Source organism: Gossypium hirsutum, chromosome D13, assembly GCF_007990345.1.
Source record: "Gossypium hirsutum isolate 1008001.06 chromosome D13, Gossypium_hirsutum_v2.1, whole genome shotgun sequence".
Lineage (NCBI taxonomy): Eukaryota > Viridiplantae > Streptophyta > Magnoliopsida > Malvales > Malvaceae > Gossypium > Gossypium hirsutum.
The window spans coordinates 7,541,449-7,600,513 of NC_053449.1; the positions used below are offsets into that span (position 1 = coordinate 7,541,449).

The 59,065-nt window shown below is 32.7% G+C and overlaps 2 protein-coding genes across 7 annotated transcripts; one reads left to right on the forward strand and one right to left on the reverse strand.

Moving 5' to 3' along the window:
• The first annotated feature begins 24,712 nt into the window (after positions 1-24,712).
• LOC107920663 (endoplasmic reticulum-Golgi intermediate compartment protein 3) lies at positions 24,713-30,829 on the forward strand. 4 transcript variants are annotated; one of them, XM_016850476.2, is made up of 14 exons: positions 24,713-24,892; positions 25,095-25,276; positions 25,758-25,831; positions 26,129-26,212; positions 26,322-26,402; positions 27,414-27,494; positions 28,098-28,190; positions 28,394-28,573; positions 28,712-28,779; positions 28,923-28,974; positions 29,244-29,297; positions 29,397-29,489; positions 30,169-30,235; positions 30,425-30,829. In XM_016850476.2, the coding sequence occupies exons 2-14, from the start codon at positions 25,132-25,134 to the stop codon at positions 30,514-30,516; spliced, it is 1,164 nt and encodes a 387-aa protein (XP_016705965.2). In that variant the 5' UTR covers positions 24,713-24,892; positions 25,095-25,131; the 3' UTR covers positions 30,517-30,829. The 4 variants fall into 4 exon arrangements, with proteins under 4 accessions (XP_016705965.2, XP_016705964.2, XP_016705963.2 ...); XM_016850475.2 differs by having other exon boundaries at positions 24,716-24,892; positions 25,050-25,276; XM_016850474.2 differs by having other exon boundaries at positions 24,732-25,276.
• A 971-nt stretch (positions 30,830-31,800) lies between these two features.
• Positions 31,801-36,117, reverse strand: LOC107920513 (3',5'-nucleoside bisphosphate phosphatase). 3 transcript variants are annotated; one of them, XM_016850257.2, is made up of 6 exons: positions 35,982-36,117; positions 35,417-35,818; positions 33,363-33,487; positions 32,903-33,214; positions 32,632-32,801; positions 31,801-32,402 (listed from the first exon to the last, which is right to left on the reverse strand). In XM_016850257.2, the coding sequence occupies exons 2-6, from the start codon at positions 35,768-35,770 to the stop codon at positions 31,987-31,989; spliced, it is 1,377 nt and encodes a 458-aa protein (XP_016705746.2). In that variant the 5' UTR covers positions 35,771-35,818; positions 35,982-36,117; the 3' UTR covers positions 31,801-31,986. The 3 variants fall into 3 exon arrangements, with proteins under 3 accessions (XP_016705746.2, XP_016705745.2, XP_040966096.1); XM_016850256.2 differs by having other exon boundaries at positions 35,417-36,057; XM_041110162.1 differs by lacking the exon at positions 35,982-36,117 and having other exon boundaries at positions 33,363-33,506; positions 35,417-35,548.
• Positions 36,118-59,065: the final 22,948 nt, after the last annotated feature.

Genomic DNA, 59,065 nt, shown 5'->3' on the forward strand with positions numbered 1-59,065 from the left:
CAAGCTCGTAAACAATTCTCCCATGCATAAAATGATTCGGCATTTACACATATATTCCTTAAAATTTAATTCGGTATTTGACATGCATAAATATTTAAATTAACGACATTTATTTACTTATGAACTTACCTCGTACGGAAACGAACGGATCGAATCGACTACTCGATCACCTTTGACTTTCCCCGATCTAATTCTATTTTCTTTTGTTATTAATCTATATAAATTCAAATTTGGCTATTTAATAACACATTTCATTCAAATTTATTCAAAAACACATAAATGGGAAAATGCATTTTGGCCCCTAACATTTTACATTTTCTCAATTTAGTCCCTATTTCAAAACAACTCAAAATATTCAAAATTTCAACATCCTATAGTTAGGCCGAATTTTACTAAGGTTCATAGCAGCCCATTTCTTTCATTTATTTCACATTTAGACCCCTCAATTTACAAATTTCACAATTTAATCCCAAATAGGCATTTTTACTAAAAATCACTTAATTAAACATGATAATCTAACAACATATATTTATTTTCCATCATCAAACAAAAAAAAAACAAGCTCTCTTCAATGGCACATCACAAAATACAGAACCAATTCAAAAATTCAAGCATGGGCTAGCTAAAACACTAAGTAACGATCTCAAAAACGTAAAAATTATCAAAAATCGAGCAAAGAACATACCTAATTTAAAGCTCCAAAGTGCCAAACATAAAACACAAAAATGGCTTATTTTTCTCTTCAATTTTCGGCAAGAACAAATCTAAAATGCATGGCCATTTTGTTTTTATTTTATTTAATACATAATAATACAACAATTACCATTTTAACCTTAGTAATATAACATTAAAATCCCACTAACTAATGTCCATACTTGTCCATGCATTAATTCAATGGTCCAATTGCATCATAAGGACCTCATACTTGAAAAGTCTAGTCAATTCAGAACTTTAACAAATGGCACACAACTTATGCATTTTCTACAGTTAAGTCATTTTTCACAAATCGGCACACAAATGATAAAATTAATTCACAGAAATTTCGCACATATCAATTCACATACTTTAAGCACGGAAAATAATATTAAAATATTTTTTTAACTCGGATTTGTGGTCCCAAAATCACTATCCGACTAGGGTCTAAACCAGGTTGTTACACGAGATTTCCATTTTTTTTATTTTTTAAAAATATTTGTTAGGGATTTGAGGGGTTGATTGTAAATTTTCTTAAAATATTTTTTTTCTAATTTACTTTTTTTAAATTAGTATTTTTTTATAATTTACGTGATCAATAGATGGACCCAATTTTGATCTATTAGTTAAGGGTGTTAACCATATCCCAAGGTCGTAGGATCAATTTTAAATCGGAGTGTGAATTTGAGATTCTATTATAAAAGAAAAAAACACTGATTTTAAACTTTTAGTCTTTTTGGATTTAATATTTCTATTATTTATGATGTGATTAGTAAATTTGAATTGATAACATGAAAAAATATTTTATCATATCACATCAACATTAGTTGATAAACTCGTTTTACTAATTTTCGAGTTTAATTTTCAGGTTTTTAAGAGGTATAACTCTCTATAAAATTACATTGAATATATATTATCAAAAGTGTAACTAGATTCATAATAAATACCAAAAAATAATTTTGAAGATGATATTATTGAAAGGGCAACCACGAACCACATATATGAACAATAAAAAATATATAAATTTACAAAAAAAAAACAAGAAATTTGATAGAAATATACATGTGAATACACATTTATGTATCTCTTTTTCTATTTTTTAATGACTATGGTAAATAAGTAAATAAAAATAGAGTAATGCTTACTTGCAATAAAAGAACAAGAATTTCCAATAATTTTTTAAGAAGAGAGACAATTTATTTATAAAGAGTCATTGGTTATGTATCTATTGTACGATTGGAAAATAAGATTCACTCTCAAAGTTTGCTATTAATAGATTTTGATTGGATTCAAAGTCTACTATTTAGGTTTAATTTGCTTACTTCTTATCGTCAAGACTCAACATAGAACAAAAAAATGGTACTTCTTTAAATATTAAATCAACTTGATATATGGTTTAAATATTTGAGATGGTATTCTTTTTAAGTTTTTATTACATGGATTACATATTGTTTTAAGCATTTCATTTGTTCATGAAAATGAATATTAATTGATTTATTTATGTCTCTATTGTAGGTTTTATAATTAAATAATATATTTGATTAAAACATATCTAGTATGCAAATTTGTGTTAATAAACCAATGAATTTTATGGTTATTCGGATTTGATTTAGTTCAAAGAATTGTTAAAGGTAGTCGTTCATACATTTTATATTATTCCATGTGTTAATTATTTAGAGAAATGACATGAGCAATTGTAAATGAAAAGTTCTATGAGCTTGAATGGTTAGATTTTGAATTAAATTTCATACATGTTTATGATATGGTTATGAAAAAAATTGCTAGTTTTTCATTATGTCATATTTTTATGCTTAAGATGTGACGTTTATTGATATATTTAGTATAGGTTTGTTTCTATACATGACCTAGGCAAGTTATTCTTGGTAGTTAACTGATTATGCAAAACTCTTGTTAATAGGGTTTTCAAAGTATTTTGAATCAAACTCGGGACTTCTCACATCTAAAGCGAGAATCATACCACTAGACCAAATGCTCTGCATTTGAAAATTTTAGCATATTCCCTAAAGCGAATATTGCATATAATTATTTGGAAATTATATTTATTGACTTAGTGGCATTATAAAATTTACATTGATTTAGACATTTCCAGTAGTAAATGTCAGGATAGTACTTATATGTGGATACAAAGTAAAAAGAATGATAGTAAAATTATCAATTTGTTACAATTTAGTGCAATTGAAATGCATGTTAAAGTAAACCAGAAGTTTACTGATACAAATACATTTACTACTTGGCGTGACCAGTTAGACCATCATGGATCATTAAAGAATTCTCATTTATTGCTTGTTCTCAATGACAATTATTGTTAGAAACTCACTAGCTAAAGTTGAGATTTAATGTCTTGCATTTCTAAAATGAATATGGGTCCATTCATCCACCATGTGGATGGTTTTGATATTATATGATTTTGGTAGATGTATCTACAAAATAATCACATATGTGTTATCAACTTGCAACCTATCGTTTGCAAGAGTATTTGTTTAAATAATTAATTTCAAATCATGCAATTAAGACAATTCATCTTGCTAATACTGACGAGTTTATATCTCAGTCTTTTATTGATTGAGTTTGAAATTTTTTTGTAAAAGATTGTTATTTATGCGCATAATGGTTTAGAGAAATTATTGATTGAACACATCTGATTAATGTCTAAACCATTACTTATGAAAACTAAACTTCCTATTTCAACATGAGATTATGTTGATTTACGTGTTGTACGCATCAAGCCAGTAAGTTATAAATACTCCCCATTGCAATTGGTTTTTGATCAAGAGCTAAATATTTCTCATATTTAAATTTTTGTATATGCGTATATGTTTCAATTGCTCCACCACAACGCACAAAGAAAGTTGGGAATATATATTAATTTCAAGTTTCTTTATACTATTAGATGTTTTGAATGTATTGGAGATTCAATTATGACCTGATTTGTGATTATAATTTTAATTTAATAGTTTTCCCTACATTAGGTGGAGAGAAATAATAACTTGTAATGAGTTAGAGGGAGAATAATTTGAACCGGAAGTTAAAAAAGGATAACTCATTAAAAGTTAATTGTCAGATGTATTCATAAACTTAATGAGAATAAACAAGTGTTATATACCATCTAATATTTTAATTTGAATCAAAGTCTCAGTAGGACCATCAATTAGAATAAAGAATAGATTGATTGGTTCCAAAGATAAAAATTCTTCTAGATGGTCATATAGTGGAGGCAAGTGCTCCAGAAGAGACCCAAGACATAACTAATAAGTAAAACTCCAAAAGAGATTCATGTTCCTGAAACTGTAGATTAAAATAATCAAAATAAGAGATCTCTATAAGTTATGTCAATTCAAAAAATGTGGAACTGAATACTAAAAGTGGTCGACAATGATTTTGCATGCAATATTATTATTGAAATAATGAAATAAAAGGAGGATCTTGAATAAATGTATTGAGAAATATAGATACGGAATAAATTGATCAAAATAGAAAGACGCAACTCAAGTATAATTAAATTCGTGGAGTTTTTGGACCAGTAGTCCAAATATCTAAAGGTATAAAGCTAGTGAGGGTGCAAATGAAGTAGTTTTACAAAAGCGGAATAAAAATATGAAGTTTTTCTCTAAGTCCTGGCATTAATTATGAAAAGATATAATATTTTTTGTAGTCGATGCAATAACCTTTAGACATATTATTTTGACAATTCACAAAAGATTTTGTAACAGCCCAATTTTTAGTGGTGTTGAAAATATTGGTTCGAGGCCACAAAATTCGAAAAGTAAGCTCGTAAATTTTATTATTTAATATTTACAAGTCAAATATGATTTTAGACAGATTTTTTTTGAATTAGTAATTTGTGTTTTATAAGGATTTATTAGGTCAAGTAGTTTAGAAAATGAGGTATCGAGACCTCGATTCTATAAACCGAGTCATAAATATCTTTATAAATATTTACAGGGTGTCATTAAGGTAGCATTAAAGTTTCGTTAGAAAATTTTGTCGTTTTGGTAGTTAATTAATTAAAAATGACTAAATTGAAAAAGGTGCAAAACTTGTGAATTATAAGAAATCGTGATTAAATGGCTTAAATGGTAAATAAGGGAGGACTTAAGGAGCAATTAAGCCTAAATTAAAGGCATGAGGCAGCATAAGCAGAGAAGAAAATAAAATAAAATGAATTAAGGGAAAAATGGTAATTTAGTTGAAATTAAAACTAAAACATATGGCTAATTGAAAGATTTTCTAGACATTTCTTCTTCAATCTTCAATCCAAAAAAACCATTGAAGAGAGCTTAAAGCTTTTTTTTTCATATTTTAGCTCCATGTGAGTCTAATTCTTACTCTTTTCTTGTAATTTGTATGTTTTTGAGAATTTTACAATTAATTCCAACTTAATATTACCTTAGTTTTTTGTTTTATTGAAAATTTTGAAAGTTTCCATTGATGAGTATTAGATGTTTTAGATGAATAACATGGATTTAGAGCTTTAATTTTGTTGTATGATAATTTTATAAAGTGATTTTGTTAAATATTGATTTTAGGATCAAATTGTGAAGAATTAAAGGATTAGAGTTTGGTATTAAATTTCTATTTTATCAAGGTCTGTATGATAGCCTAGAATATTTAGATAAATTATTAATTGAGAAAAATTAGTTAATTTGATAAGATTAATTAGTTAAGGACTAAATTACAAAAGTTGTGAAAGTTTGGGGTAATTGTATAAATTTGAAAAATTAAAGGGTATTAATTGTGAAATGAATTAGAACTGAAATATATGCTAATGAATGAGTACTTTTATATTTTAGATCAAGATCCCGTAGATACTCGGGAAAAAGGAAAGTTAGTAGAATAGTCCCTAAACTTTTGCAAATATTACAAATTAACCCAGGTAAGTTTGTAACGACCCCAAATTCTCGAGTCAACGTTCGAGTGTTGACCTGAGTTGGCGATGGATAAATTTATTTTGGGATTGGGTTTTTGTTGGAATTAATTTGGGTGAATTTTGGACCTTTTTATAAGAAATTAAGGATGTTGAGAAGCTTGTGTGAAGTAGGGGGAAGATGGATGGCTAATATGGTGATTTTACCATTTTTGAATAAAAATCTTCTCCTAATTAATGAGAAAAGATGATTTGGTAGATTGAGGTATGGGATAAAGTGGATTTGTCCCTATTTTTCCCTATATTATAATCACCCTATATTATAATCACCCCATTGTGTTTTTTTCTTTTTACATTTCTTCATTTTTTTCTTCTTTTCTCTATTTATTTTTCCTTAGCAAGTTATGTAGAGGGAGAGAGATTTGAGTGAGTTCTCAACATTTTTTTCATCCTCTAAATTTCAAAGAAGGTAAGGGTCTTGATCTAGTTTTTTTTCTTTTAAAAAGTTTCATTGAAGAAAAAAATATCTATGTTATTTAAGGATGAAGGTGGAGATTTTTGAGTGTTTGGAAGGGTTTGAGTTTAAGGAAGTCTCTACCCATCTTCTCATATTTTATTTATTTATTTATTTAAAGTATGTATTTGTACATCTTATCAATTCTTATTTTTGTGGGAAATCTTGTGTGTTACATGGTTATTAGTTAAAGAGGTTGGTGAATCTTCTAAAACTAAGGGTAAAGGCAAAGTGGTGGAGAGCTAGGCAAGAAACTTTTTTGGTGTTCTTCCATCAAGGTGGTGCCCTCTAACTCTCTTATGCTTCTTGATAAGTCATAAATATGATGCTTGTGTGACAATGCATGCATGTTATATGTCTATGGGTCGAAATCATGTTTGGATGATTTAAAATAAAGCTAAAAACTTAGTTGTGAAATCTGTCAGAAACAAATTATTACATGGACAGTAAGTTTAAAAATTCACCATAAATTCTGTAAAAATAATTAAGAAGTCGTCTATACATCATTGTAACCGTGAGTCAATCTAGTTTTGTTTAGAACAGAGATCAATTTCTATTTGTATTTTAAAGGATATGAATTTTTTAGTGTTGAAAGGTCATAAAAATCTAGTAGTATAATTTTTATAAAACAGATTTAGCAATGGCTTTGAAAAATTACCAAAAATTTCATAAGATAAAATAGGAAGTGAGTCTTATATCTCTATAAATGTACATAAATCTAGTTTCATTTAAGACAAACGGTGCTTGATTTAGAATTATATATTAAGAGTTATTAATTTTTGAATGAGAAAAGGTCAAAATGTCAAGGTTGCAGATTGTCACATCTCATTAGTTAATATTTTAGTTGGAATGATAAGCCAGTTGAAACGAGTATGAGACTCAAATGTCATGGTTGTATTTTTGTGATTATATGTTTGATGCTTTGTTTGCGCTCAACCTTCGGGCTCTAACCTAACTAGCGGCCATGAGTGGCGCGGGACTATCCGGATACCCGATTTTTTGAGCAGTATGTGCAATCTAACAAGTTTGACAAGTTTGATATGCAAGCGATTTGGTTATGTAGATTTAATGACTCATGATTTAATTATTCGATACTCATGTCATGTTTCTATGTATACATTTGATTTGCATGCTTATATTTATGAATTGCTTGAAGTATGGTAGATTTGTTGTGTACCACTGAGCTTGTAAAGATCAGCCTTCGAATTGTCTTAATGTTCAGATTTGTAGACTTTTGTTCGTGTCCAAGGAACATCATCGATGAGAGATTCCTAGCATCACGTATTCAGAGTATAGTACCTTATCTATTAGTAGGCATTGTATTCCTAAGGCCTTACTTGTATTTTTTTATAGGTCTGTAACTCATTTATCATTTTTGTTATTTTGACTATTTTGATATACGATAATATTGGAGCTCCACATATTTTGCATAACTACTTTTATTACTATTTTCAATATAACTATGTATGGTATTTTATCTTATATAAAATGTATTTCAATGTTTTAAAATTATCTGAAAATTTTGTTAGGCTACTCCGGTGACCTGATGTAATGCCTTAGTATTCAAGTACTCCGTATTCGAGATTAAGGTGTTACAAAGTTCGTACGGTTAAACTTTAATATTTATATTGAATTGATGAATGGTATTATATATTTATTCTATTGTTGAAAATAAAATATTTTTAAAGTTATAAATTTGAATTGAATATTCAGATTAAATAGAACACGAGATTTGAGTACATTTAGCATTCGACAAATTGACGGCATTGGAGGAAAATGACAGCAAATTACCCAAGTAAACTGAGGTTTAGCATTTGTTGCAAACTTTTGTGTTTACTTTACGTTTAGCTCTCACAAGCTTCTGTTTAACTCATGTGAGTTTCCGTTCAGCTCTATTGAGCTTCTGTTTAACCTTTATGGGTTTCCATTCAGCTCTTACGAGCTTCTATTCAACCTTTATGGGTTTCTGTTTAGCTCTCATGAGCTTCTGTTTACCCTTTGGGCTTCTGAAAACGATGTACTCTTATCCGTAAGTCGTTCTTCGATTTGGGAAGATTTGGTAAGTGATTTATGTATTGAAATTGAAAGACATTTTGTTTATTATTGGTATTGATTTGAAACAAGTGTATTCATCAATTGAAGTTGTGAATGGCAGGGAGTTATCATGAATTTATTTATTTATTTGGTTTGTTATAATAGGTTCGATAAGACTTATGTTTAACCCATCGAACTTACTAAACTTCATTAAGCTTACTTGTGTTGTTTAATGTCTTTGTAGATTTTCGTGAGGTCGGAAGATCAGATTAGCACATCAAGTCACACTATCCAGCTTATTCCAGTAGTCTTTAAAGCGTTAAATATGGTTTATATGGCATGTATAGGGTTTGATGTAGATTATATCACAGTTGGTTTGTATAGATGTTATGAATGATGTTTTTGTTTACATAATCAATTTAGGAATATATTTTGGTTCAGTAATGAAGTAAATTTGTGATGTGAGTGTGAATAATATATACTTATAGGTATTTAACTAGTAGTAATCCCTAGTGAAATTTGTTAAATGGACTAAATAGGTAACCTTGAGTATTTAGGGTATATGAGAAGATATATATTGTGTGTAAAACATGATTTTGGCTTGTTTTGATTGCTTTGTTGTGGTATATTAATGTGTTAAAATGTTGTGATTAGGTTGATACCTAAATGGGTGAGAAATGTGGCCTTGAAATGGTCTATTTTCATCCACACAGGTATAGGCATGGGTGTGTGTCTCAGTCGTGTGTGGCACACAGCCTAATACATGGGCGGCCGTGTGTCCCCTGTATCTATTAAATTGCAAAACAGAATACCCAAGATTTTTTCACACAGCCTAGCACACGGGCATGTGGTTTGGCCGTGTGACCCCTGCATCTTAATATTACAAGTCAATATGCTCACACGTTCTGGCACACGGGCGTGTAGCTTGGCCGTGTAACCTAAGCCAGTAAGCACCCTAATTTGGGCACGGGTTGGGACACGACCGTGTGCCCCTATTTTGAATACCCACACGACCTGAGACACGACCGTGTCTCTTGACCGTGTGAGCCACACAGCTTGGCCAAAAGGGTGTGTGTCCCCTGCTCCTTTGAAAATTTTTGATATTTTTTGAAAATTTTTCTGAGTTCCCGGTTTAGTCCTGATTTATTTCAAATGCATATTTTGGGCCTCGAGGGGTCATATAAAGGACAATATGAGTGATTATTATTAGTTTCTGATATGTATGTTAAATGATATAAAATGTTCATGTTTGATCTGAAAAGTTTTGTAATGCTCTGTAACCCTGTTCTAGCGACAGATAAGGGTTAAGGGTATGACATTTAGTGGTATCAAAGTTACAGTTTAGACGATTCTCAGACTGAACGTAGCGCGTGAAATGTCTAGAAATACATGCATATAAATCTGTGATAGTGTGATGTGTATGATCTGATCTAACCTTTGTTTTCTTATAGATTGTAAAGATGTCAGACGGATTTGAACGTGCTGACCATGATGAGATTAATAGTAAAGCGCCAACTTTTGAAGATGGGACGAGTAGTAATGTCCCGATTCCTCTGGCTCAAGAACAAGAACTTAAAAATATTTTCTTTGGGTATATCAAATCAGTGGTTCAGTGAATTTATGCAAGAAAGAAACCTGGCTCAAAGAAATCAGGCTCAACAACCTCCACCCCCTACTGTACCATCTGTAGTGCCTTTGGTTGCACCTTCACCTCCTCTAGTGACTGAATCTAGTAAACGTACTCCAATTGAGAAACTCAGAAAGTGTGGAGCTGAAGAATTTCAGGGTAGGTCAGAAGATGATTCGGTTAAAGCTGAGTATTGGCTTCAAAATACAATAAGAGTTTTTGAAGAAATGGCTTGTTCCCTTGATGATTATCTTAGATGTGTCGTTTCATTATTGAAAGAGGAAGCATATAACTGGTGGTCAACAATAGTGGCTGTAGTGCCAAAGGAGAAAATTTCCTAGGAATTTTTCCAAACTGAATTTAAGAAGAAATATGTCAGTAAAAGGTATTTAGACAAGAAAAAGAGAGAATTTCTTGAGTTACGTCAAGGAAATAGATCAGTAGCTGAGTATGAGAGAGAATTTATATACCTCAGTAAATATGCTCGATAAATTCTTCCAACCGAAAAAGAAATGTGCATCTGGTTTGAAGATTGTTTGAATGATGAAATTCAAATTATGATTGGAGGAAATAAAATACAAGAATTTGTTGTCTTGTCTGATCGTGCACAGAAGATGGAAGAAGTGTATAACAGAAAGATGCAACGGGGTAGACGGAATCGAGAACTTCATAAAAAAGGCTCTTCCAAGTCATTTACAGTATCGCTGGCTAAAACGACTAAAGATGATTTTAGTCAAGCTACCTCAGTGCCAGAACGTTCAAATAAAAACAAGATGATTCAATATGATTTCAGGGTATCTACTAGACCAGTTGTTAGTATGGGTAGTGTGAAAAATACTTCGAAACCTAAATGCAAATTTTGCGGGAAATATCATCTTGGTGAATGCAGAGGCAGAATGGAAGCTTGTTATAAATGTGGACCAACTGATCATTTTATCCGAAATTGTCCTCAATTGCAAAAAGAGGATGAAGAGCAGAAAGAAAATCAATTGGCTACTTCTTAGAAAAGTAGACGTTCGGGCCAAAATAGTGCCACTGGGACTGCTCGTTCGGGTATGAAAGATACTGCTGCTGTAATACCCCGAAAATTACTACAGTAAGAAAGTAAGATAATATCCTTGATATAGTAAAATAAGGAAATAAAGTGATAAAAAGGGTAATATTGAGTTATGTCAACATTAGGAAGTATATTATGACATATTAATTCAAGAAAGGATTAAATTGCAAAAGTGAGAAAAGTTTTGTTGCCCAAGAGTAAATACTCAAAATTTGAGGGCTTAAACTGTAAATACAAAAAATTTGAAGGACCAATAGTGTAAATATTTAAGGGTGGAATAATCTAGAAACTAAGGAAAATGGATGAATTAAGACCAAATTGAAAAGGTAAAGAATTTTGAGGGACTAAATTGCAATTTTACCAAATTAAGTGATGACTCAAGGATGGAATTCAAAAAGATTATAAAGGGCAAAATGGTCAAATAGAGAGAGAATTCTAGAAGGTAATGATGATGTTTGTGATATTTTTAATTAATTAATTAGATAAATGTTATTTAATTAATATTTTATTAAGATTTTTAGTATTATTTTATTATTAAATGATTACTATAAAAGGGAGGAAAGATGATGAAAAATCATCATATTTCCATGCAACCAACGTTAGAAGAGAAGAGAAGAAAGAAATTTTTGCTTTCTTTACAATTTGGTCCTTTCACCAAAAATTCACTATTTTCACCTAAAAATCAAAAGAATTTCCATAGCTTCCAAGAGAGAAAAATAATAAGGAGACAATGGGGAGCTAAAATGTCAAGTTAGATTCAAGAAATAGAAGCTGGAGGAGAGAGAAAATAAAGTTAAAGATTGAAATCAATAGCATAAGGTAAGAACATCAAGATTTCAATATATTTTTAAGTTTGTTATTGTTGAAAAAGTATGGAAATGATGTTATAGTAGAGTTTTCTAAAATAAAGTCTTATTTTCTTGATATGTTAATGAAGTTAAATAAGTGAAAATGATGGGAAATATTATAGAGAAAGGGAATAAGGGAGTTATAAATTTAGTAATCAACATCTTGCACTAAAACAGTTTTGGACAGCAGCAGTAGGTTAACTTTGAAAAATCACCATAAATTGTGGAACTCAAATTAGAGGATGAAAAACATATATAATAAAATCTTATTAATTCTAGTTTCTCATAGAAGAAACGGTGCAAGTAATGGAATTGTAAATCATGAGATATAATAAATTTTGTGAGACAAGGTCAGAATGAATTCGGGTTCCCCTGTTCTGAATTTGGAAAATCATCAAAAATTTAATAAAAATAATTATAGGATTAAATTTATATGTTTAAAATCATGAATGAGTCTATTTTCAATAGAAACAAATGGAAACATCATCAAAATTCTGTACAAATAGATAATTAATTTTTAGTGAAGAGGGGTTGGAACTGTCAAACAGTGAAATAGGGGAAACTTTAAAGAATAAACTGTACTTATTGGCTAAACCAAAAATTCTGAAAATTTTTTGGTAAGAAGATACGTGACTCTAGTTTCATAGGAATTTAGCGGATCTTAATTTGGAGTTTCTTAGATCAATATATAAATAATTTAGTGATTATAACTCAAGTGGATAGCTTTGAATTAATATATAAATAAATGATGGAATTATAGATAATGTTACATATAAGCATATTATACATTAAGGATGTGGAATGGAGAGGAGGAGGAGGAAAATAAATGATTATTCAACTAGCATGAGTTTTCATTAAAAATGGCCAATTTGCATGTTTTAGGTTCAAGGACTAAATTGAATAAAAGTAATATTTTAAGGGTAAATTGGTAAAAATGTCAAAAAGTGACCAAATTGCATGAAATGAATTTTTTATTATTTAAATTAATAAATTGAATGAAATATTAATTTAGATCATGATTGGGTGGAAATTCGAGGAAAATCAAAAATTACCAAAATGTCCATAAATTTTTGGTATTTCTGCAATTTAGTCTGGTAAGTTCGTGTAACTTGAATTATATTCTTAAATGCTTGAAATGTATGTTATTGATGTGAATATGATTTGAATGTTCATTGTATGAAAATTGATGAAACATTGATATATTTGATAAAAAGGGGAATAATGCATTGAATGGATGTATGAATGTTTATCACACTATCCATTAATTCTGTCGGTAATTTTGGATGTTTTGATTCTGGTTATAATGACATGTATGAGTTAAATTGGCCAACGTTAGCTCATTAATGTTTTGATTTTGATTGATTTTAAATATGAATGCTTGATAAAATGAAATGTCTGTAAATTAATTTGTAAACTCTGGTAATGCTCTATAACCTTATTCTGGAGATGGATACGGGTTAGGGGTGTTACAGCTGCTCGGTCAAAGGCTAGAGCACCTGCACGTACTTATGTCATTCAAGCTAGATAGGAAGGCACTGCTTCAGATGTGATTGCTAGTACATTCTATCTCTTTGATGTTACTGTGTATGTATTGATCGACCATGGATCCACTTATTCTTATATTTGCACTGCATTAGTAGTGAAAAAAGAAGTTCCTTGTTGAATCTACTGATTATGATATTCAAGTTACTAATTCATTAGGTCAAAGTGTGATAGTTAATTTAGTGTGTCGTAATTGTCCATTGAAAGTGAAAAACTGTGAATTCCCTACTAATTTGATGTTGCTACCCTGTAGGGAATTTGATGTTATTTTGGGAATGGATTGATTATTTTTGCATGATGTTGTGGTAAATTGCAGACAAAAACGGATTGATTTGAAATGTCAGACAGGAGAGATTATTTCAGTTGAGTCTGAGAATCCAAAAGATATTATTAGAATCATTTCAGCTTTTTCTGCTCAGAGATTGATGCAAAAAGGTAATGAAGCATTTTTAGCATACATTCTTGATAACCGAGATTCAAAATCGAAGATAGATCAATTATCGGTTGTTAGTGAGTTTGCCGATGTATTTCCTGAAGAATTATCGGGTTTACCACGTGATCCTGAAGTTGAGTTTGTAATTGATGTGATTCCTGAAACTACTCCGATATCAGTAACACCATACCGTATGGCACCAGCTGAACTGAAAGAACTAAAGGCACAGTTGCAAGAGTTGTTAGACCGAGGGTTTATCAGACCGAGCATGTCTCCTTGGGGTGCACCTGCTCTGTTTGTGAAAAAGAAAGATGGTTATTTGAGATTGTGTATAGACTACAGATAGTTGAATAAAGTCAAAAAGAAAAAAAAATACCCTTTGCCTCGTATCGATGATTTGTTTGATCAATTGAAAGGTATCGCAGTGTTCTCGAAGATAGATCTCAGATCTAGGTATTATCAATTGAAGGTTAAAAAATGTGATGTACCAAAGACTCCTTTCAGAACTCGATATGGTCATTATGAGTTTTTGGTAATGCCATTTGGTTTGACTAATGCCCCTGCTGCTTTCATGGACCCTAATTTGGACATGGGCTGAGACACGGCCGTGTCCCCCTATTTCGAATACACACACGGCCTGGCCACACGGGCGTGTGTCCCCTGCTACTTTAAAAATTTTTTATATTTTCTGAAAAAATTTTTGAATTCCCAGTTTAGTCCCGATTTATTTCAAATGTGTATTTTGGGCCTCGAGGGCTTATATAAGGGACAATATGAGTGATTATGATTATTTTCTGATATGTATGTTAAATGATATAAAATGTTTGTGTTTGATCTAAAAAGTTTAGTAATGCTTCGTAACCCTATTCCGGCAACAAATAAAGGTTAGGGGTGTTACAGATTTAACTTGCGGCTAATGGTTATTGTTACAACCTTTTATGAATCACTATATAGTAAAGTTTATATTAAAATCCTTGAAGGATTTAGAATACTAGAAGCATATTGAAATTTTCTAGAAATTCTTCATTTATATGAATTGAAGTAATTTAAACATATGTAGTAAACAGTAGTTGAAGGAGGATAATAAAATAATCCAAAATACCTATTTGTGTTTTTATAGAAGAATTATTATTAAAGTTTACTATGATTATTGTTGAAACTCCTGAAGAGATCAAAATATATTTCCCCCAAAATTTCCCTCACTTATGACTTTCAAAAGAATGGTAATATAAATGCTTAGCAAATACATTCGAATAGTCATTTGAAAAACTAGTATTCAAGATTGAATATGTAGATATAAAAAAGTATGTGATGCTTTCATGAAGGGGAGTAAATACGCGTTGTACTCTTTTTCCCTTAACCGAGATTTTTTCCCATTGGGTTTTCCTAGTAAGATTTTTAATGAGGCAGCATATTATGCGTATTATGCATATGTGTACTCATTTTCCTTCACAAGGATTTTTTTCCCACAGGGTTTTTATCTTAGTAAAGTTTTAACGAGGCACATTATTTACCAATGGACATTTAAGGGGAAGTGTTATGAATATCTTATTAAGTGGATGTCCATGTAGATCAAGATAAGTTTTGATGTACCTTAAATTCTAATAGCCATTAGAAGTAGATTTCTACTTCATTTATATTTTTTATGCCTATAAATAAAGACTTAGGAGAAGCTTTGTAAATTGTCGAAACCATTTTTATTTTTATTTAAAAAACAAAAATTAGTTGTCGATGAAAATTTGGAGTCGCCACCAATCTTTTATTAAGGTGTGATTGGATCACCTAAAATGACTTTTGGCCTACGAGTTTTTAGAAAAACGAGTTCCGGAGTCAGTTACGTTCGAGGAAGGATTAGCACCCTCGTAACGCCCAAAAATTGGTACCAAATTGATTAATTAATGTCTTAACGTTGAGAGTTAAAAATAAGATCCTTAATTAAATTAAATTATTTATTAAGATTCCCTCATTTTGAAACAGAAAACATCACACCCAATGCGTTAGGGCACGATATTTTATTTCTTCAAGATGAGTTTGTCCAAAAGATTTGTGTGGTAAAATTTAAAAGAATATTCAATTGTTTAAGATTTATGACGAAACCGCAGCCCAATACGTTAGGGCACAATTTCTCAACATCCCAAACATTGAATATTTCCTTTATTAATATATATATTTTAAAAAATCTTTGTCTCGAGAAATCAATACGTCACATCCAATGCGTTAAGACACAACATATTAAATTCCCAACAACAAGCTTTTTCATTTTATTTTTGATCAAAGAGTAATTCTCGATTGTTAGATTTAACGAAGAAAATTAGAACCTAATACGTTAGGGCTCAATTTTCTTGAAAATCCTAAATATGAGTATTATCTCTATTTTGAAAAGTTCTATTTTTAAATTCTAGTAAAAAGATGACGTAATGTTATATTGAATGTATGTATAATTGTCACAATAACAAATACAACAATGGCATAGAAATAATATAAACAAATAAATAAACGAAATGAATATATATATAAAAAAAACAATAATCCATGACATGCAAAATATCAAATGAATAAAAAAATATAAATGTAAACACAATTAAATAGCGAATGAAGAAAGCAAGCAAAATATATAAAGAAAAGAAGGCATATAATATTCACATAGAAATTATGAAGATTAAAAAATATACATATGATTTACAAATAAAATTTTGGGTTATAAAACTTATATATGCATTTATGAAAACAAAAAAAAAATATAAATATATGCATATATACATAAATTATAAAATATGTGTTAAAAATATAAGTAGGTAGTTAATCATTTTCGAAAATAAAATAAAAAACCATAGATGTATACGTATGTATATATATAAATATAATGGAATATTTAAAAAATATATATGCATATACACATAAAATAAATTAAAAATAATTAAATAATAACTACATTATCAAAATTAATTTAAAAAAATGAGTATATATATAAATATGAGAAAAATATTAGTTTTAAAAAAAATAAAATGTACATAAAAAATATACATATATATATAGATTTTTTTTTGAAAATAATTACATATAAAAGTTACAAAAATAAAAAATAATAATTACATTATTAGAATTAATTAATTTTAAGAAAAAAATATAACAAAAAAACTAAATTGAACTGCAATTAAAAAAATTTGGGGTAAATCCGCAAATAAATAAAGCCCAAAGGACCGTATCGAACGCGCGAATAATTATGGAGGGACTGCAAGGGCAATTTCCCTTTTTCCTCTAAACGGCATCGTTCCATAGGGACCAAATTAAAATTGAAAATAGATTAAAGGTGAATTTTAAAATAAAATAAACTTGATTGTAAAAATATTAAAAGGCGGAGGGGTTAAAATCGCAATTTACCCCTCTGCTTAAAAACACGCGGATCCTAGGTTGGGTCGTAGTCGGAGTCGGAGTCGGGTCGGCCTCCCCAAAACGACGTCGTTTTGGCACCTGGGGAGGCCAAGTAAAACAGCGCCGTTTCACTAGGCTTATTTAAGCCAAAAAAACCTTCAAATTTTCATTTTTTTCCTCTTTTTTTTAAAAAAAAAAACCAAAACACTCTCAAACCTTCCCCTTTTCCTCCGGACACCGGTCCAAAATCAGGCGAGGGAACCACCGCACCGGCCACCGGCAACGCTGCCGCCGCATGCGGTGGCTGGAAAGCCAAAAACCTCAGATCCGGCCCTTTCAAAACCTATAAAACCGAATCTAGTCTCGAAATTGCCAAAATATTGATGAAAAGGGCCCAAATCTCAAGAAACCTTTCGGTTTCTGGCCGTCTATCCTCGGAGACGACTTCTTCGGCCGTCCGCAGCTGTTGGGACTCGAATACAGGTTGTTTTACTTCCTTTTGTATTTATATTTATTTGTATGCAAATAAAAAAATTAAAAAAAACAGTAAACTAAAGTAAAACAGAAAGAAAAAATATAGACCTTTCGATCAATTTTCTGCCTTCTCAGTATTGAGCTCTCTGTTTTTTATTTGCTATAAAAATGATTGTTTTTCTTATTGGTTTCGAATCCCTGGTTACAATGTTTCGAGTTTGCTTTTATAGCAAACATGAAATAAGGAAAGTTAAGAAATCTTCTAGTATCTCGCTTGATATCTATTTGATTTGCAATCTTGATTTTCTTGCCATTTTTTGTTGTTTCTTGCTGTGCAGGTGAAGATCGCGTGGAGATTCGGCTTGTGTGGAAGATTTGGATTGCGGCGGCTGAAGCTTACCTCGGAAACCCTAGGGTTTCTGCCGCTGCTTTGGGCCACTGGATTTGGGCCTCTGTTTTTGTATTTTGGGCCTTGTATTCTGGGCCAACTTGTTTTGTTCTGGACTTGTAAAGAACACTGGACTTTTCATTATTATTTTTTCTTATTAAGGGCCGGGTAAAATTTAAAGGGCCGGGTTAAATTTAGGTATTACATAAATATTCTGATTGATCAATAAAACATGCTTTCTCTTTGCTTTCTCATTCTCTTTGTTATTTACTTTTTGTCCTTTTATTTTATAACATTTGGAAATTTTTATATTTTTCATATTTTTAAAATTATTTAAAATAATTTTTATTTTTTAATTTAAAAGAGGTTTTAATTTCCACAATTTTTATATTTTTATTAAAAATATGAAAAAAAAATTATTTTTAAAACAATTTTCGTAATTGGAGAGGGATCCACTTATATCGGAGTAAAACTTAAGTAGTTTTACACCTTTCATAACTTTTTTTACGAATAACATATTAACAATCCAACCATAACATTTCATACTTCATTCATATAGATCATGCATGTTAAGTTTGGCATAAAATAAAAATTTCTAACTATTTGTTCTATCTAAAAAAGTTTTCAATCGTTAAATATATATTAATGTAGACAATATTTTAGATTTATATGATAAGAATATTGGATCAATTAAAAAATTTACATGCATGACAAGTACAAATATATTGATAAATTCAATGATTGGATTGTTAAAATAGTAATCATAAATAAAGTTATGGAATAGTGTAAAACCACTTTAGTTTTACATCGTGTAAGTGGATAAAATTGACAAAAAAATTGTAAATATTAAGGGCTAAAAGAGTTATTTACCTTTTTATAACAATCACATACATCAACGATTCTAATAGTAAAATTGTCACATCCAAAGGCATAGTCGAGGGGCTGGTAGAGGCCCGGCCCTCTAAAATGGAAAATTTTCCATTTATGACCTTGAATTTTTTTAAAATTTTAAATTAGTAAAATTTTAAATTGAAAAAGGTAAAATTACATTTTGACCCTCCTATAATGATAAAATTTTGATTTAATCCTTTAAAAAATATAAAGATATAGGCTATTCAAATGATGAAATTGCATTTTTACTATCTTAAAAATTAAAATTTAATTCTAGCCCCTTTAAATAAATTTTCTGCCTTCGCCTCTGGTCACATCCCAAAAATGGAGTTAGAAGAATCAGGTTTGGAAAAAAACAAAATCGAGAGTGGTCACACCTCGATTTAAAAGGTTATCTTCATGCGTTCATAAAATAAACCGAGGATTTGAAATAGATATTGAAAATAAAGGTCATAAATAATTAATTAAAGTATTAAAATAATATAATCGGGTTTTGTTATATTAATTAATCTAAAACAAAACTTGATTACAAAGTTTAATTTGAAAATGGTGTGTTTTAATTAAGTTAGGATCTAATTGGAAAAGGGGTGAAATGAATTAAAATATTAATAATGAGACTTGACTATGAGTATTAATTGTTATATAAATAAACTAAAATGGAATGTGCTAAGAACTATAAGTTAAATAGATAACTAAAAAAATTGAGTAAATGTATAAGCTAATAAAGAATAGGTAAGTTGAGCTCGAAATAAATATATACAATTAAGAAATAAGATTAAGTTAAGAAATGAGCAATAGGCTCAATGGTTAAGGCATTAATTCTCCTAGAGAGCGTAAGTCCAAACATCACTCCTTCCATTTCTTTTCCTTTTTATTTTTAGCAACCTTGAATAAAAATCACACTAAAATAAATACTATTGGGGGTAAAAGCTAAACAAGAAATAGATTTAGGCTTAATGGTTAGTATGCTAGAATCCTTCTTGGAGGTCCTAAGTTAGAGTCTCTCCTTCCCTTTTTATTTCATAATTTCACCAAAAACACCCCAAAAACATATCAATATGATTAAGCGTAAAAATAAACAAAAAAATGTGCAATAGCCTATTGGGTAAGCATTAGTTCCCCTTGAGAACTCAAGTTCAATCATTCTTTTCCTCCCTTTCATTTTAATTTCAAATTTCAGAAAAATATTGGGAAAATTGCAAGTAAACATAGGAATTTAACCAATTCTTTCCTAATTAGAATTTTAATTTGCCCATTTTCAAATCCTAATAGAATTTTCCCTTCATCTTTCTATTTATTCTCTTTTTTATTTGCTTTCTCTTTTATTTACACCATATTTGCATCCTAATTGTTGATAATTATTTTGCTTTCTCGATTCAAATCATCCTCCATTCAATAGTTCTTTTTTATCAGTTTTGTAATTGTCGTCAATAACATCCCTACATTTGTCAAGAATTGGTAAGTACATCTCGTTTTCGATGTTTAGATCCCGAATTTTTGTAATATTTCTATCCGATGCTAATCCTACATTCGATTAATCAATCTTTTTTTATTCTTGCCGAATCTTTTGATAATCCTAATAAATCTTGAAATCAATCGTTAACTTGTTTATAAATGTCATTTGAAGGACCCGATTTAGGTGAATCAAATCAAATTTGATCGTTAGGAAAGTCGCACAGGCTATCAGTGAAAGGTGTATGTTCTTTGACAAGCGAATTAGGACAAATTGTGCCTCGGATTAGGGCCACACGACCAATCACCCCGACGTGTAGACCTCCCGCCTGAAACCTTATGATATTCGATTCTCATACGACCTGCCACACGGCCAAGTCCTCTACACGACTTAAGGCATTGCACACAACCATGTGCCCCTATCTTTCAAATTTTATAATTTTGCTCAGAATTTTATGATTTGCTCAGTTTAGTCCCTAAATGATTCTTAAACTATTTTTAGTGTTTTATTTTATTCAATTAAGACCCTGATGATATGAATAATGTTATAAGTCCCCTAAATGATTCTTGAACTATTTTTAGTGTTTTATTTTATTCAATTAAGACCCCGATGATATGAATAATGTTATAAGTCATGATCTGGTTGATAAAATTAGTATTTTATATATTGGCGTGAATTGTGATTAATACATATAACTATTGTTTCTGTATTTGAGAATTGTGCATACAACATGCCTTGTGTTACCGTTAAACCGACAACATAATAAGCATGAATTTTACTACTGAATCGATCTGTTATAAGTATATTATTTTTTATTATATCGAATTGTTATAAGCATATAGATTGCTACCGTATTAATCTATTTTGAGCATGTTATATTGCATTGCACGGGGTGAGACGCTATGAACAGAGGAAGTATTGGCAGTTTATCTGCATTATTTTGTTGTGTACCCACAACCATAGGTAGATTCCACTTGCAACGTTTTATTGTGCATCTACAACCCTTTTGCAGCTATTACCTACAAACATGTTGTGCATCCACAGCCAGTGGTAGATTTTACTTGCATTATTTTGTTGTGTATCCACAACTAGAGGCAAATTCGATCTATGGGGATTTTGTTGTGTCCACAGTCATTAGCAGTTTATCTGTGAACTATTGGTGGTTAAACCACAATCCAGTGTGTTGGTGGTTGGAGTTCTAGGGAACTCCTATTGTGGCGTGTAGCAATGGGGTAGATCTTTTTTGTTAAACCGAAATTGCATGACATTTATAAAGCATGTGCATTCAAACTGGATTTTCTAAGATGACTTATATACAATGGTTGAGTGATTTGAAATATCGATATTCTGAATTTGCTATTGTGAATTGTTCTATGTGTTGTGTTTCTGTATACTTATGCGGGTGCACTGATTTTGCTCGTGATGGAACTCACACTGAGCTTCATAGTTCACTCTATGTTATCTCCATCTCTACAGATAACCTACCAGGTGAGGACGCAAGCAAGGCATCCAAAGGGTCTCGGCTCAGTTTTGTTTATTGAAATGTTTGAGATTTATTATTTGAGATTTTCCGTTATTCAAATACTGTAATATTTTATTTAAACTGTGGCATGAGACTTAGGTTAAGTTTAGTGTTTATTTAGCATGCATGACATTTAATTTGATTTTAGGATGTTGAAAGACAGATTTAAATTATCTATGCGTAAAACTATTTTGATTGTACTTAATTAAAACTAAACATCACTTTTTCGCTACTATGTTATAAATTTATTTTGACTAATAAATAAAATAAAAATTAATTAAGTTTTCAATGGTAATCACCTTTTTCAAGAAAAATATTAGATTAATCGTATTTCTGTCCACTCGTGAGTCTTTTTAAAAATAAGCTAAGTTTTCTTCTAAGATAAACAAATGTTTTAAAATGTCTGTTTTATAAATTTTGATAATTTTGCTAGGCCATCTCAGTGGCCAATATAATCTCCCAAATTCGGGCCTAACGTCTAGGCCGGGTTGGGGAGGTTACAAAAATTGATGAAGCAACCAAGATTTTTTAATAAAAAAAAGTATAGAGACTCAATATCTCAAATTTAAAGTATAAAGACTAAATTTTAATTTTTAAAAAAGTACATGGACTTTTGGCAGATTTAAACCTACATAAAAAAAATAACATAATATGATAGGGTGAGTGTTTGGTTATGCTAGCAGTGTAATTTTTTTTATTCCACAAGCAATCTTAAAAAATGGCTATGTATCTATTTTTTTAAATATTTTACTATATCCTTGTAAAACACTCGTCAACCCCATAATCCTTCTCATAGAGTCTAAAAACTTCACTCGCAGCATACCAAATATTTTTCCAATATAATATATTACAAACTTATAAAAAAAAGTCAGGCCATGTCAGACTTTGAGCTTTAAATATTTAAACTTTTGAACCTAACCCATATTTTAAACAAACTTAATATTTTTACTAAAATCCTTTTACATTCGAATTTAAACAAATAATTCAACCCATAAAAAAGTATAGAACCAACACACTAGACCTAATCATGGGTTGGGCTAATGTAAAATTTTAAGCCCGTTTTCTATGCTTGAGCCCGACTCGACTCGACTCAAAAAATGGGTCTAAAATTTTGCCCAAGCTCAACCCAGATAAAAAATGCTAAACCCAAGTCTAGCCTTATCCGTCCTTATTAATATTTTTTATATGAAAATAAAATTAAAAAATATAATATATAAAATACACTAAAAAAATTTAAAACAAATATTTTCCAACAAATTAAAAATATATTAGCAACTTAGCTAACAAATGTCTCTAAAATAGTAGCAAAATTAACAATAAACTAAGAGTTGTACATTAGCAATATAATAGTAAAATGATATCAAAATAACAAAAAATAATATGGAAAAAATTGTAGTCAAATTCAAGTCAAGCCCAGACAAAAAAATTATTACTTAAGATCCAGCCCGTTTAGAAAATGGGTCTTACTCTTTATCTAAACCGTTTTTTAAACTTATATTTTTACTTAAATCATTTCACCTTTTTAACTAGCCTTGAGTCGCTCCACCCATGATAAATTCTACAACGCATCAACAACAAAAAAATAACAAAAAAAAAGCGTTAATGAAACTATATTTTGTATGAAGGAAAAAGTTGGAAAACGTGTAAAAGAAGTGCAATAAATTAAACAAGGAACAAAAAACCAAGACTACTAACAAATTACAAGTTGGGACAATAATCTTTTCCTAAATTGTGAAACAATGCCATAAAGCAGTACATTTATATAAACAGGACAAATTCCTTTCTTTCTTTTGTCACAAGAATTTTCACAAACGCTTTTGTTTGAGAAATATAAACACAGAAAATCAGTGTTCTTCATTCTGCCAACAAAACCCGATTAGGAAAGGTGTGGATGTTTTCTTTTCTCTCAGGAATTTTAGTGGGATAAATAGATATTTAGTCCTAAATTTGGTGATTTTTCTCAACTTACTCCTTGAATTTTTCTTATTCACATTACTTTTAAAATTTGACAACTTTTCCTAATTTTAATCTATGTGATAATGTGGGATTAAAATTGGAAAAAAGTTACAAATTTCCAAGGCTATTATGGACAAAAAGTAAATTGTTTTATTTTATCTATTTATTTATGGTTAGTTATGATTTTGTTAGTTTACTATGCTCAAATTAGTTGTTAATGGTAGGTTTCTCCTATCGTATTAACATATTTTATACTTATTTAAACTGGATTTAACTAAAAATATATATCTCAAATTTTACTAAAACATGTTCATATTTTTTTAATGCTTACATTATTATATTATATGTTGTTAAAATTTTAATTTATTTGTTAAAGCCTAAGTCCAACTCTTATCTTAAATGTACTTAGTTTCTCTCTTTTTCTTGGGGGCTTAACATTTTTGTCGAAATCATCGACAAGATTTCAAGCTTAAGTAGAGGTAGTTCAGACTTTAAACAGGTTTTAGCTCAAATTTGAGATTTATTCTTGATACTTTGATTTGATATAATTTAGTTTTTTACTTTTATAATATCATTAATTAGTGATATTTTTTATAATGTCATTAGTTAGTTGAAAGACCATTTTGATTAAAATGCTGATGTACAGCGACGAACTAGAAAACTTTTTAGCGGGCTGAAATTAATTTATAATTTTTACAATAGTAAAAATAAAATTTCATCATTATAATAATCTATATCTTTATAATTTTTAAAAGATTAAATCAATTTATTATTATTATTAGGGGGTTAAATTATAATTTTACCTTTATTAATTTAAAATTTTAAAAATTTTAAAAGATTTAAATGAAAAGGTTTTCATTTTAGGGTACCGCCCCCTGCCAGCCCCCTTGCTGGTGTAAATATTAAAATAGTTAATAGTGTTAACTTTATGGATTAAATTAAAATTTTAATATAATAAAGGGACTAAAATTAAAAATTACCTTTAGTGGAAATTAGTAAAAAAGAATAAATCTCCGGGAAGAAGGAAAGAACAATTCCCAAATATGAATGCGGTTCGACATTTTAACACATCAAATTGGACTTTTGACCCATTTGATTGCACTCCATGATTGATGCCCATTTATGTAAATTCACTGAAACTAGTACCAGAGGGTAGCCTTTGACGACGGCCTCTCTCTCACTCTCTCTCCTTCTGGCTTTCTCGTAAGCGCCGCCGTCTTCAAAATAAAAATAAAAATAAAACCCAACCTTTAATTGGATTAGCATCTTTTTCTTTCTGTACATAGTAATTTATTTAGTTATTTTCTTATAAAAACACAAGCAAACATATAATTTAGACCAAATTTTTTTCTTTCTTTAGAGGGTTTCAAAGCTTGGGGATCTTTGTTTTTTGGTTTCTGTTTAGTGTTTTTTTTCCGACGCCGGAGAAAAAGGGGTTAGCCATGAAGAACACCGTCTTAAGCAAGCTACGGAATTTAGACGCCTACCCGAAAGTCAATGAAGATTTCTTCACCCGTTCACTTTCCGGTGGCATTATCACCCTTGTCTCTTCTCTTGCCATACTCTTACTCGTCTTTTCCGAATTCAGTAAGTCAATCTTTTGTTCTATTTCTTTTGATTTTCTTTATGAAAATGAACATTACAATTTTGGGTTGTTCTTATATTTATATATGCAAATTTGAGGTTGATCTTATTTTTGCATATGCAAATTCGGGTCGTTTTAATTTTTGTATGTATATATAACTTTACAAATTTGGGTTTTTTTTTTTGTGCGTGTGTGTGTGTTCAATTGAAAGGTAAGATCTTTGAGTAAGTGAGTATAAAAGTTTTTGTACAAATGTAGATACAGGTATTTTAGAAGCTACATTAATTGCCTTTTATATTTGGTCTTTCACTTAAGGTGTTAATTTTATAAGCAATTAACTGGAAGTTAAGCAACTTAGACTAGAATGAAATCCTCATTATATGTTTTTAATACAAAATTATAACTTTGTTGTTGGGGCCTGGTGATGTTTAATTCTTCTATCATGAGTATTGTGATTATGTGGACTGCTTTTTTCTTTTGCAGGATTGTACCTGCACACCGCTACGGAGACGAAGCTATTGGTGGATACTTCAAGAGGGGAAACCTTACGCATAAATGTAACCATCTCTCTTCCCACTTGTTGTTAAACGACTTTCCTGGGTTCATATTTCGAATTTGTTGACTTCTAAAAGTTAGTTCTATACGTTGTTTCAAGTTTATGTCTTGTGTGTGCGTTATCATAATATTTTTTAAAACTTTCTACTTGATCTACTACTGATGCGGAATGCTCAAAGCAAATGTTAGAGCCTTTTATGTTGAAAATTTTTCATGTTTGTTTGTTTTCGTGGTTTAAATGTATTAGTAAAACAATAGTTGATGCTTTGTTTACACCCCATTTCTGTTTGGACTGGCAGTTTGATGTCACTTTTCCTGCAATTCCCTGTTCGATACTCAGTGTTGATGCTATGGATATCAGTGGCGAGCAACATCTTGACATAGTATGTGCAGTGCAGCAGATGCTCAGATGATTATTGCTCACTGTTTTAACTGTTTATTTTGATTTATTTTAACTGCTTCCATTCGTGAACTTGCAATGTCTATGTGCAGAAACATGATATAATTAAGAAAAGAATCAATACTAACGGTGATGTGATAGAATCCAAGCCAGATGGTATAGGAGCACCAAAGGTATTTGAAATATAATTCTTTAGCCCTTCTTGTTTGCATTTGCATTTCTTGGTTTTGAAGCATGACTTGCCTTTAATAGAAATTATTTATGTACCGTAGAATGATGTGTTACAAGGTTGTCAATTTGCTAGATAGGAACAATTGAAAGATATAAAGTATTAAAAAGAAAGTGAAGACATGATTTTTAATATTCGAAGGGAAGTTTTTTGTGCTTCCTAATACAACTATAGTTGAGGCACATGATCAAATAGTGTGAAGTTCTTCTAGGCAAAGATAATGAGCTTTTTGCCAAACATATTCCACCAATAGGCTATGTAGCTTAGTTTTTAAGGAAAGTTGGAGATATCAAAGAATTCTAAAATAGTCTTCTATGCCTCATGAGTGTGTATCTGTTAATCCTCAGTGCCATTTAACTTGGTAAGAGAAGATAAGAAACTGGAAACAATGGACTATTATCTATGTTTTAGTATTATATTTCTATTTAAGAAAAGAGAGAATATAAGTTTTTAAGTTCTAATGCATATCGGCTGTTTTAGAACAGATCTACCAGCAGCAGTCCCCGTGGTGACTGAAAATTTTTAAGTAATGGTTCGAAGTTCAGAATCGAGAAGATGTTGAAAACTTTTGTTTTTTCTTAAAGGTTCCTCTGGGTTTAGATTTTGAAGGTAAAACACGAGGAAAAGTAAAAATAAACATGCAAGAAAGAAAGACGAGGTTTTCAGGCTTATTCTGTTAACCAGTAAGGAAAGATAGCAGCTTTAGGATGCTAATCTTATCTGAGTGTTTAATTGTTAATTACTGGTCATACATGTGACGGGTATACTTTTGCACTAAGGACCCTTAGTAAGATGTTGCAATCTCCTTTACCCTAAGTTTCTGACATATTGGCATTTGATGGTATCACTCCTTAATTAAATAGTCTTCTTCGTATTTCTTTTTACTTGTTTATGTCATTAACTCTATTTGGTTTGTTTTGGCCTAATTCATTTTTCTTCTTCTTTTTTCTTTCAGATTGAGAAACCTCTGCAGAGACATGGTGGCAGGCTTGAACAAAATGAGACATATTGTGGTTCGTGCTTTGGTGCAGAGCAGGTATGTGCTATATCTAGAAGTCCTTATCTCTTTCTCACTCTGTTATTGGAGCATGTTGAGTAACATCAATTAAATGGATGACTGGTAATTGGCTGGAAAACTTTCATGAGATATTCAAGAAACTATTTATTGCTCTAAAACCAGGATACTTGTTTTTTGTGATTGTTACATTAATTTGTAGTTTATTTCTCTAAATTTGTCTCTGCTATACATGTGAACCTCTTGTTATTGTATTAAAATTAAAGATCATGGAGAAACTACAACATTCTATGTGAAATACAAATCGACTCTAGAACAACCTAGTGTTTTCTTAAAAAGTTGGCGATACTAGAAACGATAATTAGGAAAAGTATACTTCATATATCAGCTTTTTTCACCCTTTGGGAGCTAAATTCCCCTTAAGTTAATCTTTGTGCAGTTTGTAAATCTTTACTTCTGGCTTATCCTTGAAGACACTACTGAAATTAGTATGATAAAATGATGTTAAGGTTGCTATACAAGCTTAACTGGAATGCTTATCCCATATGTAACATCCTTGCTAATTATTTTATTGTTTGCATACCACTTATGAAAGGTTTTCTCTTTTCCTTCACTATGGTGCAGTCAGATGATGACTGTTGTAACTCCTGCGAAGAGGTTCGTGACGCATATCGTCGAAAAGGGTGGGCAATGACTAATGCAGACTTGATTGACCAGGTTTCTTTGCAAGTTCTTTCCTTGAGTATTGTTTTGGTGCTGTTTGGTATTTATGTACTGCATGTGCTAAGAATTGATGGGATCTTATATTTTGGAAAATTTTCATCCTCTTGCTCCCTACAACAGGAAAACAAATTGAACTTTCTGTCTTGATATTTCTCGGTTTTTACTCTCTTTTGTTTTTTTTCTTTTCTGCTGTCCAGTGCAAAAGAGAAGGCTTTTTCGAAAGGATAAAAGAGCAGGAGGGTGAAGGATGCAATGTTCAAGGATCTCTTGAAGTTAATAGGGTTGCTGGAAATTTTCATTTTGCACCTGGCAAAACTTTTCATCAGTCGAACATTTTCTTTGATGACTTGATGTCTGTCCATAAGGACAGTTACAATGTGAGACTCATCTTTGTATTTGAGTTCCATTTTTTAATGGAACTGTTATGTGCTGATATATATATTTATATATATGCCTTACATTTGTTACAAATTTTGAATGGTACTGATACTTTATATTTGTGGTGTACAACATAGATAAGTCACAGAATCAATAGGTTAGCTTTTGGTGAATACTTCCCGGGTGTGGTAAATCCTCTTGATGGGTAATAGTTCTTTCTTTTTCTTCATGGCACTCTCACTCTTTAAAGACTTATTTATTCTTTCGGTATGTTCCTTTTCAATATGAAAGTGAAACCAAATGCAAGTACTAAAATTTTTTAATGGTTATTTCATATCACTATTTTAGGGGACATTGGACCCATGAAACCTCAAATGGGATGTACCAGTACTTCATCAAGGTTGGTATTTTGAAGTATCTATGAATGTTCCTTGTTTTTAAGCTCTTTTATTGGCAGATTAACATTATCCTGCGACTTCACTGTCATTTTCATGCCAATGGCAGTAGGTTGGGGGAATCAGTTTTGGAAAAGAATGAAAAAATTTTAGAGTATTGATATCTCTCACATACATGGAAAAGAATGAAAAAATTTTAGAGTATTGATATCTCTCACATACATGGAGCCAATGCACGGACTTGTCTCAACCAATATCTTGTTTAATATTGCAGGTTGTACCCACAATATATACTGACATTAGAGGCCGCACTGTTAACTCGAATCAGGTACTGCTTGAAAGTTGGCACATTGAGAATAAGAATCACATTTTTTTATCATATATATAGCATCATGTTCTGAGATTTGCTAGCATTCCTATTGCACAGTATTCCGTGACGGAGCATTTCAAGGATTTGGAGTACATTAGCCCTAATTCTCAACCTGGAGTTTTCTTCTACTATGACTTTTCTCCGATCAAGGTAGGTTCCTTTCATGTTCAACAAGGTATCTGTAGTGTAGTTTCATGACGATATAGGTAATTTCTGCTGTCAGTAGAATCTTTTTTTTATTCTCCATATTGTTTGTTTATGTTACTTTGACTTGGAGGTGTGGGTCGGGTATGGATATGTCTTACACAAGCATGTTCAATTTCTTTCAAGCTTTTCCATATTTTTGAGGGCCCTTGGAGGTATGATATCCTGATATTCATGTCCGGATTTTGTCAGACATGAGTACTTAAAGAAAAATGAGAAGTCGAGCCGCATAGTTGCTTTTCATTTTGTCGTCTTGTCTCGTGTTTGGTTTGTTTTAAGTTGTTTTCTTACTTTCTCTTCACTTGAACCCTAAAACCTTAGATAAACATGGTAGTCTGCGTATATTGGAAAGTCTCTTGTGCTTTGCCTGCTTAAAGCTTCATGGTAGTCCTTGTTGCAAGGTTTTTGGTTTCCCTCTGTTATTTTTATATACATCTTTCCTCACCGTTCACATGCATAGGACCCGATCAGAGTCCAGAAGCTGATACATTTGAATGGTGATTAAAGATATGCATCGAAAAGTAAGAGAGGGAAACATAATCTAATGTTGATTTGCTAAAGATATTAACTTAAAAACATCTAGAAAAACACGGTATAACATCACATTTCGTTTTTCCTTGTGCAGGTCACTTTTAAGGAGGAGCATAGTTCATTTTTGCACTTCATTACCAATATCTGTGCTGTAATCGGAGGTACTATCATTACTATTCACTATATTTTCCTACTTGAATGTCAGATATTTGTGGACGGTTGGTGATATTATCATACTATGTCCGAATATGTATCGTGTAAGAGTAGTTTAGAAAAAAAAACGAAGACTTGTAATATAATTATTCATGACTGAACCTAGTCCTAATGCGATTGTATTACTTCCCATTCAGGTATCTTCACAGTCGCAGGGATAATCGACACGTTCGTATACCATGGTCAAAGAAGGATGAAGAAAAAGATGGAAATTGGAAAATTCAGATAATTTTGTCTGCACGTTTATTCCCACACACGACCTTGGCTTTCGACACGATAGTTTTTCTTGGTTTTCAACACGATAGTTCTTTTTCTTTTCCGATGGTTCGGATGCTAAATTGTTGGTGCTTTCATAGGGATCCATCCATGCTGCTGTTTTATTCCGAAGAGTGTATGACATTGGTCCTTCAAATCATTGCTGAAATTGTCTGGTTTGCCCCATATATTAGAGTCTTAAAGAGAATATAATTTATCTATGCACTTGTAATTTGTAATTGATTTTTCTTGTTTTAATTCTTATTAACACCAAGCAGTTTCTAAAATTATTGCATATTTTGTCTGAAACTTTTCTCTACCAATACTATTTAATGGCAACACCAAAAAAACTTAATAATATATTAATATACCTATTCTTATTATTCACTTAATGATTTGTGCAAATTTAGTTTCTCTAATTTTTTGCTCAAAATTGGTTTTTCTGCTTTTCGATTTGCTGCTCAACTTATTAAAAGATTAGGTACAATTGCAAATTTAGCTCCTCAATTTTTATAGTTTTTGTCAATTTGATCCTTACTCTTTTTATTTTTGTTTTAATTATTAGAAAATGGAAAAAGAACGCTTAAGAATAAACTCATAATCAATTGAATAATGATTTCTTAAAAATAATTTAATTTCTGATTGAATAATAATTATGAGTTTATTCTTAAGTAATTGAAAATTTAATTTTCTTAAAAATAACTTTGAAGGATTCCCTCTCTTTCCACTCCTTGCTTTCTTTTTGAATATTCCCTGTACTTTCGTGACTTCTCTAGTAACCGAAATTATTTGACAAAACCTTCATCCTTTCTTCTTCTTTTTTAACTTGAAACCCCAAAAGGGAAAAAAATCATGTCCCTTTTCTTGTATGGCTTTTATCGATTTTCCAAATAGCTATAACCTCCTTGGTGTGAGGACCTTAACATCCGGTGCAATACCATTTTTATTAAAGGTTATTTTACGATCTAGATTCAATTATTTCGTTGTTATTATAAGTGACTTAAGTTATTAAAAATTAAAGTTAAATGATGTAATTTAATTAAATCAAAAGTTTGATTTATTTGAAAATTTAAAATTAAAATTAAAAATTTATAATGTAAATTATAGTTAATAGTAGGGTTTTTTTTGGCACGGGAATATTTTATCATTTTTAAATATATATTTTTAAAAAAATTAATAATTAAAGAAAATAAAAATAATAGAGATATTAGTGAACTTCTAGAGAGCAAAGCATTAGAACAAAAAATAAGGCAAGATATAGATGGTACATGGTTTATAATTAGGCAATAAAACCAAAAATACACACGGGTTGAATCACCAAATATGATTAGTTCTAGTTCAGATTTTAACAAAACCAAAGGAATATGCCACTCGCTCTTTATCTTTGCAACAATGGCAAGAATCAAATGGTACCTAATCTCTTTTTTTTCCCTCCAATCAAGTACTATTTGGTCTCTATAGGAACTTGAACTCCACTGAGGTTGATCGTAGCATGGGAAAGCTTCAACCTAATGGCCTCGAATTCATCATTCTGCTGTTCTTCGGCAGTCAACCACGATGCTAAACAACGATCAATCAAGTCCTTGCCACAACTCAAGGGAGTACTTCCCTTGAAACTGCCCATCCTTGTAAATCTGGCTATCTTGGCGAAGTTTGTATCAGAGGGTTCCTTTGCATAACCCTCTAGAATGTCCTTAATGGCACTGCACCAGATAGGTCGAGCTACCTTAAGAAAGTCGTGCAGAACCACCACTGGAAGGTTCACGCTTCCTAGTTCGGACTCACCATGGCCACCTCTCCCATGATAATCTGACCCTCCAAGCTTCAGAAGGTTGTACGTATCCGCTAAGTCATTGTATGCTGTAAAGTGTAAACCCAAAAGACGTAAAAAGCTTTTAACTAGCAGCAGTCTTGGATCATCTTTGCCTAAAGCAAATATGCAATTATGCAGGTGTAGAATCTAATTGTGCAACTGTATGAAAATAATGGAGCATTACCATGAGCATGATTCTAATTTTTTTTTGTCCAAGTTCGTAAATGAAAACATGCTGATGTTAAAGAAAGGATATTAAGACAGCAAATCTAATACCTGCCAGTCTTCCATCACTTCTATAAACCTCCATTCCGTGAAGGCCTGCATCTTTTAACCGTCTTATGATAGGAATCGGGTTTTTTAGTGCCCAAGGATGAGCGAGAACTGCTAAACCCCCGGTTTCACATATCAGCTGCACTGCTTCTTCTGCAAGAGGCTCGCTTCCTCTGTAACAAGGACCAAAACAAATTCTTCATAAATCATCACCAAACGTGAAGAAATATGCATTGAACATGTTAAGCAGGAAAAGATACAAAGAAAAGATTACGTGGAATAAGCAGGTCCTCCATCATATAAATATCTTGCAAAAGCTTGCTTTAGATTCTCCACATAACCTGCTTCAACCATAGCTCGAGCCACATGCAATCTCCCAGGAGCCACTCCCTTGCCTGCAATCTTTGTAACATGCTCCCACTTAAGAGGTAGCTTGAGTTTATTGAGTTTCAAAACCATGTCCTTAGCACGTACGTAACGTCCCTCCCTTATGTTAGCCAATAATTTATCCAGCTCCTCGTACCTCGTGGGCCCACAGCTGCTGTAATATGCAAGGATGTGCACTGGTTCCTCCATTTCAGGATTTCTGCTTTTGAATCAATAAATGAAACATAAGAGGTGTAGAAATACACAGAAAACAACCAAACAATATGCGAGCCACTTCTACGACTGATTCTACAAATAAAATATTTTTTTTTCATTTACGATGATAATTGTATTAATCAAACAAGAACCTTGGAGAGAATATGGTGCTGATCTCAACACCGGGGATTATCTTGATACCGAATCTGCGAGCAGCTTCTACAGCTTCGGTGATTCCAGACATTGTATCATGATCTGTCAGAGCAAGAACTTTCACCTGTTCTGAACACAATATGCTAATCATATTCCAATTACTTAAAAGGGATTAAAGAATCGATATGTAAAACTGCCAATTTATTCAAAGAAACAGTAGAAAGAAATAAATACGAAGATTACAAAGTTACAATATGTTAGAAATAGATAATTCCACGTAAAGGATCCGTGAATTCTTCCTAAAATACTAGAAATTGGTTTCGTAATTTGCCTTTTATTCTCAAAGTTCAGATATACTTGGGAATTCAAGCTTAATTCAGCCATTCCATAGTGTGTTTCTTCTGTAACAGCTTCCTAGATAAAAATGCCAAAGTTACCAAACCAAAGAAACATAAGTCTGAGTAGTCTATTTTATCAGGACAATAACCGGAAACTACAAACTCAAGCAAAAGGTATATGCACACATACCGAAAACAAACCACACTAGAGACACATACATACATGCATGCATGTGCAAAGGAATTGTTCAAATGCAAAGTCAAAGCAACATTAAACCAAAAAGAGAACAATGTCACAGTAAAAGGGTTGTTAAAACAAAACTGGCTTAAACCAAAAAAAAGAAGAAAATATTTCACTATTCAAAAAGAAGAAAATAAGGCAAATAACATCATTAAAAAACTACCAAAAACCTGTCCTTTTTTCAATTACAGAAACTTCTTTTCTGTTTCTTCAGTCATATGATTGTGTTTGTGTTTAAAAAGAATATGATTAACAGAAGAACCTTTACTGTTAAACATATTAATTTTTGTCACTTGTCATGAATCATTGCTAAGTAGTTTTGACCATTTATGTGCCTAACCTAGAATCTATTTACTTCATAGGTGGAGTAGACCAAGCTTCTACATCCATAACCCTTAACACCCTACTTTGAAATCCCAATCTCACTAACATTTGCAGCTTACTTCTTGCTGGAACTCACCATCAAAATCTATACATTTATAACCCATTTTTCACCATCAATAAACCTCATAAATTTCAGAACTGCAGGTACTAAATAGTATACATTAGCCTTTAAATATGAAAGCAAGAAAAAAAGACCAGCACTAGGAAAAATGAAATTACAAATTTGGAGCAAAAGTGACACATGAAAGTCAGTCTCACCATACTTTTTTTTATAGAAAATCTACAATACTTGGACGTAAGTGTTAGATAGTACAATTTTTTTACTCAAGACAAACAGGAGAATCTGTACTGTTAAACACTAATTTTTGTCACCTGTCATGGGTCATTGCTAAGCAGTTTTGACCTGGATTAGACCAAGCTCCTACATCCATGACCCTGACACCCTCCTTTGAAAATGCCAATCTAACAAATATTTATAGCCACTTCTTGCTACTCACCATCAAAATCTATACATTTATAGCCCATTTTCACCATCAATGAACCACTAACATACAAAGATATGGATCCTCAGAGATTTCATAACTAAAGCTACTAAATAGTATACAGTAGCCTTTAAATTTGTAAGCAACAAAAAAGACTAGCACTAGGAAAAATGAAATTACAAACTTGGAACACAAGTGACAGAAGAAGTCAGTCTACATTACTTTGACTCGGATGGTACAATCATGTCCCATACCTAAACGAATAAATATTTCAAGAAAAATGAGGAATGAGAGCCCTGTAAAAGTATAGGTTTTTAAATGTTAAACAGAAGGCATAGCCATAGTCATAGCCTTCAGTACAGTCACATAGCCTTATGAGTTCAAACCATATAAATCAATCTACAGTTGAATAAAAACAATGTACATCAAGAACAGAATTCCCAACAGATTCACACACAACAAAGTACTATCACTACTATTCTATTTCAGCAATTCAATCAAACACATCATGGGCGGCTATTCATTCATTCATTCAAAAAATCTAAAACCCATATCAGATGTAGATTTATGACAAACAAAAAAAAAAGTACCCAGGCTCTGTGACTCACCCCATTGCCATGAGCTCTCTCAACGAGCTTAGAAGGAGACAAGAACCCATCACTGTGTTTCGAATGGGAATGCAATTCAAACACCATTTTCTCCGTCCCTCTCCCCAAACTCTTTTGCACACCAAAATCATCCACCACCCACGACGATAAACCCGCCGTCGAAGAAGAATTGGGGTGGTGGTGCCGGTCTAAATAAACCCATTCGGTCACCGATTTGAAAGCCGAGGTTTGCTCAGCCGTCATCTTTCTCTTGCTTCCCCCACGCTTCTTCTTCTTGTTCTTCTTCTTGTCTTTTGCTTTGCTGCTGATGTTGTTTTGGCAACTGGGATTGTTGTTATCGCCAAGACCCACCATGGATGAAAGATTTTCTTTGCCTTATTTTCCCTTTTTTTTTGTTGTTTACTATGATCAAAGAGAAAAAGAAAGAGGGATTAGACAAATTGACGTAAAGCGGGACAAGAAAAAGATACAAAAACGGCCAAGACAGAGATGCAGAGAAAGGGGAAGGGGAAGGGTGGGGGACACAGCGTAATGTCCCTTGTATGTCACAGGTGTCCTCTCTTACCTTTGGTCCGACAGGTGTACTTTTGGTTTTTACCTTCTTTTTCAATTTTTATTGAATAATCCATTAATGGAGTTGAAACTTGAACCAGATAACCATGAAAAAAACGGATATAAGATAGAGCGGAAAAGTTAAAAGGTCTAACTGTAGTTGCAGTCCCTCTACGATACTGAAATTTTAGTTTTTAATCTCTCTAGTTTTTACGTCTAAAAATATAAATTTAATTATTAATACTGTTAAAATTATTTATTAAATTTAGATTCGTAACAATGTTTTCTGTTACACCACTAATCAAGTGATTTTTTTAATTTCAAAATGTCGCAACAATAATTTAAACAATGTTAATAATTGAACCTAATTTTTAAAATAAAAAAATATAAGCACTAAATTTTTGAATATAAAAATAAATGGACTAAATTCTAAATATATAAAAAGTACAATGACTTTGAAATATATTTTAACCAATTTGATCTATCTACTTTTTATAATGATATTATTAGTTGGTCTAATCATTTTATTAATTTTTGTACTTTGCCTAAGTTATGTGTCCAAACCAATTTTATTTTTGAAAAAAAATTAAAATTAGTTGTCAATGAAAATTTGGAGTCGCCACCAATCTTTTATTAAAGTGTAATTGGGTCACCTAAAAATAACTTTGGTCTACGAGTTTTAGAAAAACGAATTCGGGAGTCAGTTACGTATGAGGAAGGATTAGCACCCTCGTAACGCCCAAAAATTTATACCAAATTGATTAATTAATGTCTTAAAGTCGAGAGTTTAAAAAATATTATCCTTAGTTAAATTAAATTATTTATTAAGACTTTCTCTTTTTGAAAAGAAAAATATCACACCCAATGCATTAGGGCACAACATTTTATTTTCTTCAAGATGAGTTGGTCCAAAAAAAACTCGTATAAAATTTAAGAAAATATCTAATTGTTTAAAATTTATGAAGAAATCGCAACCCAATACGTTAGGGCACAATTTCCTAAAATCCCCAACATTCAATATTTCCTTTATTTTTTAAAAAAAAAATCTTTGTCTCGAGAAATCAACGTGTCACATCCAATACGTTAGGACACAACCTATTGAATTCCCGATGACAAGTTTTGTTTTGTTTGATTAAAAAGCAATCCTCGATTGTTAGATTTTACGAAGAAAATCGGAACCCAATACGTTAGGGCTCAATTTTCTTGAAAATCTTAAATACGAGTATTATCTCTATTTTAAAAAGTTCTATTTCTAAATTTGAGTGAAAAGATAACGTAATGTTAAATTATATGTACAAATGCTATAATAATAAATACAACAATAATAAATACATCAATGGCATAAAAATAATATAAACAAATAAATAAACGAAATGAAAAGACAATAATCCATGACATGCAAAATATTAAATGTAAACACAATTATATAACGAATGAGGAAAGCAAACAAAATAAATGAAGAAAAGAATATATATAATATGAACATAGAAATTATGAAGATTAAAATATATATATGATTTACAAATAAATTTTGGGTTATGGAACTTATATATATATGCAATACATAATATTTATGAATATAAAGAAAAATAGATAAACATATATAGATTATAAAATAGGTGTTTAAAAATATATATATTTGAGTTTTTTTTAAAAAGAATAAATATCCATATGGATATAAATAAAACATTTGTTAAAAATATATATACATATGTACATATAAATAATAATAATAATAATTACATTATAGAAAATATACATATATATAGGAAAATAAATGGATACATAAAAAGTATATATATTAAATAATAATAATTACAATATTAAAAATAAATATACGTACATATAAAAATATTAGTTTTAAAAAATATAAATAAATAAATAAAAACAACAAATATATATAAATAAAAACTAATTACAAAAAAATAAAAGAAATAATTACATTATGGAAGTTAATTAATTTAAAAAAATAAAAAAAAACTAAATTGAACTGAATATGAAAAATTTGGGGGCAAATCTGTAAATAAATAAAACCCAAAGGATTAAATTGAACACACGAATTACATAGAGGGACTGGAAGGGAAATTTTCCCTTCTCCTCTAAAACGGCGTCGTTCAGGTAGGGTTAAATTGAAATTGAAAATAAATAAAAGGGCGAATTTAAAAATATAAAAACTTAATTATAAAAATACCAAAAGGCGGAAGGGCTAAAAGTGCAATTTGCCCCTCCGCATAAAAACACGCGGATCCTAGGACGGGTCGGGTCGGATTCGGGTCGGCCTCCTTAAAACGACGCCATTTTAGCACCTGGGGAGGCCTAATGAAACGACGCTGTTTCAATAGGCTATTTAAGCCAAAATAATTCCAAAAAAATTCATTCTTCCGTGTCCCTTAAAAAAACAGAAAAAAACCCTTCAAAAGCTCTTCCTCCTCCTGTTCTCCAGCCAGGGCTCGGTCATCAACCGGTCATCGGCCACCGCGCCGGCCGCCGATCTCTGGCGCCGGCACTGCCGTTTACGGTGGCCAGAAAGAGAGAAAATGACCCTTTTGGCCCTCTCGACCCTTCCAAGCCCAGATTTGAGTTCAAATCTTCCAAAAAATCTACAAAAAGCCTCAAAAATGTCAAGAAACCTTTCGGTTTTCGGCCACCGATCCTCGGGGGTGGCTCCATCGACCGTTTCAGAAGCAAACAGGTTGTTTCTTCCCTTTATTATTTATTTTATTTATTTTACGAATGAAGAAAGAAAAAAAAGATTAAAATAAAACAAATAAAAAAAGCTGTAAAAATAAACCTTTGGACTGATCTTTGCTTTGTATTGAGTTCTCTGTTTTTGATTGAAAGTAGTTATTTCTTTATTGATTTCGAATTCGGATCCCTATTACAGTATGTTCATGGCTTTTTTATAGCCAAATGAAAAATAAAAGAAAGAAACAAATCTTGTTTGATTCGATTTACGAATCTTTGATTTTTTTCTATCTTTGTTGTTTATTTCTTTCCTTGTTGTGTAGGTGAAGATCACATGGAGATTCGGCTCTTGACTGTGGCGCGGACGGGCTACGGCGCTGATGCATTCCGTAGAAACCTTAGGGTTTCTTTATTCGTTTTGGGCCATGGCATTTGAGCCTCTATTCATTTCAGATTTTGGGCCACCTAAGCCCATTTGTAATTTGGGTCATTTAGACCCGGGCCAAAATAGGGTGTTACAACTACCCCTCTTTGCTCGTTATCGTGTAACAGGAACGGAGCAAAGACTTTAAAACGCCCAATTTTGCCCGGTCGTACTGGACTTTGGTACTCTTCTTCTTCAAGTAGCCTCGTTCCCTTCCACTGCATCTTCAGAGGTATAAGCTTGGATGCTTCAATCCACTCCACTGTAACTTCAGGGAGATAAGACTTTTTGCTTCAACTTGATGTGCCGCAACTTAAAGACGAATTTGATACAATCTGCTCTATTTCTAGGGTCTACTCCACTGCAACTTCAGGGAGATAAGACTAGATGCGATCTGCTCTCTGCAACTTCAGAGAGATAAGATCCAAGGTTTTAATCTGCTCCACTGCAACTTCAGAGAAATATGATTATCGGCTTTAATCTGCTCCACTGCAACTTCAGGGAGATGAGATTAGATGCGATCTGCTCTCTGCAACTTTAGAGAAATAAGATCTGTGATTTTAATCCGCTCCACTGCAACTTCAGGGAGATAGGATTATCGACTTTAATCTGTTCCACTGCAACTTCAGGGAGATAAGATTTGCCATCTTCAATCTGCCTCACTGCAACTTCAGGAGGATAAGACTTGCTTACTTAGTCTGCTCCACTGCAACTTTAGGGAGATAAGACTAGATGCAATCTGCTCTCTGCAACTTCAGAGAGATAAGATCTGATTTTAGTCCACTCCACTGCAACTTCAGGGAGATAAGATTATCGGCTTTAATCTGTTCCACTGCAACTTCAGGGAGATAAGATTAGATGCGATCTGCTCTCTGCAACTTCAGAGAGATAAGATCTGTGTTTTTAATCCGCTCCACTGCAACTTCAGGGAGATAGGATTATCGGCTTTAATCTGCTCCACTGTAACTTTAGGGAGATAAGATTTGCCATCTTCAGTCTGCCTCACTGCAACTTCATGAGGATAAAACTTGCTTACTTAGTCTGCTCCACTGCAACTTCAGGGAGATAAGACTAGATGCGATCTTCAATCTGCTTCGCTGTCAATGCAGGAAAGCAAGATCTGCTATCTTTATTGATCTATCCTCTGGGGAACCTGACCTGTATAATGAGCCTAATTATGCCTAGTGATTAGGACGCTATGATCAAAATGAATCAAATGCTCCTAACTAGACATGTATGAATGACATTTGAATGAATGCATAATGTCATTTTTCGAGAATGATCCCTCATTATCACTCAAGTTATCATTACTCTAAAGTTTATTAAGGCTTTATCGCTGACGTGCTACAACGCCTTTTGCTCAACTGGCATCAAATTGCCCCCACTGTGAATCTCAAAGCTCAATCTACTGGGACGCAAAATTTGGTTTTTCCTTAATCCTCCCTCGAGGATGCAGATCATGAAACACCTTGGTTCTTTACACCATTCCCCAAGTACCATACTAATTTCTTATGTGCAAATGAAGAGTTTTTTTTCTAAAGGAAACTTCTTCCTACTTCTTGAAACGTTGTCACCAATCAAGATTTCTTGTCGTCTCGTTCAATCAACATTTGGACAGCAAAATCTGAAAGAACAGTCTTGATTTAGACTTTCCTTTTTTGACATTTCAACTTTTAAAATTGGTACGTTCTAAACAAAGTCCTGTTTCAGGTTACTAAACTATTTAGAAATTCCAATAGTAATATGCAAAACTCCTTTTGTGAAAGTTTTTTAGTCCATTAATCATTATTCTAATGTAACATGCTTGCTCAAAGATCAAGATACTGACTAATAAATGAATTAATTCAAGAGATAACTCGAATAATAAAAAAGGAATTTATTGATAGCGAGTGTCTTGAAAAGAAAAATTATTCAAGAACATCGAAGAATGAGGTATTTACAAGAAAAACAAACTCGGTACAAGTTATATGAAGACTAGGTGCCTTGGATATTGCCGCTTGAACTTCTCCGTGCAAACCAAGAACCATTCTGAATTTAACATGTGTTTAGGGGATTTACAGCACTTTGTCGATGCCCCCAAGACGTCGTATATCATTTCCTTGTTGACTTAAGTGTAGTAGGATCACCATATGCCCCAATCTGATAGTGTTTGAACTGCCCTTTTAGGGTTTTCAACTCAAACCCCCTTTGGTCTCAAGGCGCCCTTTTCGGGTTTTCGCCTGTGCCTCTCCATTATTATTATTATTTTTATTTTTATGGATCAAAGTGCCATTTGCGGGTTTTCACTTTGATTCCTCTTTTGCCCTCAAGTAAAATATTTCTTGACTGAATCAGAATTTACAGGATTCGGTAAGTTTTTACCATCCATTTTATTCAAAATCAAAGCACCTCCAGAAAAAGCCTTTTTTACAACATAAGGTCCTTCCCAATTTGGCATCCATTTCCCTCTGACATCCTTTTGTAAAGGAGGATCTTTTTCAAAACCAAATCCCCCTCATGAAATTCTCTAGGACGAACCTTCTTATTATAAGCTCGCATCATTCACTTCTGATACATTTGACCATGACGAATAGCTTTTAGTCTTTTCTCTTCAATCAAGTTCAACTGATCATACCGAGATTGGATCCATTCGACCTCATCCAACTTTAGCTCAGCCAATACCCGGAGAGAAAGAATTTCAACCTCAATAGGTAAAACTACCTCTATTCCATAAACCAAAGAAAAAGGTGTTGCCCCAGTAGAAGTCCTGACAGATGTTCGGTAAGCCAGAAGAGCGAACGGTAACTTCTCATACCAATCCTTGTAAGTTTCAGCCATTTTTGCCACAATCTTCTTAATATCTTTGTTGGCTGCCTCTACTGCACCATTCATTTTTAGATGATACGATGACGAATTATGGTGTCTGATATTGAACTGTTCACAGACTTCTGCTATTGTGCTGTTGTTCAAATTTAGCGCATTGTCAGATATGATCATTTCAGGCATTCCATATCGACATATGATCTCTTTCTTCAAAAACTTACTGACTGCTGACTTCGTGACATTAGCATATGAGGCTGCTTCTACCCACTTAGTGAAGTAGTCAATAACCACAAAAATGAAATGATATCCATTAGAAGCCTTCGGCGATATTGGCCCAATGACATCCATCCCTCATATGGAGAAAGGCCATGGGAAAGTCATAACATGAAGAGGTGAGGGAGGCGCATGCATTATATCCCCATAAATTTGGCATTTATGGCATTTCTTGGCATAATTAATGCAATCTCCTTCCATGGTGGACCAGTAATATCCGAACCTCATGATCTGTCTAGCCATGGTGAATCCATTGGCGTGTGTTCTACAAATACCCTCATGGACTTCTTCTAAAATTTCCTTAGCCTCCACAGCATTCACACATCTCAACAGTACTTGATCCTTTCCCTTTTTGTATAGAATCTCTCCATCTAGGACATAGTCAATAGCTAATCTCCTCAATGTCCTCTTATCATTCTCCGTTGCCTGATCAGGATATTCACGATTCTTCATATATGTAATATATCTTGGTACCAGGGACGATCATTACTCTCCACTTCTTCAATACTGTAGCAGTGGGCCGGGATTTCATAAATACTAATTTGAATGGGCTTCATGTCCTCCAACTGATTCACTTTAATCATGGAAGCTAAAGTAGCAAGAGCGTCAGCCATCTGATTTTCTTCCCGTGGGAGATAACAGAAGGTAATGTTGTCAAACCATTCGATCAATTCCAGAACCAATCTCCGATAACGGATCAACTTAGGGTCTCTTGTCTCCCATTCCCCTCTTAGTTGGTATATTACCAATGCTGAGTCTCCGTACACTTCTAATGTCTTGATTTTCCGCTCTATGGCTGCCCGTATACCCATGATGCAAGCTTCATACTCAGCCATGTTATTAGTGCAATCAAAGTCCAATTTACTGGTGAAAGGATGATAATCTCCATTCGGAGACACCAGGACTGCCCCAATCCCATTACCTAACGCATTCGATGCTCCGTCAAAGTTTAATCTCCAAGAATAATTTTCTTTGGGATCCTCTTCAGCATTTGCCACACACATCAAATCTTCATTTGGGAAATCGAAGTCTAGAGGCTCATAATCTTCTAAAGCTCTGCTAGCCAAGAAATCTGCTATCGCACTCCCCTTGATGGCCTTCTGACTTACGTATACGATATCAAACTCAAAGAGCAAGATTTGTCATCTAGTCATTCTTCTATTCAATACCGTTGATTCTATCATATACTTTAAAGGGTCTAATTTTGAAATTAGCCAAGTCGTGTGATAGAGTAAGTATTGCCTCAACCTCTTGGTTGTCCAAATCAAGGCGCAACATAGTTTTTCGATAGGCGAATATCTCATTTCACAATCAGTGAATTTCTTACTGAGATAGTTTATCACCTTTCCTTCTTTCCAGTCGCGTCATGCTGACCCAGCACGCTTCCCATAGAGTTATCGAACACCGTCAAATATAAAATCAAGGGTTTATCTGAGCTAGGTGGTGACAACACTGGAGTATTAGATAAGTATTGCTTTATCTTTTCAAAGGCTTTCTGGCATTCTTCATTCCAGACATCAGGATTATATTTCTTCAAAAGGCGAAATATGGGATCACATTTCTCGGTCAACTGTGAAATGAACCGAGCAATGTAATTCAGTCTTCCTAAGAAACCTCAAACTTCTTTCTGAGTACGTGGTGGTGGTAAATCTCGTATTGCCTTGACTTTGTCTGGGTCAATTTGATTCCTCTTTCACTGACTACGAAGCCCAATAACTTTCCTGACCTGGTTCCAAAAGTGCATTTTGTCGGATTGAGCTTGAGCTGAAATTTCCTTAGTCTTAAGAACAATTTTCTTAGGACCTGTACATGCTTTTCCTCTGTTCTGGATTTAGCGATCATATCATCAACATATATCTCAATTTCTTTGTGCATCATGTCATGAAACAAGGCTACCATGGCTCTCTGATATTTTGCTCATGCATTCTTTAATCCGAATGGCATTACTTTATAGCAAAATGTTCCCCACAAAGTAATGAATGTAGTTTTTCCCATATCCTTCGGATGCATCTTTATCTGATTATATTCTGAGAGCCTATCCATGAAGGAAAACAGTGAATATCCCGTCATATTATCGACTAGAGTATCAATATGTGGCAATGAGAAATTGTCCTTTGGGCTTGCTTTGTTCAAATCTCTGTAATCCACGCACATTCGTACTTTTTCATCTTTTTTGGGAATTGGAAGGATGTTGGCTACCCATTCAGAATATTTGACCTCCTGTAAAAATCCAGTATCAAACTGCTTCTTGACCTCCTCTTTTATTTTAAGCACAATATCAGGCCTCATTCTTCTGAGCTTCTGTTGAACTGGCCTGCAATCCTCCCTTATAGGTAAGCGATGCACTACAATGTCAGTACTCAATCCAGGCATATCCTGGTATGACCACGCGAAGACATCTTTGAATTCTTGGAGTAATTTAAAGAGGTCTCGTCTTGTTTTTGCGAAAATCTCAGTTCCAATTTTCACCTCTTTTCCTTCTTCCAAGCTCACAATTTCTACTGATTCTTTGTGAGGTAGGAATTGTTTTTCTTCTTGTTCTACCATCCTCAACAAGTCCAGAGATAAACCACAATCTTCATCACCTTCAAAGTCGTGTGATCCCTCTAAACACATGTTTCATTCAAAAGGACACTCTGAGTTTGTAGCGGCGTCATTCACGTCGTTGATATACAGGGACCTAATATGGTTACAAAAGAATGTAAAAATTTATGTACAATTACTTGTGCAATGATTATAAATGAAAAAATATATTTACTTGTATGGAAAGAATGAAAAAATATTTGCTCGAAACAATTGTAAAGATGTTTTATTAAAATAATGATATTCAAACATAGGCCTATTTCACAAAAGAGTTCTTATTATTTCTAGGCTAAAACAACAAGTTTGTTTTGAATATTACTCTGAGACAGTTCTAAAGACTTTAGGTATTTCTTCTGCAGTCCAATTGGCTAGAACACTTCCAGGCTCATAAGAACAAATATCTAACCAGCTCCTCTCTTTATTCCCATGCTCATGAATGGCATTGATGTGTATATTTCCCAACATCTCTTCAATGCTTTCCTCAACCGGTATCTTTCTCTCAGCATGAATAACTCCTCTAGATACAAAGGTTTTGGATACGTGTGGAATTATCATTGGCTCCCATTTGGTTTCCCCCTACTTAGACGCGAATTTCTTCTTTCTTGTCTTTTTTCTAGCTCCTTCTTTCTCTGTCCTCTGTCTGGCTTGTATCCTAAGCCAAAGTGATCTTGCTTTCCTTTCAGTACTGGCACCTCAATCCTCCCTTGAAGATATCTCCCCAGCCCTTTTCCAGGTAAAGCTCCTTTTCCTACCAACAACTGCAAACCCATCTCTGTAGTTTTGGATAATTTAGGCACCAAAATTTTACTTCCTTCAGGAACAAATACCGCGTTTACAAACTCCAAAGATCGAAATGAGCATTCTACTGACTCATCATTAGTCTTCACATACGGCATCTCACTGGATACAGCTGCTATTATATCCTCTTCGGCGTTTATTGTCACTAGCCGACCTTTTGACACTAACTTCAGCTTCTGATGTAATGATGACGGTACTGCCCCCGCCGAATGTCTCCATGGTCTTCCTAATAAACAATTGTAGGAAGGTTTGATATCCATCACAATAAAATCTACCTCGTAAACTGTTGGGCCAATCAGTAAGGGTATCTCAATTCTTCCCATGACCTTTCTTTCTGTACCGTCAAACGCCCTTACCATATTTTGGCATGTTTTCATGTGCGAACTGTCTATGGGAAGCCTGTTGAGTGTGAATAATGGCAACACGTTCAAAGCTGATCCATTGTCAATCAATACTCCTGGCAAAAAATGCCCCTTGCATCGTGCAGTGATATGCAAAACTTTAGTAGATCCCACGCCCCAGGAGGTATTTCATCATCATTGAAGAATATGAAATTATCGGTACTGATATTATTGACCAACTGATCTAACTTGCCGACAGAAATATCATTGGACACATATGTCTCATTTAGCATCCTCATCAATGCACTTCGGTGTACTTATGAATTCAAGAGCAATGTTAGTACGGATATGCGAGCCGGTTGTTTATGCAACTGTTCGACAACATTATACTCGCTGTGCTTCAAGAATTTAAGGAATTCCACGGCTTCTTCCTCCTTTACTGGCTCGTTGACAGGCTTAGCTATTTTCCCCTCTTGTTCTACTATTATGACCCTTCCTTTCACATGTTCTGGATCGGTACTCACATCTTGGTCTTTTGTAGTCTCCATTCCAGGGACAATTGTATTACACTCATAGTTCCACGGAACCTTCCTACTATCTTGGTAAGAAAAGGTTGCAGGTTTCTTTATTATGATCCTTGGCATTATTGGCGCTCTCACTTTATCATTCTTTGGTCGCGAGATGATGACCACAAGCTGAGTTACTCTTGGAACCTTTGTGGATTCGGATGTGCAAATACTCCCCTCCTCCTTAGCTTCTTCATAAAACTCCATTTCCTTGTTATCCATCAGGCCTTGAATCAAGGCTTTGAATTTTGTGCATTCTTGAATTTCATGTCCTTCCTCATGATGGAACTCACAGTAATTTTCCATCCTTTCCAAGCTTCTCTCTGAATCCAAAACAAATAACCCTCTTTCTACCATTTTCTTCCAGATCCATCTCAAAGGAATCTTTACTTCTGCGATATCTTCTTTGATTTTCCTACCCATGTTACCTCCTATCATGTTCACTCTGTTTTCATTATAATTAGGTAATGGATTCTCTGTACTGGGTGAATCATCCACTTTAACAACACCCATACTTATGAGTCTTTCTACCAGCTTCTTGAACACCGTACAATGTTCTATAGAATTCTCCACGATTCTTGCGTGATAATCGCATTGTACGTTTGCATCATACCATTTGGGGTACGGAGGTTGCAGAGGTTTTAAATGGTAAGGGGAAACCATGTATGCATTGAATAGATTCTGATATAGTTCCTTATACGACATCGAGATCAGCGTAAATTGAAGCTTCTTTGTATTTTGCCTAATGTCGGATCCTCGTTTTGATGATCCTTGTTGGTTAACAGCCACTTTTCCCGGTTGATTCACCGTAATCGTCTTTGAATATGAACTTGTGTTGTTTACCTCATTTTCTTCTTCTTCGAGGCCGACCTTCTGCTACTTTCTCCAGCATCTATCTTCCCGCTTCTGATAGCATTTTCTATCATTTCGCCATTCATAACTATGTCAGAAAAGCTTTTAGTAGCACTTCCTAACATATGTGTAATAAATGGGGCCTTCAATGTGTTTACGAAAAGCATCGTCATCTCTCTTTCTAGAAGAGATGGCTAAACCTGGACAACAACCTCCCTCCATCTCTGTGTGTATTGCCTAAAAATCTCACCGAGTTTCTTTTCCATGTTCTGCAAAGTGATCCTATCAGGTACCATGTCAGTTACATGGCTGTACTGCTTTATGAACGCCTCTGCTAGATCTCTCCATGAATTAATCTAGGTACGGTTCAATCGATTGTACCACTTGGATGCTGCCCCTTTGAGGCTATCCTGGAAGCAATGTATCAGAAGTTGGTCATTATTGACATAACCAGTCATTCTTCTGCAAAACATGGTAATATGAGCTTCGGGGCTACTAGTTCCGTTGTACTTCTCAAACTCTGGCATTTTGAATTTGTAAGGGAGTACTAAATCTGGAACCAGGCTCAATTCTTTAGCATCCATCCCATAGTAGCCTTCCGCACATTCCATCGCTCTAAATTTCTCTTCCAGCCATTTGTACTTTTCCTCTAGCTATTTTGGCAATTCATCATTCATTTTCTCCTTCCCAGCTGTTTCATCGAAGTTAGGGATAGCAGGATTAACAAGGTTGACTCCGGGGTTAGAACCTGATCCTGCCTGAAGATTCATTAGTGTTGCAGCGTCGTCCTGAAATTGCTGAAGCCTAATGGTAACAGAGGACTTACGCGGGTATATCTCAACTTGCTGGGGGGTAAAGTCTAGAGGATAAACAGGTTCCTCATTGTCTCCTTCTTCAACATTGAGCACAGAGCCCTTTCCTCTATCAGTTCCCTTGTTGAACCATTGAGTTAATTGAGACATCATACTCCCTTGAGATTCCATCATTTTGTCTATCATTTTTTGCTGCTCATTCATTTACTTTTGAAGTTGCTCCTACATTTCCTTTTGGGACTGTTCTAGCCTTTCCATCCTTTGATCCATGTCCTTAGTTTTTGATCGATTACCGTAGCAGTGTTTAGTAGGCTGGTTGGTTTCCAGATTAATTGGGGAGTGATTTAAATTAATTAGAATCTTTTAATATTTTTAAATGCATATGAAGTAATGCAATGCATGAATGCAAAAAAGGCGTCAATTTTAATTCAATTCTATTTAAGAAAACTTTACTAGAAAGCAAATTTCTTTACATAAAGTGAATTACAAATAAAGCTTTGTCCTATTGCTCATTATTCTAATCTTCCTAAGTAACACAGCTAACTCCTGCCCCCGATCTGATTCTAATTCATACTTCACACTCAGCATGTCTGCTTGTACTGCCAAAGCTTGTACGTGATCCGCTACTTCTCAGATCTAGACCACAGCTTCCTCCATAATATGATCTCTACTCCTAACTTGGTTCTGAAATTAGTGTAGTTGTTCCTTATTACGATTTTCATTTGTTTCCAAGTGTTTGATACGGTTTTCACAATTTTGCAACACCATTTCTAGCCCTTCGATTCTTTGCTTCATTTCCTCAATCTTGCTCAAGCTAGCTTTCAACTCTATTGCGAAATTTTGATTTCAATGCTGACGAAGAGATCCTTCCAACATGATCACCCTATCCTTTAACTCACCCTTTTTCTTTTGGCTTTCTGACAAACTCTTTTCTAAAGCCTCGTTTCGCATCTGCATTTCTTGGAATTTCTATTCCCATCTATCGGCTTTGTCATTTTCTTCTCAAATTTCTGCTCGCCACTGTTTTGACATTTTTCCCAGCCCGGTAGTTCTTATTGACAGATGCAACTTTTTATAATCCGTCTTCAGACTACCTAGCTCCTCCTCAGCCTTATTTTTCTCTTTCCTTAATTTATCAGTTTCAAGCTTCTGAACATCTATGTCCAATCTCAAGTTCATTTTTCCTCCTCCATTTGCTATATCTTCTTTTCTAAATCTGCATTTCTTCTCTCAAAATCTTGTCTTATGATTTCCAACTCAGAAGGGATAACTCGCAAATGTTCCTCTATTCGCTGGCGACCTTCCCGACTTACCTTGGGTATATTGTCGTTGATTCTCTTACCACACCATTCATTATACTCAGGAGTTGTTATCGGACCCACAGCTAACCCTTTCATTCTACGAATCTGTTTCCACGCGCTAGACATCTCTTGAATATTCTTTCTATAACCATCATCTTTGTACAAAAATTCACAATCAGCTATCCCTTGGGTCGCAGGTATAAATTGTCTTGACCTATACTGTCTCAGCACCAATAATGAGGCATATCCAATAGCTCCCCAAATCCCAAGTAGTAGAACCCAATCGAAATTACCACACCTATACAGGATCTCGTCTGGAAGCAACCAAGGAGCTCTCCACTCAACGTCTTCCTCTTGAAGATTTTAAAGAATTGCCATCCACTTCTCCTCCGAAATGTCATCTCTCCTCGGCGTAGCTACTATCTCCTTTAGTGGTGAATAATTTTTAGAGAAAACCCGATACGAAACCTTATCCACCTTCCAAAAGTGACTGTGAAACCATACAAGTAGAAGCTGTTCACATCCAATAAATCTGCCCTCACCTGTTTTTCGACATGCACTCAATGATCTGAAGGTTTCTGCCAAAATTGTCGGAATCGGTGTAATCTTCTTATCAAGCCGGTCAAATAAATCGGTGACTGCTTCATCCACATGCCTCAAGGCCTTAAAGAAGACAACCAAGCCATATATAGTTAAAGTAAAGACATCTAACCTCTTTCTCATGTCTGGGTGCGTTAGAATTGAATCTTTCAAACTTCTCCAAGGAACGCATTTACTATCCCCCTTTTGCTTAATCCGTGCAGCAACCCACTGCTCATTCATCCCTGTTATACCCATCAGCTTTTTTGAAAAGGTTGGCACATTTACCGCTCTCGAGTAAAACCTGTCCACTTGAAACTTTGAACATCGGAGTAAAGCCACATGTTCTTCTATCGTAGGCACCAAATCGACCTTCCCAAACGTGAAGCAGTTGTAAGCAGGATTCCAAAACTGGGCGAGGGCTCGAAACAAATGCTTGTTTACCTTCACATCAAGCAAATAAGGCAAATCCCCATAATTGTCATAAAATAATTGTCTAACCTCATTATCCCACTAATCACAGATTTCCTTCAACTCCTGCAAATTGTTTTGAGTTATACTAATGCGAGTAAAATCCCATAATTCTGATACATACCCATCGGCCAAGCTATCGCCCATTTCTTGCTACGTTGTTTCAGACCAAGTTCGGACAGCCGCATTGTCCTCCACTTTATCAAGAAACCCTTTTTCCATGACAAGCTTTCTATCTAGCAACTGAATCTGAACTGATGCCTTTTATGATGAAATGAAATACCATGTCATACAAACAAAATAAAACACAAAAGTCAGTATCAAATATAAGCATATAATCAAGGAAGAGTAAAACGTCTATTAGGACATCTACTAGGGTTTAGTGTGGTTCTACCTAAGGCAAGCTCCTAAGGCTCATTATATGCGGTTTGACTCTAAAGTAAAGGTACCCGAACCAGCAGATTCCTCGATCTTCACCCATTATAGGCTTATATAGATCAAGTTCAGTTCAGGGGGACACATTTTCCCTATGACTATACGGAGATGAAAACCTCACGAAGGCATAAGTACCGATGTATCCCGAAAGCGATCTACTATCCTATACGAAGGTGAAAACCTCTCGAAGGAATAGTTTCTCACTCCCACTTACAGGGTAAAATTATCCAGTACATATAATGTACAATGCAAAATAATTTAAAGTACTTAAATCAATTAAGCATGAATGCAAGAGGATTTTAAAATGAATTTCATTTTTTCGACCATAAGACAAAAATTAATCAACTTTGTGGCTCGACTCTCTTATTTTCATTAAAAAAAATTTCCCCAGTGGAGTCGCCAAGCTATCGAAACCATTTTTATTTTTGAAAAAAAAAATTAGTTGTCGATGAAAATTTGGAGTCGCCACCAATATTTTATTAAGGTGTGATTGGGTCACCTAAAAACGACTTTGGTCTACGAGTTTTAGAAAAACGGATTCGGGAGTCAGTTACGTATGAGGAAGGATTAGCTCCCTCGTAACGCCCAAAAATTTGTACCAAATTGATTAATTAATGTCTTAAAGTCGAGAGTTTAAAAAATACTATCCTTAGTTAAATTAAATTATTTATTAAGACTTTCTCTTTTTGAAAAGAAAAATATCACACCCAATGCGTTAGGGCACAACATTTTATTCTCTTCAAGATGAGTTGGTCCAAAAAAACTCGTATAAAATTTAAGAAAATATCTAATTGTTTAAAATTTATGAAGAAATCGCAACCCAATACGTTAAGGCACAATTTCCTAAAATCCCAAACATTCAATATTTCCTTTATTTTTTTTAAAAAAAATCTTTGTCTCGAGAAATCAACGTGTCACATCCAATACGTTAGGACACAACCTATTGAATTCCCAATGGCAAGTTTTGTTTTGTTTTATTTGATTAAAGAGCAATCCTCGATTGTTAAATTTTACGAAAAAAATAGGAACCCAATACGTTAGGGCTCAATTTTCTTGAAAATCTTAAATACGAGTATTATCTCTATTTTAAAAAGTTCTATTTCTAAATTTGAGTGAAAAGATAGCGTAATGTTAAATTATATGTACAAATGCTATAATAATAAATACAACAATAATAAATACATCAATGGCATAAAAATAATATAAACAAATAAATAAACGAAATGAAAAGACAATAATCCATGACATGCAAAATATTAAATGTAAATACAATTATATAACGAATGAGGAAAGCAAATAAAATAAATGAAGAAAATAATATATATAATATGAACATAGAAATTATGAAGATTAAAATATACATATGATTTACAAATAAATTTTTGGGTTATGGAACTTATATATATATGCAATACATAATATTTATGAATATAAAGAAAAAATAGATAAACATATATAGATTATAAAATAGGTGTTTAAAAATATATATTTTTGAGCTTTTTTTTAAAGAATAAATATCCATATGGATATAAATAAAATATTTGTTAAAAATATATATACATATGTACATATAAATAATAATAATAATTCCATTATAGAAAATATACATATATATAGGAAAATAAATGGATACATAAAAAGTATATATATATTAAATAATAATAATTACAATATTAAAAATAAATATACGTACATATAAAAATATTAGTTTTAAAAAATATAAATAAATAAATAAAAACAACAAATATATATAAATAAAAACTAATTACAAAAAAAATAAAAGAAATGATTACATTATGGAAGTTAATTAATTTAAAAAAACAAAAAAAAACTAAATTGAACTGAATATGAAAAATTTGGGGGCAAATCTACAAATAAATAAAACCCAAAGGATTAAATTGAACACACGAATTACATAGAGGGGATGGAAGAGAAATTTTCCCTTCTCCTCTAAAACGGCGTCGTTCAGGTAGGGTTAAATTGAAATTGAAAATAAATAAAAGGGCGAATTTAAAAATATAAAAACTTAATTATAAAAATACTAAAAGGCGGAGGGGCTAAAAGTGCAATTTGCCCCTCCGCATAAAAACACGCGGATCCTAGGACGGGTCGGGTCAGATTCGGGTCGGCCTCCTCAAAACGACGCCGTTTTAGCACCTAGGGAGGCCTAATGAAACGACGCTATTTCAATAGGCTATTTAAGCCAAAATAATTCCAAAAAAATTCATTCTTCCGTGTCGCTTAAAAAAACAGAAAAAAAACCCTTCAAAAGCTCTCCCTCCTCCTGTTCTCCAGCCAGGGCCCGGTCATTGACCGGTCATCGGCTACCGCGCCCGCCGCAGATCTCCGGCGCCGGCACCGCCGTCTGCGGTGGCCAGAAAGAGAGAAAATGATCCTTTTGGCCCACTCGACCCTTCCAAGCCCATATTTGAGTTCAAATCTTCCAAAAGTCCACAAAAAGCCTCAAAAATGTCAAGAAACCTTACGGTTTTCAGCCACCCATCCTCGGGGGTGGCTCCCTCGACCGTTTCAGAAGCAAACAGGTTGTTTCTTCCCTTTATTATTTATTTTATTTATTTTACGAATGAAGAAAGAAAAAAAAGATTAAAATAAAACAAATAAAAAAAGCTGTAAAAATAAACCTTTGGACTGATCTTTGCTTTGTATTGAGTTCTCTGTTTTTGATTGAAAGTAGTTATTTCTTTATTGATTTCGAATTCGGATCCCTATTACAGTATGTTCATGGCTTTTTTATAGCCAAATGAAAAATAAAAGAAAGAAACAAATCTTGTTTGATTCGATTTACGAATCTTTGATTTTCTTTCTATCTTTGTTGTTTATTTCTTTTCTTGTTGTGCAGGTGAAGATCGCATGGAGATTCGACTTTTGACTGCTGCGCGGACGGGCTACGGCGCTGATGCATTCCGTAGAAACCTTAGGGTTTCTTTATTCATTTTGGGCCATGGCATTTGAGCCTCTATTCATTTCAGATTTTGGGCCACCTAAGCCCATTTGTAATTTGGGTCCTTTAGACCCGGACCAAAATAGGGTGTTACATTATGGATTTAATCTTTATATCTTAATTTATTAAGTTTAGTGTATATATTTTTTAAACCAATCAATTTTAGTCCATGTATTTTAAACAAAAAATCATGATTGGTATTTTTCAAGTCAAATTTTTAAACTTTAAATTTAATTATTTTAAATAGCTTAATGATTTGAATTTTGTAAAAACAATATATTTGAAAGTTTTTATAATAATTTTATTGTTGGTTCTGATAATATTTGTTGTTTTTGACATAATGTCTAGAATTACTCATAGTCCCTCTTTAACTCATAAATAGGAGGATAATGCGCTTCAGCGCACTCGAACAATGTATGCTCATGTCAATCGAGTTAAAACTCAGTTGACTATTATTTCGCGATGCTATTAACTGAATTTCTAAATGGTGTAAGATTGAATGAACTTTGTTTAGTTGGTTAATCATGTATAGTTCACTACTAATTAAGTTTTTTTTTACTTTTATCATGTTTTGTATAGATTTAATAGTAATAAATTTATTATCTATATTTTAAATAGATATAAAGAAAATAAGTAATTTAATTTGTGATTCAAGTGATAAAAAATAAAATAAAGTAAAAACAAATAAATTAAACTTCCAGAAGAAATCTAAAAGGAATTTCGAAGAAATTAATAAATTTTACAAATAAATTAACAAGTTTTAAATTTAAAAATAATAAATTAGGAAGTTTTTAATTTAATTTTTGAAAGAAAAAGATTTTGGATGAATTGTTAGGAGAAACCTAAGGCATTAGTGAAAAGTCAACATAGTTATGACATAATCCCACGTGTTAGCCTCTGAATGGGCCATGTGTTGCATTAGGTTAATATTTATCACCGAAATATCAAATTAGTAGTTAGAAATCAAAGTTCAAGTATAACATTAAAAAAATTAAAAGTACAAATATCATATTGACAAATTTGTTAAAGCATAGAGGTAATTTCTATAATTATCCCTTCTTTTTATATTAACTAGTATAGTCAACCATGTTTTGTGAGCTTTGATTATTTGTTCGTGTTTAAATTATAGAGTAAAATTTTGAAGATTAAAGAAAATACTTTAAGCAAGGTTTTCAAAACTGGACATGTGGTCGAACCAGTCAAGCCACTGATTCGTATAATTTAATTAAATAAATCATTAAAAATCATAAAAAATAAAAAAAAAATTGTTCAACTAGTTTTTTTAACTTGGTTCAATCGATCCGTATTAGTTCACAGGCTAACTGATTTGATGCCTCTCTCCATACCAATATCTTGGTTAGTTCTCAATCTAATTCAAACTACCAGGACACTAAGTCTCTATACACTTTGTACATTTAGAATTTAGTCCTCCAACTTTTATTTTCAAGAATTTAACCCCTCTACTTTTGGGACTTAAAAATCCGCTTTTAAATTATACATAACCACATAACGTTTTAATCGAAAAGTTAATAATATTAACTATTTGAACTAATTAATAACATTATAAAGTTTTAGAGACAGAATTATGTTAGAAATTAAAGTGTAAGAATTAAATTTCAAATTTAAGCATAATAGGAAATCAAAATTGAAGTTTAACAATTTATTTATAATGCAAAAAAAGAAAGCATAGTAGACCCACTTGTCAATGCAGGAAGGTCCTTTATATATAGCTACTAGTATGGTTTCCAGCCCACACTTCGCCTTGGATTGATTATATGTTTGTATTAGATTATAGAGTAAAAATATAAAGGAAAAATTATACTCTAAGCCCCTATACATTTCATACATTTGGAATTTAATCCTTGTATCAAGAATTTAATTATTTAGTTTTCGAATTTCAAAATTCAAGTCCAATTGTTACTATCGTTAAAATTATTTTATTAAATTTAAATCACAAATTTCAACATTGTTTAGGAGCCAAAATTAAATTTTGACCAATGTTTTATATAAAAAAAGGCATAATTGCATAAAATACCCTCAACGCTTAGGGGTTTTTGGTTTTGTGCCCTTAACCCTTTTTTTTATTGAGGCTCTCAACGTAACGATTTTTCCACAAATCAACCCATTTTTAATAGGAAACGTCAGTTGACCGTTAGTCAAGCGTCAGTCAACATAGTTGTCTATGTGACTGGCTAGGTTGAAGGATGATGTGTTAAAAAAATAAATAAATATAATAAATAAATAAAAATAAATAAATAATATAGAAAAAAATTGAAATCGTCCTAAAAAAACTGAAATTGCCAAATTGTGAAAACCTCAAATCGTGAAATCCCTAAAAACTTCAGCAATCTCCAATTTGAATCATAGATTGAGGAAATTTTCTACATCCTTAATACCATATTCCCAAATTGTGAAGTCCCACAAACTCTAGGAAATTGCTATTTTTCTTCCTTGTCGTCTGAAATCATGGATTCAAGATTTTTTCTCAAATTTGAATCACATAGTTCGAATAACCAGTCTAGAAATTGGGAATCATATGGTTTGAATGGTTCGAGGAAAAAATTGAGGTATGCAAATATTGTTTCTTCATCGCGGAGAAAGTATGTGTATGATGGGGAAGCAGTAAAATGTCACTACAATAAGTTAGCTCCAAGATATACTTCATGGAGCGATTTAAATCCGAGGAGGAGATTTTATGGTTGTTTAGATTTTCGGGTAAGTGAAGAAGAATTTTATTTTCTACTTCAGCTCAATTTGGATGATTTCAACAATTTCCCTAGGTTGAGGGTTTATGATTTAAAATTTTTTTTGTTGTCAGTCATTTCGGGTTTATTTGTAGGATGATGGTTGTGAGTTCTTCAAGTGGTACGATGGACAAATATGTGACTGTGCAACTAAGTTACTGCATCAATTGTGCGACAGTGGATGAAATCTTTCAAAGGATAATTTAGCACTTAGAAAGAATGTTATGGATTTGGTTGCATTTGATGGTAGCCATAATGGTGGCAGTAGTGCTGTTGACACTGAGGTCGAAGGAGGTAGACCAGTTTGTAGTGTTGAAGGAGAACTAGCATTAAGAAACAAAATGATGATCATGAAGCAATAAATGAAAGTTATCAAGAAGGAGAAGTCAATATATAAGATATTATTTTGTTACTCCATGTTATGAAGTTATCAAGAAGGAAAAGTCAATATATAAGATATTATTTTGTTACTCTATGTTATGTATTGTATACATCACCATAGGTTTATTTGTTGGCAATAGTGGTAAGAGGAATATGCAGCTAGCAGTTGGAAATGTTGATTGAATGTAAAATTTTCCATCATATGTTGTTTATGTAATTTGGAACCTTGATATACATTATGCTTGGAACTAATGACCAATTGTGGTTGTTGTTTATGTAATTTAATTTAGATTAGTAAATAATGCAGTGAAAGAAACATAAGATTGAAAAAACAAATTTGATCATTTAATCATATGATTTCCCTATTACAATTGGGATAAATGCACTTTACAAAATCTTTCCATAGGTAATGATTTAGCCTATACACCATTCATGTTATACCAACCAAAAACAAGTTGATCTAACAAATATAACATACTAAGTGAGCTATATTTAGCTACATCAACAAAAAAAAACCCAGCATATTGGTTATTAATACAACAAAATAACATTCAACCTTGGTGTATTCCAAAACCAGAAGGTTGTAGGCTCAAAATGTGACAAAATAACATTCACCCTTGACAACTATTTCTTCTATGATTTACTCATGTTTCTTACAACTGATTCTTGTGTTCCGAGATAGTCGAGAGGAGCCTTTCTCTTGTTATTTGGCGATTTGGGTGTTGAAGAAGTTTGCCCACTACCATCCTTAGATGAAATTGTCGTCATGCTCCTTGTGGTTTTACCAGACTGCGATAATATTTTAAGTTGATCAAAACAATATACAATGTTTGATCAATATTAAAAAGAAGAAAACTCATATAAAATGTTTGATTCCTAGTATTCAAGTCCGTATACAACCCTATTCCATGTATTTTTCCTTTCTTAGGTTGCTTTCCCTTAGATTTATCTGAGGTAGTTGAGCTTTTAATGGGATATTTCCCTTTTTGTTTGGGTGGTTGTGCATCTTGTTGCAAAACATGGACCATAATGAAAATGGTTAGACAAAATAAATTTACTCAATATATAAGTGAAGAACAACATTATACATGTTTAGCATGTTCGTTTCCTTGTGTACAGAACCGCTTGTTATGGCTATGTTGGCCACTTTGAGTACATGTCATAAGTAGACCTTTCCTACTCAAGTGGCCAGGCTTCAATTTCTTTGGTTCATCTTTGGCCATCCTCCTATTCTTTTTAGGCTTCCTAGGCATCTTCCTTTTAATATGAGGTAGTACTGGCTCAATACCAGTTTTTGCCCAATCATGTAGCTCATTTATAGGCTGCATTGGAAATGAGTAAGCTTTCTTGTAGGTTTCAATGTGATAACATTCATGCAAATAGTCATCTGGTTGGAGCCTTAGGTGACACATGGCAGCACATGTATGGGCATATGGGATCCTACTAATCTGCCAACTTCTACAACTACATATCATTTGACTTAGGTCCATTGTATATTGATAACTTCATTTCCTCACCTCACATCTATTTTCACCATTCCATATCAATTGCCACTTTACATAGTCCTCCTTGTTGGTATCGAACTTAGCTTTTACCACTGAACCATAATTTTGCTTCCATCCATTACATAACTTCCTTTTTTTGTACTATCCTAGTCATCATCTTGGTCCTAATATCCTCAAGCATTTTGATAATACTTTTGAACCTAGTTTCTACAATGCTTTCTACATATTGCATCGTCCAAAAAATGATTTTTATCAGCTGTAACAAAAAAAAACTTCATAGAAGTCGAAATATGAAGAAACATATATGCCTAGATACTTTATTCTATGGATAAAGATCTAATTGATAGATGAAGCACCGTAAAGATCAATTAGCGAGGTTTTGAGCTGCTACAATAAATAAGAATTACTTATTTATGTCATGATATGAGATAAAAATTAAGAATCGACTTAAATGATTCACACAGATTGTTGTCAATTGTATTTGATTTACAAGTAGTTCCTCAAAAAAGCCCTAGCCCACATCTTTGGAGACTTTCTCATCAAATTATCATAAGCATCCTTATCTTTCTTCTCTAGTGTTACA

Excerpts from the sequence above, each read along its gene's own strand:
- LOC107920663 (XM_016850476.2), top strand. The coding sequence starts at position 25,132 with ATGAAGAACACCGTCTTAAGCAAGCTACGGAATTTAGACGCCTACCCG. Across the intron at positions 28,574-28,711 it reads TCCATAAGGACAGTTACAAT|ATAAGTCACAGAATCAATAG; the intron begins GTGAGACTCATC and ends TGTACAACATAG. Across the intron at positions 28,975-29,243 it reads TGTACCAGTACTTCATCAAG|GTTGTACCCACAATATATAC; the intron begins GTTGGTATTTTG and ends TTAATATTGCAG.
- LOC107920513 (XM_016850257.2), bottom strand. The coding sequence starts at position 35,770 with ATGGTGGGTCTTGGCGATAACAACAATCCCAGTTGCCAAAACAACATC. Across the intron at positions 33,215-33,362 it reads AGCACCATATTCTCTCCAAG|AAATCCTGAAATGGAGGAAC; the intron begins GTTCTTGTTTGA and ends ATTCAAAAGCAG. Across the intron at positions 32,802-32,902 it reads GGAGGACCTGCTTATTCCAC|AGGAAGCGAGCCTCTTGCAG; the intron begins GTAATCTTTTCT and ends TCCTTGTTACAG.